Genomic DNA, 72,089 nt, shown 5'->3' with positions numbered 1-72,089 from the left:
CCTCTTCCCAGGAATCCAAGGCAAGTGGGGGTCAGGCTCACTTCCTCCTGGCGCTGGTGCCAACTCGCAGTGGTAGGTACTGAACAGGTGGGTATCGCAGGTAAGTAAATGAGTCAGGCTTACTTCCTTCTGGCGCTGGTGCCAACTCACAGTGGTAGGTACTGAACAGGTGGGTATCACAGGTGAGTGGGGGGTCAGGCTTACTTCCTTCTGGCGCTGGTGCCAACTCACTGAACAGGTGAGTATCACAGGTGAGTATCACAGGCGAGTAGGTGGATCAGGGCTCACAGGAGTTGTAAGGGCGGGCACTTCGCACCATACAGGTGGGTTTCAGGGCTACAGCAGACTCAAGTCGCAAGCGGAGCGGGGCTTTGGCTGGCCCAGACAGAATCAACACTTCAAATAGAGGTGAATAGCTCTCACATAGGTGGCAGGAGACAGAGTCAATAGCTGAACAGGGCTTTCACTGGAGCAGACAGCACACAAACTTCAAGCAGAGGTAAACAGTTCTCACGTGTGTTACAGGGGACAAAGTCACAAGCTGAGTGACGTTCGCTGGAACAGACGGAATCAACACTTCAAATAGAGGTGAACAGCTCTCACATTGGTGGTAGGAGACAGAGTCATAAGCTGAGCAGGGCTTTCACTGGGGCAGACAGCACACAAACTTCAAGCAGAGGTAAACAGTTCTCACGTGTGTTGTAGGGGACAAAGTCACAAGCTGAGCGACGTTCGCTGGAACAGACGGAATCAACACTTCAAATAGAGGTGAACAGCTCTCACATTGGTGGTAGGAGACAGAGTCATAAGCTGAGCAGGGCTTTCACTGGAACACACAGCACACAAACTTCAAGCAGAGGTAAACAGTTCTCACGTGGGTTGCAGGGGACAAAGTCACAAGCTGAGCGACGTTCACTGGAACAGACGGAATCAACACTTCAAATAGAGGTGAACAGCTCTCACATGGGTGGCAGGAGACAAAGTCATAAGCTGAGCAGGGCTCTCACTGGGACAGACAGCATAAACTTCAAGCAGAGGTAAACAGTTCTCACGTGTGTTGCAGGGGACAGAGTCACAAGCTGAGCCGGGCTTTCACTGGGACAGACAGCATACAAACTTCAAGCAGAGGTAACCAGTTCTCACGTGTAGTGTGCACACGGGGGCTTTTCCTTCTGACATCCAACAGGTGACTGCAATCGATCTTGCTAGACTCTTATGATGGACGGTAGACCAGCATAACACATGGGGAGTGCCGGCGATAAAAGGTAAATCTTCCACACACACACGACAGTCCAATTCCAAACATGCAACGTGATGGGAAACGTCAATTTCAGCACTACAAATCCACTCTTCAAGTGTAAAGTAAGGCCAACACTCACCCAGAGGTCTCGATCTGAAGAGCCGATGATAGTCAGAGTTGGGACAGATGCGGTAAATAATTTCCTCACCACTACAAGCGGCTTCACTTCGCTGGTTTCAATGGCCGAGGGGGAGGCTAGAGATCGACAAGGAATCAGTCTATTTCACTCAGTGCGATGTATACCACGTGATCCAAGCACTTCAAACCAGTATCCAATTTAGTGTAGAAAACATGCGTTTATGAGATTCAATTTGTCAATCACTCATCTCACTCTTTCCCAGTCCAGACGACGAATTCCACTCTTCAAAACTGCCCTCGGATCCCACAAGCAACACTCCGCTTCTTTCACGATGGTCCTTCAGCTGCAACACTCCACAAACATTTCCCAACAGGAGAGAACCACACCAGATCGCCGGGGGAAGACAAAGAAACAACCACACAACGCGGAGGGAGAACACACAGGAAGAATCGACAACCTTGCTATGGCCTCTGTACTTCCTTTTTATAGGGTTGCCCCGCCTCCATAATCCTCTCACAGATCGCCACATCAGACCCTCCGCACCAGATGTCAATCGGCCAATCAGTGCCGTTATGGAAACATACCGCGCAACCCGGAAGTGGGCCGGTGTTACCGTAACACCGTTCCGGGCGGAAACACAATTCCAGCGGGAACTCAGTTCCGCTTTGCTTTCGTCACCTCGTGACACTTACATTTAAATTTACACAACACATTGACTGATAGGCTAGAGACAGAGTACATATAGTGACACATTAATAGATAGATATAAATATAGACAGCTATATTAATAGATAGATACATATATAGATAGATTATAGATAGCCTACATATATAAATACATAGATAGATTATAGATGCACATCTAGGTACATTGATAGATTATAGAGACATATCTAGATATATAGATTTGGATAGATAGATGCCCAGAACTCATGATCCACTAACTTACTGGAAAGACAGAGCAGTAATCTTTCCTCTTTTGTATGTCCTAGCTAAAAAATTTCTATGCGTGCCAGCAACAAGTGTCCCTTGTGAGAGGATTTTTTCAAAGGCTGGAGAAATTAATATTTTTGAATAAAAATCTCTAAAAAAGTGAGACATTGTGGCTTGATTTCTTTTATTAATATTCATTTTGCAGGACCAAAATAACATTATGCACAGTGAGGAGCCTATAGGTTACAAGCTTCACATATTAGAAAAATACAAAAATTAAAAAAACATATTTTTTGAATGGCTCGTCAAGGTTGTTTCAGATCAACACCTGCAAGTGACCACTAGGTGTCACCGTTGAGACGGGTGTCGGATTGATTCGAAGCCTCGAAACAATATGGCCCATTTGGTTCAACTGTTTCATTGCTTCACGAAGCCTCGATCTGCCTACCTGGGAGTAAGCAGCAACCAACGCGCAAACCCTCAGCAACCCAGCGGCACACAATCTGTAGTTACGACGGAAGGGGCGGGCTTTCAACCATGACGCACCCCAGGAGGCATGAATGAACTGTTTATATCCCCCAATGGACGATCGCTCATTGGCCACGTAGCAAATAGTACTGACGTCACACGACTTCACTACACATAGCAACGCGTTATAGCAACGACACCTCAGACTGACAAGAAACGTAAAAATAAACGTGAATTTAGGCTACTTTAGTCTTGTACACATTGTCATGTAAATTATAAGCAAATGCATTTTGTTTTATTGACCACAATATTATCAATGATATTTGTTTGAGAAGGGCACTTTTGATTAATTTTGAAAAAGGGCAGGGGCTCGAGCACCCAAAAATAAAATCTCCGATTGTGTTTTTTAATTTATTCGATTTACGATTCTGAGTAAAACTAGACAGTGACATTTTTCATTTTATCTAGCCCAAACAATGCAACAAGATACAGGGACACATGGCATGAACAAGCACTGCATCTTACTCTTAGCAGAATAAACATTTTCAAACCAAAAACAGAAAAAATACTCTGTCTTTAATTGCACTTTGCATAGAATTTTAAATAACAACATAAAGATGCAACACCTCTGTCTTGGGTAAAATACTAATGTAAACAAAAATTTTGCAGAGTACAAAATGTGCAAAATAAATAATACATCACCTCCAACTGAAATTGATAAAGTGCAAACTTTGCTTTAAAAAAAAATAAACCGTGCCATTTGTGTCCCTGAATGTATGAACAGGAAAGAAAAATCACATTTTGGTTGAGGTGCAGAACATGAGATATGTGCTTAAGTTGCTGTCAATAACATTTCAACATTTTTGGCAAGGAAAATCAGCCTGTCCACTGCCTCTGGCTTGAGGCAAGCTCTGCTGCATGTGACAACTCCTCCCCCCACACCGAAAAGCCTCTCAGATGGGGCACTTGTTGCAGGGATACTGAGGTATTCCTTGGCCAGGTGACTGAGCCTTGAGAAGTTGGATTTGTTGCTCTTCCACCACTGCAGTGGATCAGTGTCAGGGTCTGCCTCTGGCAAGAGCAGATAGGTTGCCAGTTCAGTCTCTATTTTAGCTTCTTCCGACTGGTCAGAGGTTGGAACAACACTCTTCTTGCAGAAGGTTGCTAAGGTCTTTTTCCTCTTGGGGTCTGGCTGAGGCCTTGCCTCTTCCTGGTCCACCTGCACAACTGGACCAGGCTGTGGTGTGCTTTTGTCAGCGGGGAAAAACAGAAGTTCACTGACAGCTCTTCTTTTGACTTGCTTCACCTTGTCTGTGTCGATGTAGGATGTCCGGAACCTTGGATCCATCAGAGAGGCCATGTCCAAGAGCTCATCCTTGACAGGATCACTGTATTTGTCAACAAGGTATCCCAGTATGTTCCTTTATATTGTTTTGGTAAGCTCTGTGTCGTTGTCCTCAGGCTGCAAAAGACAGATGGATAACAGGCTTGATGTATGAGACACTGACATACATTTCCCCTGATAGCGCATCCGTAAAGTCTTGGAGTGCTTTAACCGCCTTGTTTACGGACTCCAAAACCTCGATGTCTTGCCAAGAGGGCACAAGATGGCGGCTTTTAACATCAGACCCCAGGACACGGGCTATAGCCTTCTCCTTTTCCAGGAATCGCTCGATCATCTTTTGGCGGGAGCCCCATCTGGTTGGGGATTCTGTTGTTAGCTGATGAGGGAGAAGGCCAAGCTCTGACTGAGCTACACCCAGCTCTCTTCTTTTCTTCCAGCTGTAGGAAAAAGCAGCAACTATATTTTTGCTAACTCCAATTGCACGATCTATGCGGGGATCCTTAACACCATTCTCTCTATGATAAAGAATAAAACACAAAGACATGCATCACTATTGGGGACTTTAATAAATATCAGTCTACATCCATCTAAAAATGATTTATTTTCTTCTGTATTTCAAAACTTTGTCATTCCAAAACTCAGACACTGCAGATACAAAATATAATTTTTGTTTCATCATCAATCGGCTGCGAACAAAACGGGTTTGCAGTCGGTCACAAGTTTTCTCCATTCTGTTCGATTACTGGCAGCTCTTTGCGTCTCGTCAGCAGTATGTCATTGTTAATTAGTTTGCCTATGTATGATATAATGTACGTGGCTTTTCTCTGCTTCGTTTGCCATGCGGTTCTTGGGGCGCATATAACACATATTTGTTAATTTGGTCATTTGGGTCTCTTCTAAGTGAGTGGCCGACGAAGTGTAGCTGTCTTTGTTGGATTTGAAGGATAAGCTGGTTCTTTTCGACTGCTTCGTATACAGCTTGATTACTTATTCGATCCATTTTCTTAATGCCGAGCATGATTCTGTAACAACTGGTGGCTAAGCTATTGAGTGAGTTTTGCATTTTCTGGTTGATGATCCGGTTGATGATCCAACTTTCGCAGCCGTACAGGAGGATGGAAATGCACGCTGCTTCAAAGATGTTTATTTTGAGTTTGATTGGAAGAGTTTTTGATAGAAATACATCCTTCATTTTCCAGAATGCTCCCCACGCTTGTCCTTTCCGTGCTCTGATATCTGCTTTGCTCGACGCGATGTAAGAGCCAAGATACTTCAAGTCTTTTGTCCACTTGATTTTTTTTGTCCATCGAGTTCGATGAATTGATGTAAGTTGATCGGCATCTCTGGCCCGGCAAGGTCTTGGTTGCTAAATGCTTCCGTCTTTTTAATGTTGACCTCAAGTCCTACTCGTTTTGCCCACTTTGCTGTTGTTTGAAGTTGAGCCTGCGATTTTTCTAGATTTTGCTGCTTGTTGTTGTCGCCTCGAGCAGCGCAATGTCGTCAGCAAAATCGAGGTCGAACAGTGAAGTGGCAGGGTACCTCGATGATCTAGATAGATTCGTTGTGAAGCCATGTGAGCCCGTTGATGTTGCATACTCTTGTTCTGCTTTCTTTAGGATGAAGTCTATGACGATGATGAATAGAAAGGGAGCTAGTGTGTCTCCTGGAAGAACGCCAGTTGAGATGTTGAACTATTCTGATAGCTTGCCCTCGACCATTACTTGACTTTTTGAGTTGTTGTTCTAGATAGTGCGAATCACTCTCACGGTTTTATCAGGAATTCCGTAGTGTCGCAAGATGTCAAACATGACGTTTCGTATGAGCGAATCGAACGCTTTCTTAAAGTCGACAAATATGATGTAGAGGTCTAAGTTCTTGTCGATGGCGCCCTTGATTATTCGTCTAAGTATGTGAACTTGTTCGGTACATCCTCTTCCTCTTCGAAATCCTGCTTGATTCTTTCTCATAATGTCATCGACTGGTTTTCTTATTCGATTAAGAAGAACTTTATTGTAGACTTTCGCCGCGATCGACATCAAGCTGATCCAGGGTTCCTACAGGTTTCTTCAAGTTAAATTTAAGTCTTTTTAAGACCTTTTTAAGACCATTTATGTAAAAAATGTATACCTATTTCACGTCCCTACCAGCAAAGAAAAACAAAATCCTTGAACTTGTGTTCATTAATTTTTCAAATGTGGAATGGGTAAAAGATGATAAGCCAAGCAGGTGTGAAAATAAAAACATTTCTGTAGGCCACAAGAAAGTTTGCCGAACAATGTTCAGTTGTTTTTAACATTAGCTAGCTACTTATTCCATGCTGGGATTGTTGTCACGGTACCTAAATTTCAGTATTCGGTACCAATACCTGTGAAAATACACGGTTCTCGGTACCAATTTCGGTACCAAAGCTTAATTTAGATTAAATTTGCATTTATTAAAGTGTATATCCATTTTATAGATAACATTAGATAAAATGACCTAACAATAAACAATAGTTATATACGGAAGCAATTATTCTCCTTGGGGTCATTTTTAAAAATAGCCTACTAATACATTTTTTAAATCAAAAGTTTTATCTGTTCATGAACAATCAAGTGTTTGTATTAAATAACATTCACAAACATACATTAATGTTGTAAAATTATATTTTTCACTCAATGTGTTGATGTTAGATATGGCATTAAGTAATGTTAATGAATGGTATTGTAGTGTTACCAACTAAACCGGAGATAAAACGTGTTTTATTTGACTTGACTGTCCTTTTATTTAATCTAAAACTGCGTTCATATTTAATTTTAAAAGGCCTTTTTAACTAGATACAACCGCACACGATACCACTTTAGGGGCCGTTCACATATCGCGTTTTAAGCGCGTGCAAATTCGTTATTTTAAATGTAGGCGCGCGGCTTATAATAGAAGCATCTCAAAAGGTCATGTGACAAAAACCAGCGGCCTTTCCGTAACAACATGGAAAGCTCGGCCGAACAGCTGATCATAGCTGTACTGGGCGGCTTTTTATTTCTCATCTCAATGAATATATCTAGTAGTAAAGCTAATGCAAGGGCTAGAAATCAATTAATAATTTGATGATACTTCCTTCCTCGTCATCATGGAGAGCGCAGTTTGCACTATGTTCTCCTTTCCACAAGCGCGTGCTTTCCCCTTTCCACAAGCGCGTGCTTTCCCATTGCGTCTGTCGTTGCTATGCAACCATGAACAGAGGCGCGCCTGAAAAACGAATTTGCATGCGCAAAAAATGCGCTATGTGAATGGCTTTTTCCTCTTTTCTTGTCAACAAGTGGATTCAGAGCCACCACATTAGGAGCGCCGCTGGTCGCCGTGTGTTTATGAAGAGGACGCAACTGTGCACCTTTCATACAGTGCATCAAGAACCGGATTAACCCAATACTTCGGTACCACCGAAAAAAAACAAAAAGCTGGTACCGTAACCATTTAATTTTTTTTGTACCGAAATGGAACCGAAGTACCGGGTTTTTTGACAACACGAGGGGAACTGAGAGCCCCCTGAACATCAAAAATCAGAACTCAACAATAAATTAAATTGTCTGTGAAAAATACAATACGGAGAAGTTACATACAGCACAATTTTAAAGACCCAGACATCAAAATTCAAGACTTTTAAAAGTCTTTTTAAGGTATTATTTCCAAATGAATAAATTCAATGCTTTTAAGGCTTTTTAAGACCCCCGCGGGAACCCTGTGATCCCTCTGTAGTTATTCATCAGTGTAAGATCACCTTTCTTGGGCAATGGGACGATTAGACTGGTGGTGAATTGCTCTGGTGCTTTTTCTTGCTTGTAGACATCATTGCATATGTTACACAGCTGTCTGACTGCGTGATTTTTTTTTTGTTTTACTATAGGCATATGTGCAGTTTGTGGAGAAATTTGAATTCATTTTATAAAATAATCCATTCTACTGTCTTTATGAATCAAATACAGATCAAATGGACATGCGTGATGCATATTGAGGGTTGACCCGAGAAATATGATTCCATATAGAAAAATATAGCTCATCTGAATCGTTATGAAAAATCATACGCTAATCTGCATAAATCAACTTCGGGTGTAATTCCCGAGTAACCCTGTTGAGTTTAAAGAGCATGATGGACTGTAAGGTGATAGAAGATTAGTTAAAGGTCCCATGACATGGGGTTATTATATTATTTTATAATGTTTCCTGGGTTGCCCTTATAATGTTAGTATGTTTTTTAGATAAAAAATAGTCATAATTTAGAAACAAAAGGCATTTTTCCTAGCCCAGTTTTAGCCTCTGATTTGAACGCTCTGTTTGAAGGGGCGTGTCTGTGTGAGACTTCGGTGTAACCGGCCACTGCTGTGATTGGCTGACATGCTTGCATATGAAATAGCTACTTATTACATGTGAAACTCTCTCGAATACTTTTACTACAGTTATTATACGTTTTTACTATTACAGCTATCGAGATGAACAAATCGTCAGAAGTTTTTAAAGTATTTAGATCTATTCCCATCACATAAAATGTTGCCGTGATGAGCATTGCGCAAGCAGATGACAGTCTGTGATCGCGAGAATGAAGATCTTATCATTGCAACGCAGTTTCTGCACTCTCTCTAATGCTTTCACCAATGCAAACACGATGATGTAAATACAGTAAGAGCGATCATGTGCAGTGTAACGTGCGTCATTGATTTCATAACGAGTTTGGCTAGTGTCCAGATAAACTCGATCGCGCTGTGTCCATGAGAAAATGAGCTAGGAAGTATAGGAACGCGTGCGCGCGATTCCTACAAAGATTGTTCTTTGATCGCTTTCTGTATATAATTTATTCACAATTTAAATACGATTATTTTCATCCTACTAAAAGAAACGATGTGAAGTTTATATTTTAGTCACTGGCTTCACTTACTGGGGCATAAACAGCAGTATTGAACGATTTGAGAGAAAGATTATCTGTCTGAACTTGAACAATTACACATCAGAAAGTGTTGCTTGGCTCGATCGATTTATTTTCAGACGTTCGTCGAAGCCACCTCTATGACCCAAGTTGAGGAAACAGTCGTCGGTGAAATGTTTGCCGTAGACATGCAAAACTTTGGGGAGTTGTGTCGGCGCATTTCCAGAAAAAATTAAATTAATCCACTGGTTCTTGGTTGGATGAAGGAACTAAAAAAGGCTTCGGTGTTCATTTGTACATCCAATTATTGAGCAATTATTATGCTTCACTCGCTCAAAAGCCATGATATCTCCCGTGGACAAACTAAAATCGCGCGCACGCATTCCTACTTCCTAGCTCATTTTCTCATGGACTGGAAATATTCTCTGGGCGGGCAAAGCAGAGTAAGGGGAGGTAACATTTCCTCCGTATGACGTCATACGGAGGAGATTCAAGATCAGCCCGATTGAGCTTCCACTTTCTCAAAGGCAGAGAAAGATAGCAAAAGCTCGATTTACTCCGATTGAAATTTCTAGAAATTTGGGGACCATATAAAGGCTAGGGGAACTCATATTAATGTTAAAAAACCTCAAAAAGTGAAAATTTATGTCATGGGACCTTTAAATACACAGGAGCTAAACCATTTAGGGCTTTATATGTCAGTAGCAATACTTTATAATTGACAGAACTTAATAGGTAACCAGTGTAGAGATAATAAAAGTGGTGTTATATGATCATATTTTCTTGACCTAGTGCTAGTAATGCATTGCAGTAATCTAGTCTATTTTTATTTTTTTATTTTTTTCACCTTTATTTAACCAGGTTAATCGGTTGAGAACAAGTTCTCATTTGCAACCGCGACCTGGCCAAGATAAGGCAGAAGGTGCAAGGCAACAAAGTTACACACAGCATACAAACATTCAAATACACAATCATACATATAGAAGACATTTAAAATTAATAAGAAGTTAAAAGTAGATTGTTTTAAAATGTAAAGTGGCAGTGCAAGAGGAATATCAGTAGCATAATAGTATAATCCAGACTAAATAATGTGCAAATAGTTTTAGTTGAATTCAATTGAATATGTGCAAAATACGTTGAGGCTTTGTTGACTGTGCTAAAACATTAACAAGCAAAGAGCGTCAACATGTACAATGATCTGTCAGTAAGTTGGAGAGTAGTGTTTTAAAAGTAGTGACAGGAACAAGGGATTCGATTTTGAGAGACTTTTGTAAAGTGTTCCAATCATTTGCAGCTGAAAATTTGAAAGAAAAACGGCCAAATGAGGTGCGAGTTTTTGTAGCAACTAAAGAGATATATCTACTCGAACGCAAGTTAAGTGTAGGTGCAGATATGGTTATTAAAGTGCTTAGATAAGATGGTGTTTTACCTAGTAAGGACTTGTAGATTAACTGGAGCCAATGATTTAGGCGTCTGGTGTGTAACGAAGGCCATCCAACTATTGAGTAAAGAGTGCAGTGGTGGGTGTTGTATGGGGCTTTAGTAACAAAACGAATGGCACTGTGATAAACAACATCCAATTTCTTGAGTAGAGAATTGGATGCAATTCTATATAGACAACATAACTGAAGTCAAGTATTGGGATGACGGTCATTTTCACAAGGGCCTGTTTTGCAGAGAGAGTAAATGAGGCTCTATTTTGAAATAAAAAGCCGATCCTGGACTTGATCTTAGACTGTAGATGGTTTATGTGGATCTGAAAAGAGAGCGAGGGGTCTAGCCAGACCCCTAAATATTTGTATTTCTCCACATTTTCCAGCTTAGACCCATCCAGGGTGGTGATGTTTATTGGGCAAGAAGGTGCAGAACCAGAATTTAAAGACAATTGGAGGCCTCGAAAGGAAAGTTGAAGGTCATCAAAACTCTTTTGGAGTTTTTCTAAAACGTTTTCCAATGTAGGGCCTGATGTGTACAAAATGGTGTCGTCTGCGTAGAGATGGATAAGAGAGTTGCCTACAGCACGAGCGACATCATTAATGTAAACAGAAAATAATATTGGTCCAAGAATCGAGCCCTGGGGTACCCCGATAGAGACAGCCAGGGGCTCTGACAGCAGGCCCTCGGACTTAACACACTGAAATCTGTCAGAGAAATAATTTGAAAACCAGGAAAGGCATTCGTTTGAAAGACCCAGGCCCTTGAGTCTGCCAATAAGAATACTGTGATTGACAGAATCGAAAGCTTTGGCCAAGTCAATAAAGACAGCAGCACAATATTGTTTTTGGTCAATAGCTGTTATAACATCATTTAGGACCTTAAGTGTTGCTGAGGAGCACCCATGACCAGCTCTGAAGCCAGATTGCATATCAGAGAGGCAATGGTAGAACTCAAGATGACCTATTATCTGTTTATTGACTTGGCTTTCAAAGACTTTTGAGAGGCAGGGCAAGACGGAGATGGGTCTATAACAGTTTGGGTCTATAGTATCCCCCCCTTTGAATAGGGGGATAACTGCAGCAGCTTTCCAGTCTTTAGGTATCTCTGATGAAACAAATGAGAGATTGAAAAGGCTGGTAATGGGAGAGGCAATAATTGCAGCTGACATTTTCAGAAAGAAAGGGGTCCAGATTGTCAAGTCCAGCTGATTTATATGGGTCTAGATTTTGTAGTTCTCTCAAGACATCTTCAGATTGAATTTCTGCAAATGAGAGAGGGCTAGAGCCAGATGCTAAGGTAGATACGGTGTTGTTGTCCTGGGAGCAAGTAGCTGGATGGAAAACATGGCCTGCCGTAGCAAAGTGCTTGTTGAATCCCTCTATTATAGTGGACTTATTGGTAGTGACAATATCTCCTAACTTTAAAGCCGTGGGCAGTTGGGCGGAGATGTTCTTGTTCTCCATTGATTTGACTGTGTCCCAGAACTTTTTAGAATTGGTACTGCAAGAAGCAAATTTATGTTTATAAAAACTAGCCTTAGCTTCCCTTACTGCCTGTGTATAACGGTTTCTGGTTTTCTTAAAAATCTGCAAATCATGAGGGTTATTTGAGGTTAATGCAGTTCGCCACAGAATGTTTTTGTACTTGCTGAGGGCGGTCAATTCCGGAGTGAACCAAGGACTATACCTATTTTTTGTTCTGAACTTTTTAAAGGGAGCATGCTTGTTCAGGATAGAAATGAAAGCATCCTTAAAGAAGAACCAGGCTTCCTCCACATATGGTATCAGGTTAATGTCCTTCCAGGATACCTGGGCAAGATCTAATAGAAAGGCCTGTTCACTGAAGTGCTTTAGAGAGCGTTTAGTGATGATGAGGGGAGGCCTTTTAACTGCAGACCCATTACGAACATATGCAATGAGGCAGTGATCACTGAGATCCTGACTAAAGACCGCTGGTGTATATTTTGAAGGCATATTAGTGAGCGCTATATCGATCAAAGTGCCTTTGTTTGCAGATTTTAAATTGTATCTAGTAGGTTCGTTGATTATTTGTATAAGGTTTAGTGCATCCAGCTTAGACTGTATATTTGTTGAGACATTTAACATGTCCAAATTTAAATCTCCTAACAGTAAAAACTCGGAGGATAAGTGTGGGTCAATCAATTCACATAGCATGTCTATAGCACAACTGGGGGCTGAAGGAGGTCTATAACAAGCAGCTACTGTTAGTGATTTGTCTTTGGAAAAATGGATTTTTAAAATTAAAATCTCAAACATTTTGGGGGCAGACCTACATAGAACAATGGAGCATTGTAGATTATCTCTGCAATAGATTCCAACTCCGCCCCCTTTTGTAGATCTGTCTTGACGGAAGATATTATAGTTTGGAATAGATATTTCTGAATTTTTTATTGATTTCTTAAGCCAAGATTCAGACACAGCTAGGATGTCAGGGTTAGCCGAGTGTGTCAGAGCAGTGACTAAGTCAATTTTAGGGAGGAGACTTCTAATATTAATATGCATGAAACCAAGACTTTTACGATTACAAAAGTCATCAAATGAAAATATATGAGGTGTTAAGTTTCCAAAAGAGGTTACAGGGCCAGGATTTAGCTGAACGTCTCCGGAGGAAAATAGAAGAAGAAGGATAAGAGCCCGGCTGATGGCTGTGAAAACTGGCCGTTTAGTGCACTTGGAAAAGTAAAATAAAGGGATGGGATTATGAGCATAGTAGAATGTATACAGAGCTTTATGAACACACAATGATATCACAGCCTGGATATGAAATGGAGGTGAACCTAAACATTGTGTAACAATAAAGACAATTATATCTCTAGAGGAACCAGGTAAATCAGATGAGGTTATAGAGAAGAGGGGAATTGAAAGAACAGAGGATCCTGATACATGATGAATGGGTGATTTACAATGGAATGATGCAACAATAAATAACAAAAGCAACAATAAACGAGACATACTGATAGTCGAAAAGACAACCGAACCAGCGCGATCACCGACCAAGCGTCGCGCATGCGCACAGGGTCCCGCGTCAACAAGCTACAATCGTGTTTCTCCCGACACAGCACTGTTCTAGTGAAGCGATTGCACTGTAATGTGTAATCCAGTGAGTCACAAGAGTCCCGCAGAGTATATATGATCCGAGTCACAGAGATGCAGAGAAACAGCGAGGACCCGAGAGCCGGGTAAGGGGGCAGGGTTAGCCACCAAAGCTAGCCTGCCGATGTAACTGTTAGTACTTCTGTACAGCCACAAATCCGCTAACCAGCTGCCTATGATAGGAGCGATGTCCAGGGCTGAAGCAAGCAGGTCACGAAAGTATGAACTAACTTTTCTGTTTTTAGAAACAGATATTCCAGAGCTTAGCGAGGTTTCTGAGGTGGAAAAGGCTGTTTTTGTAACATAAAATTATTTTTGAAAGACAAGTTGTTGTCTAATATAACTCACAGGTCTTTAACTGAAGAGGGTGAAGTTACAGTACATCCTTCTAGATGCAAATTATATTCTAAGAGATTCTGAGTACAGGTTTTTGCTCCAATAAGTAATACCTCAGTCTTACATCAGTCTGAATTTAATAAAAGAAAATTACAAGTCATCCAATATTTTATATCTTTAACACACTGTCAACTAAGATAATTTAGAGAATTCATCTGCCCGTGATGAAATATATAACTGAGTATAATTGGTATAAGTGGAAATTAATTCCATGTTTCCTTATGTTACCAAATGGCAGCATATATATATTGAAAATAGCAGAGGGCCTAACACAGATCCTTGTGGCACTCCATCATTTACTGACATTATATTTTTTCCCCCGTTTAAATAGACAAATTGGTAACGGTCGAGAAATGGTGCCCGTCTCTGAATACCAGTGTAATTTTGTAATTGATCTAATTGTATTTTGTGATCTATAGTGTCGAACACAGCACTAAGATCAAGTAAAACTAGTATTGAGATACAGCCTTGGTCAGAAACTAGAAGCCCTTTGTAATTTTAACGAGTGCAGTGTCGGTTTCATTTATTTTTTCACATTCGCCATTATAACGGTTAACAGTAATTTCTTGAGTGAAAAGAGAGTAAACACAATGGGCCTCATTCATGAAACATTCGTAAATATACGAGTAAATATGTGAGTGATCTGCGCGTAAAGAGACCTTCCCGAAAATTCTTCTCCTGATTCACAAATACTTCGTAAACGTCAGATGTGATAGTGAAACGTGTGTGTGTGTGTTATGAATTCCAATCTGTCGTAAATGGAACGCGCGTTCACGCTCATTCTCAATTACCATAAATCCCGCCCATTAAATCCGACTGACAACTATATATGGGCATCATATTATGACACCAAACGAAGGATTTCAACATGTCTTCTTAAAAGCGAATGAAAAATAAAAATTTCTCATTATCAGATAATATTTTATTATCAGAAGTTCATTCAAAACGCCACATAACAGGGCCGGATTAACCATTGGGCAATTGCCCAGGGGCCCAGGACATCTAAGGGGCCCTGGGCACCGTCAAATATTATGTCAAATATTATGATTAAAATGTCTCCTTGATCTGCTTTTGAATAAATATCGTAGGATCGTGCATTCTATCAGTTTGCAGTTCTGGCGCCTCCGTCTCAACATACTGTACAGCGCGACGTATATTCACATGAAATGCAGAGGAACGGGACACTGTAGTTTATAAAAATTAATTATTTGCATGTGCTTTAAAGCCTTGCCGGTTAAACATGTCATTCGCTGCTGATGTGCTGTTCTAACGGGCGCTTTTCTGAGCGCAATAACGTTACACCCGCCGACGCGCACATGCACTAAAAGCCTACAGCGCCTGTTATTTCAAGCGTACATAGTGGCGTATCAGGTCCTAAAAAAAGCAAGCTTGGCAGATATTACAGATGCAGTTACTGGAGTTTCATCTGTTAATCGAACAGTCCCAGAAGTGAAGAGAAAATGGTTCGACATGAAGCTCGACTGCAAAAAAACTAATTAGTTCACTTCGAAAAAATATAGCCCAGCCCTATTGAGCAATTAATTATGTGATTAAAGTGTTCCGTTTGCAGATGCTATTACTGGCTCTTATAATAAAAGTAAAAAGAAAAAACATATGTAATTAATATAATAGCTATTTTTTCAAAATGCTGTGTAAATATGTACCCGATTAAGGTGAATTAAAATGCAGCCTTATTAATGAGCAAAACGTTCGGAAGTTAAACGCACTATTTACACGTGGTTGGGAGCAGGTGTAGATTTCTTTCGTACCAACTAACATTTGGAAAATACGAACATTTTAATGAATCCGAAAATTTACGCCAGAACCACTTTACACACGATTTACACAAGAATTCGTTCTGCTCGTGTTTCATGAATGAGGCCCAATGCGCGAGACTACGCTAGTGATTGGCAACATTTGCCATGAGAAAAACAAACAAAAAAACATTTCAATGGCATTACAGACATGAAATTTAACTAATCTTTGCCATTCATTTTATTTATTTATTACAATCTATTAATTTTACTGCACTCTTAGTTGAAGATTTCTTGGGTGGTGGAACAGTAGAGTCTTTTAACTGGAGACTGAGAGGACAGGGTCTATTTCATCTAAACTAATTTCAAATAAATCCTCATCACTGGGATGAGCTGAAGACGTTCTCTTATCATTTGTGATTTCCAAGCAGTTATTGTATGTGAAAGTGAGGTAATCCGAGCTTAGAAATAGTTCTTCAATGTCTTGTGCATCACAAGTAGACGGCAAGTTTCTCGTCTTGTGACTTTTGACAGAATCGAGTTTGAGACAGTAAGAGAAGTCATGAGACCGCCTTGGTGTATTTCAATGATTCCGTTGCATTTTGTTATATAACTTGTAGTGTTGAGTAGAATCTTACAAGGTGTGCAACGGTGAAAATGTTTCACGTTAAATAGTTATTGGGCTGTATGGCATTTTGGACTTTTTCTGTGTTTATTTGGGCAGCTATTGGTTTCTGTCTCACCACTGTAGTGGGAATAAAGGGTTCCTTGCTAAATTGAGGGCCTTGAACATTTGGAAACACTCGGTCCTGTGGAATAGGTTCTATGGTTGTTCTGTGGCTCTTAAGGCTATTGTACTGTCTAGTTTTAAGATTTGTGAATGAGTACGAGGTACCTAGTTGGAAGACTTGGTTTTCCCACAGAGTAATTGTGACTTGTCAAGATGGATCCTGAACAGAACATTCACAGTCTCCACCCCAGGCCTTTACAGTGGTTGCACTGTTTAACTTGCATCCTTTCTTTTTTTTTTTTTTTTTTTTTTTTTTTTTTTTTAAATAAGCAAGCCTTTCACACCACATTCACCAATTTTTTTTATTCATGTTTGTATAGCATCTAGCAGAGATAACTGAAGAGCAAAGTAATCTTTGGCTGTGCAGAAACAAGAAAACAATTAGCATTTTATATTTTTTTGCATTTTTTGGTGGTTTGTGGGGAAATGTAGGTTTTTGACTTCCATAACACTACTACGATCGCACTAAACGAAAATTGTGTAATCGTCGAGACCTAAAGGATAATAAAAGAAAGAATTGATACGCGCTTGGATGTTCAACAAATTTAAAAGGAATAAGATTACCGAAAGTGGAGCTAATTGAAAAACTTGAATGGCTAGCTTAACACTTGGTTTATGTTATGTTTGACAGTTTAACTGCTGTCCAATATATTGCCAAAGTTGTCCAAGTTTGATGTTTTTCAGGTTAAAAAATTACAGCTTTATTATATTCACTGCGATCAGATTGTAAAATTGCATTAAAAAACATTGAGTTTGTTTTGAAATCCTTTTTCAAATCCGTTCAGTCATTTCTGTTCTGTTCTGTAGGTATTATGCATGTCTGTGGGAGTTTGTATTGATGTATGTAGTTGTATGTATGCATGTTGTCCATGTGTACATGGATAGATACATACATACACACATATGCATACATGAACATGTGCACATTATGTAGATCTGAAGGTGTCTGTATTAATGTGGATGTGTGGATATAGCACGTACGTGTATGTGATTTATATAAATGTGCACATGTTCATGCGTGTTTGCATGTATTTACGTGTCAGTAGAAGTGTATGATTGCATGTATACATTTATTTTTTTGGGATGGGAAGTTATTTTTGTAGACTGATGGTCTTCTGTGGGTTGTATGACTGAAGGTGCTATAGTGGATGTTGGAGTTGTTGCAGAGGTGGATGTTGAAGGAGAGGGTGTGCTTTCTGGAAAGTCTACCATAAATTGTTCTAAATCTTCGTGGGATGGAAAGAGTGTGGTGGAGGAGTCTGTAGGTGATGGTGTGATTATGATGTTAGGCAAATTGCTTGGTGTGAAGTTTGATTGTTTCGATGTGTGTATTAAACAAACTTGTATGTATTGTTCTGATGGAGTGTCATGCTTGCAGGTGGTAACTCAAGCAGTGTATGTACCATTCTGGAAGAAGAAGAACAATAAATTTGTACATAAAAGCACTGCATGTAGTATGTGACAGCTTTGGATGAGATCATTCTTGGGCACAATGATAAGGTAACTTCCGCATCTTTTCCTGCCACAGTACCTCATGCGGTCTGGGCACGTGTCACACTGAGTTGCAAACCCACGACGCGAAGCATTCGGGATCCGTGGCGTAACACGTTGAGCTAATCACTCATGCATGTTCACCAGCCTGCTGAGAAGTTTCAGTGTGAGAATGAGTTCACAGAAAAGTTCTATATCATGTTAACCAGATTAGCATGCTATGCTAATGTAGCTTATGGTTAACCTAATAATGCTGACAACATTAATTGTAAAACATTTTCATCTTTTTAAATGTTTGTAGGTAGTCGTACTCATGGAGAGCAGGTACACTGATGTTTGGAGCAGAGACGGTGGCAGCCAGATTGTTCTCCCACTCTTGCTTCAGGGTTGTGGGGTTCAGGGGTCCTGTCATCATGGTCTTCCTCTGGATCAATGATGCCTCCATTGACTAGAGTGAGATTGGAAAGCGCAGCCTCAGGCACAAAGGCAGGGCTCTCAGCACCTCTGAGGCCTTGAAGAAAATACAGCGCCAGCGTGTCGTCAGCATGCCACAAGCTCTCTCCACAATGTTGGATAGCCACAATCCCAGAGGATGCACTTTCCTGGTGGTGGATACAGGCTGCCAGTATAGACAGGGCTGTTCCTCAGCACCCTGGCATCGTGCACAGACCCAGGATATCCCACAAAGACATCAAGAAACTTCCCCCGGTGATCAGTGATGGCCAGGAGTTGGATGGAGTGAAACAGTTTCCTGTTGTAGTAACATTGGTAGTTATTTTATGGAGGTTTGATACGGATATGACAGCCATCTATTACACCAACTGCTCTGCTGAGAGCCGGAGACCCAGCCAGCTGCGCAAATCCTGCTCCCACTGCCTCCAGGTCATCTACGGTCGGAAAGGAAATCACCCTCCTCAAGATTCCCATGATGGCCTTACTCACTCTGTGCACAATGTCAAGACAGAGGTCTTGGGGATATCGAAGGTCTGTGACACCACCCTGTATGATGCTGCATTGGCCAGCCATTAGAGAAACACAAGCACCTCGATGTCCCTTTCCCATCCGTGATCAGGTCCCAGTCTGACTGCAGCAATGAGGGACATGGACGGCAAATTCATGAATACATGTCATATGACAATACAATTTAATTAGTTTACTTGTTTTACAACATTACATAATTTTAATTTAAAAAATATGTAATATAATAAAGTATTGGTCAGCATTATTATTGTGGGCTAGCAATTCAATTCATTCTGGGGTAATCTTCATTTTTTATGTAGGAATACTTGCATTGTTTGAGCGTAAAACCAACAGTCTTCTCCAAAGGCGAGATCTTCGAACAGCTGCCTGATATCTCCTACGTGTAGACATTCGTCTAACTAGTGCAGACATTCCAACCATTGCAAACGCTGGGGAAAACCGTTCTAGTTAGCGATCTGCTGCTGGACGGCTGAAGCGACGGCCTTCTCTCTTCCCTCTCAGATTCGCCAACCAGGACAGCTTTTGCTGCCTCTTCCTTGGCCTGCTGAACGCCTATCCACATTTGGTTATCAGCAGGGAGATTTTGTACAATGCTATTAGCCCACTATCATTTTGGCAGGTATTCCTAGCGAAGAGACTGCTAATGGTTCTCCTACCATGTTCCTCTTTTAAGGCCTGGAAGAACGGATGCGCCTTGTCTGGGTGGATCTTTATAAGATGCTCTCTCAGGGGTGAAATTGAATAAACAGTCTCATTTGTCGTGAGGGGATGGTGCTGGTTCTATTCTAATAATATATTACTTAATAAAGGTAAATCTCATACCATGGTCTTTGGTACAAAGCGTGTGTGTGAATCATTACACATTATTATTAATTATTATATTTTAATTTTATACCCAAACCAGCACCATCCCCTTATAGCCTGACTTCGTCATACTCATATTCTAGGCAGAATGTGAGTGATACTGCTCCATAGGGCTTTGATTATGAGGCGTGTCTTAAAGGTCCCATGACATGGGGTTTATTATATTATTTTATAATGTTTCCTGGGTTGCCCTTATAATGTTAGTATGTTTTTTAGATAAAAAATAGTCATAATATAGAAACAAAATGCATTTTTCCTAGCCCAGTTTTAGCCTCTGATTTGAACGCTCTGTTTGAAGGGGCGTGTCTGTGTGAGACTTCAGTGTAACCGGCCACTGCTGTGATTGGCTGACATGCTTGCATATGAAATAGCTACTTATTACATGTGAAACTCTCTCGAATACTTTTACTACAGTTATTATACGTTTTTACTATTACAGCTATCGAGATTAACAAATCGTCAGAAGTTTTTAAAGTATTTTGATCTATTCCCATCACATAAAATGTTGCCGTGATGAGCATTGCGCAAGCAGATGAGTCTGTTGTTGATCACGAGAATGAAGATCTTATCATTGCAACGCAGTTTCTGCACTCGCTCTGCTTTCCCCAATGCAAACACGATGATGTAAATACAGTAAGAGCTTCATGTGCAGTGTAACGTGCGTCATTGATTTCATAACGAGTTTGGCAAGTTTCTAGATAAACTCGATCGCGCTGTGTCCATGAGAAAATGAGCTAGGAAGTAGGAACGCGTGCGCACGATTCCTACAAATATTGTTCTTTGATCGCTTTCTGTATATAATTTATTCAAAATTTAACCCTTAATCACTGTTAAAAAAGGATAACAGTTTAGATGTTTGGGGTCAGACTGACCCCAAGCTTTTAAAGAGCGATTGCATGAAGGAAATATACATTTTTTATATGGAAAACTATATATCATTTTTTTTATTTACTTGTCAACTATACATTTTTGCTGTGTTTTTGTGGAAATTTTTACGTTTTTTACCTATTTGCGGAATGAAAGTGCAATGACCACATTTATCCAGAGAGGGCCATAGAGACTCATTCATTTTCACTTTATTTTTCTTGATGCTTCAACTTCTCCTCACAAATTTATGATATATATGTTGTGAATATTTATTTAAACATTTTGAAACACATAAAAATCTGTAGTTTTGTCAGAGTTAGAATTTTTTTGTTGTTTTCTGATATATATTTTGAATTATCTGCTTTTGCAGGATTATCAGTGTGTGTAATTATTATTATGCAGTGTGTGTGTATGAGATAGAAAGTTCGTTCCACTTTGGGTTTATGCTCTAGGACCAGACCTTGAGTTAAATGTAAAAAAAAATTTGATTTATGCCAGGTTTGTTTATTTTATTGGCCAATTTCTGTAAAAATGCTCTCTGTTGTAGTCACATACATTTGTGTGTTTGTGTGTCTCTGTGTGTGTATAAGATAGAAAGTTCATTCTACTTTTTATTTATGCTGTAGGACCAGACCTTGGTTTATTTGTAGAAATTTTCAGATTTATAATGGATTTACTTTTATTTTTTTGACAAACAAAATAAAAAAAAGTCATTTTTTTTCATTTTCCCATTCATTTTCAATGCGGGGTCATTTTGACCCCAAACACCTTAAAGGCCATGTTGCAGGTTAACCACCACTGTCGATTAATGGGTACTTAAATCACTCAAGATATGTATATAATTTTTAAAATGTCTCAAAAATGGTCTTAAATACCAGTTTTTTTAACGTTTTTGGTATTAACGGTTTTTTTCACGCAATTCGGTGATGACGTCACGTTGGGGAGAAGTGGAGGAAAGCTAGCCTGATGGCCGTCAAAGCCGATGAAATGCATGGTCCGAGGAGAATGAGTGGAGAGTTGGTGAAGTGTCCTGGTGAGTTGCTATCATTTAGCAACGCAGCAATGAGATAACGACACTTTTTTTTTTTTTACTGTCATTGAATAGCACCGAGTGAAAAATCAACGCGTTTTCTTTATGGCGGTGATGATCATGACGTTAGTTCAGATAAGTAACGGTAGCCTTTGTCATAGTACTGGTAAAGTTTGTCTTTGTCATCTATAAATAGAAGGCATCGTGCTAGCTTTATGGGCGTTTCTAAGCGTTTCTCTTCCTCCGGTGAAAATGTTGTTGTAAACGTAGCCGCCACGCGTCTGTCGCGGTGTTTGGCAGGTGCTCGCGCGGGCGGTGCCGTCCCGTGGAAACTGCGCTGGAAAGCTTGTGCTGTAGGGCAGTGAGTGCGTTCTGGTCGCTGGTCGAGGAGCTCATCCCGCGACCAGATGTGACTGAATGCTGAATGCTGAATGCATGCTGCCTGAACCCGTTTGTGCTGAAGATAGCATGTACATCTCAGGCAGGATCATGGTCCCCTTCAAGCCAGCACGCACGAGTAGCCTATGTTAATTGTTTGTTTACTTTTTTCACGAAGTCTTATGAACCAACTTAAACAGTTATAGGTGACTATAGATGTGTTGTATAGACAATGATCATGTTCTATAATCTGCGCTATCTGAATACTCTCGTCTACTACTCGTCTCTCTAGTCACTCTCAACGCTCTCACGGCGGGCTTTGGTAAACTCTCTCTCCCCAAGGTGACGTCATGGAATGCATTGTGGCGGAAAGGAGAATCGTTGGCGCTGTAAGATAGTACCTACTTTTTCGTATTATATTCCGTTTTGTGATACCCAACAATATAAAATACAATGGATAACAGTTTAAATCTTCATTACCAACAAGCAAATTGCACAAATTCGTTGAAAAATTTAACCTGCAACACGGCCTTTAAACGGTAAAATTTTTTTTACACATCTTTAGAACAACCAATCAAGCCCAGTTTTTTTTGTGCATGTTTAGATAGATTATTTAGGAAAAGTCACAGAGTTTCATGCCCCTGAGATGAAGGTAACATTTTTAAAAAATGAAGGAAAAGTCCAATGGGGTCAGCCTGACCCCAAACAGTGATTAAGGGTTAAATACGATTATTTTCATCCTACTAAAAGAAACAATGTGAAGTTGATATTTTAGTCACTGGCTTGACTTACTGAGGCATAAACAGCAGGATTGAACGATTTGAGAGAAAGATTACCTGTCTGAACTTGAACAATTACACATCAGAAAGTGTTGCTTGGTAGCTCGATTGATTTATTTTCGGACGTTCATCGAGGCCAGCTCTTTATTGACCCAAGTTGAGGAAACAGTCGTCGGTGAAATGTTTGCCGCAGACATGCAAAACTTTAGGGAGTTGTGTCGGCGCATTTCCAGAGAAAATGAAATGAATCCACTGGTTCTTCTGGGGCTTGGATGAAGGAACTAAAAAAAAGGCTTCGGTGTTCATTTGTACATCCAATTATTCAGCAATTATTATGGTTCGCTCGCTCAAAAGCCATGATATCTCTCGTGGACAAACTAAAATCGCGCGCACGCATTCCTACTTCCTAGCTCATTTTCTCATGGATGGGAAATATTCTCTGGGCGGGCAAAGCAGAGAAAGGGGAGGTAACATTTCCTCCTTATGACGTCATAAGGAGGAGATTCAAGATCAGCCCGATTGAGCTTCCACTTTCTCAAAGGCAGAGAAAGATAGCAAAAGCTTGATTTACACTGATTTAAATTTCTAGAAACTTGGGGACCATATACAGGCTAGGGGAACTCATATTAATGTTAAAAAACCTCAGAAAGTGAAAATTTCATGTCATGGGACCTTTAACCGAACCAGGAAAAAAAACCCTCTGCACTCAATTGGATAGACCAATCCAATCAGAGCAATGCATGTTGAGTGACGCATAATTGTCAACAGAGCTCAACTGCACGCACGCTGGAAGTAGTAGTAAATTAATGAGTGTAAACGATCTTGTTGTTGTAAAAATTATTTAAGAATTCGCGGAGTACTTACAAGCACGAATAGCATTTTTGAGAGAAATACAAAAGGTGTATGTATATACGAACAAGTTCTCCGTTTAGGATTAGATCTCTACAATAAAGCAAATAAATCTTCTCGCATTTGTCGGCCCTGTCTCAACTTTACAACAGGGTTGCAACGCGACTTGACTGATTTTAAAAAATGGAAAGACGCTGAAAGAGACCAAGCTGAAGAAGCGTGTTCATCTGAGGCTTCAGAGGAAAGAGATCGTGAGCGCATCCCTTCCACTGGTTTTCATTGCATCCCTTCTTCTTAGCGACCATCGGAGCCAGCTGATAAATTAAACTTTTGCCGAATCCCGTAGGAAGGACGGCAAACGCATATTTCCGATCGACAAATGCCTTGATTGCGGTTCTCTGTTCGTCTTTTAAAATGAATGCGCTGACGTTTTCTTTTATAACAGACGTGATTGCAGCTGGAGAATTGAGATGTTTAGATTCTGCTGTCATCTTTGTTGAAAACCAATTCAACCCAACCGCTCTTTGATGACGTGGTGATTATGTAACCGCACATCATCTGTCCATCATCGATTAAACCCCGCCCTGGCAATTTAATTGGCTCGGCCTTCTGGGAGCCGAGCATAATTACTCCTCAACGGATCGAGTCCAAACCGAACTTCCCGACCAAAAAATGTTGTGGGCGGGCACCCAGGCTAATAATCCCCTTACTGTCCCAGCAAGCATCCACATTTTTGCCTCATCCAGATGACAATGGGTGAGTTGTTCTTCGGTTGGAGGCTGTTCATAAATATTTTTGGAAAGAGACATTTTTTTATGTTTTTATTTGAATGATGTCTGATTTTTTTTGTACAGATGTGTATTGGTTTTGGTTCTTGAAAGTGTTTTAACATGAATCTGTTATATAGAACGCAGTGTTATTAACAAAAGTAAACATGTTCACAGTGATCGTGTTTTACTTGATCATCAGTTTCGCTATTACACATACTGATCTTGCCTTGATACACTGCCAGCTGGGGAGACGAGGTAATCTTTTTGCTGTTTGTAGATGTTTTGCAGATGTTTCTATCTCCTCCCGGGTTCTCTGTGCTCTCCATGCCCCATCGTGGAGCTTCATCCTCCCAGTCAGGGAAGCCAGGTGGAAGATGGCTATCCGATTGCTTTTGAGGCAAGAAATTGTGGGGACACAGTGTTGCCAATGTGACTGTCACTTACGGTTGCCAACTTCTGGAAAAGAGAATAAGGGACACTGAAAATATTGGTAGTGTACCACACAGTGCATGTCATGTCAGTATCTTTTATACACTAAACTTTCTTTCATTCTAACGCCAAACTAAATTAAAATTTTGACAGTTGGAAAGACCCATTAGCTGTTAGTTCCCAGCATGCTTTATATGGTTGAATTAAGAGAGAATAAATGTTTCTTATGTGTTTTTGAGAAAATGAGAAAAGGGAAGGACTTGATATTGTGCAATTGTGTTTAATTTTCAATTACATTGGAATTATTAAAACCATTTAAAGAAGGGTGTTATCATTGTGGAGAAGAGTTGAGCATTTTTAAAAATATAAAATAAATAAAATATCAAAATTCTGGCACTGACTGGTATCATGTATAAACTGCTGGTGGGGAAAGTGTTAATAATTTGACTTTATTTATACTGAATAGTTGCAATGGTAGGCTACTAATGAAAGAAAAAATGAAATTAAACAATAGTTTAAGTGAAATTTTATTTTATTAACAAGATAAGAGAACGTTGTTGTTGTTGTTGAATTTTGTGGTGAGGATGTTGATGTCCACTTGAACGCTCCCGTAAGGCTCCCACTGCCCCAGTATTAGGGAAGCCTGTGGAGCATTACGAAACAGTGGTATGGATCCCGTGCCCTTTTTGGAGGAGGCCCGTCAGACGCTTCCACCCTCTGGTCTCGGCTCGTGGACGCAGCAGACTCAGGTCTACAAGATCAATGAATAAGCAATAAAGAAAGTGCCAATGAATGACTGCTTTGAGTAGCAACATTACAAATAATAATCATCTCGTTCATTAGATTTCATATTGCTTACCGTGTTTTTCCAGCAATCTGCTTAACCAGAAGCTGCTCCAGGAATGCGTCTGGTAAATGGAAATGGTAAATGGACTGCATTTATATAGCGCTTTCATAGACCCATGGCCACCAAAGCGCTTTACAATTTGCCTCTCATTCACCCATTCACTCATACATTCATAAACCGACGGCGGTCGGTAGGCGTTCGCATGCGTTACTGCTTCTCGGCTGTCTCGGGAGTGTGTCCCAGCAGCTGAGCCACCGCATTACGCTCCACCTCCGGCAGGTTCTCTGCAGCCGTCTCGAACGCCATCCGGGCGTCACCGCTGGTCACTGGTGGAAGACTGTCTCTAGAACACAGGCCAACATTAGAATGCAAAATAACAAGCGGACCACGGGCACATTTGTGTACTTTAGAAATAAAAATACAGATATGCATAATGGCACGTACTTTGCATGGAGTCCATACAGGTCATTGCAGGGGTTGTGGATCGGCCTTCCGGTGCTTGAAATAAAAAAAATGTCCCTCTGCCGTTGTGTCGTCCCCTGACCTGTGACCCTGGAGCATCACCGGCCAAATAGGTTGAAAGTAGAGGCCAAATATTTTAAAACACACACGCGCACACACACACACACACACACGCACATGGTTATAATGTAATTTTGAATACAAACGTACAAGTTCCTGGTCAGCGGTCAGAGAAACTTCGGCGGCTTGTGATGCGGCCGTTTTGTGCTCTTCACCGCCACAGAACAGCCGTTCTGAATACGGGTTCTCCCCTGCATTCCTCAACCTGCAAACACACAGTTGTGCACATTCGATGACAAGTCTTACTAATAATCAAAAGGTACACACACATCTGTGAACCACAAGAGATCATGAGGCATTGATAAAATAAATAAAATAAAAACGGTTACTAAAATACACTTACGGTCATGTTGGTAACGACACCGGGCCGCTGGAGGAGCTTGGGAGAGAAGAGATAATTTCATTTTCATTTTGCACCAAACGTTGCACAAATGTATGGGAAAATTCTAACTTAAATACAGAAATGCATTGTCATTTTGCATATTACATGGTCATTTTGCATATTACATTTCAAATTGAGTATTGCTACCTATAAGCTTCCATAGCTGAGGAGGAAGAATAGGAAAAAGGGGAGGTGGACGTCGCGGAGGAGCCGCTGATGAGTGCGGTGGATGCCTGGGGAAGAAAAAAACATTGAAAAACAAAATGATGAAATGAGAAATATTACCATTTTGTTTTATGAAGTGTTATATTTCTACACAACTGCTCCAAACTGATGTCTCCACTCCGCTGTCACTCATTTGTGTCAATGAGATGATGATCTTGCGATTTATTTATGGCAGGCAATGGGAGTTGCTTGTGATCTTAGAGAATAATAGACAATCACAATTAATGCTGCACATTATTTTAATAACACATAACAAAATGTTAATATTGAATGTTGTGTATTTGCGTTTTTATTTTATTTTATAAGTATGGCCCTAATTAAGAATTAATTTTAATAACAAATCTTGCTTATTGTATACTACTTCGTATACTTATTGTTATTCTACAGTTCTTTCATGAAAAACTTAAAGCATAAATGAACTGTTAGTAAAAAAAGAACAAGTTTCCCAAAACCTATTAAAGATAGTGTTTGCATTCAAACAGACTGTTTTTCTCCTACATAGATATTAGATACATACTCTTTCATTGGCAGTTGTTTTCAGCACATAATTTGACAACGTATTTAAGCATTTCACTAGGATTTCAACTCTGAATACCCCATATATTTTTTTTTTATTATAGTATCGTTTTTTTTCTTTGCACTTTTATGATTTTAGACAGCAGCCCGAGCGGGACTTTTATTTTGGTGTGGCGATGTGACGTCATAAGGCGGCGCCGCGCTCCTGAATCTCTTGTGATTCGGCTGAAGAAAGGTTTGTGTTTATATATGCCTTTTAAGTATTTAAATCGATCCAAACTGTTCTATCTATTTGATAGTATTTACAAGTGTTGTACATTAATTTATTATTTTTGAATGTAACACTGTAATGCTTATCTAACATTAATAAACGTTGTTATGGAGGAAAGCGGTTCCACAAATGAATGATAGCAAAGGTGCGTCTCATTGCTCGCCCTGTATATCGTGAATCAGGTGTGTAAAGCAATTTTCATTTCAATTAAAGTCTTATCTGACACCATTTTATTGTGACCTAAAATTTATGTTGAAATGCAAAAGATTGTTGGTCGATTTCTAAAAATGTATATGAACCCTGAATGTAATAAAAGTGTAATCTGTTAAATTAAGTTGTTGGGGTTGCACGATTGAGAGGAAAAATCGAATTGCGATATTATATTTTTTTTCTGATCCAAATCGCGATTTACTAGTAGGCTATATAAAAAAGAGCTGCAGGTTTGTTATGGTTTTTTAACAGCACCAAATAAAGACTAAGCGCAATCACAAACTGTGCTAATATTTATTTAAACAACTAACTTGTGGCTTTTTTATTTTTATAAAGTTGTCATAAAACCAACATCTGTCATGTTAGTCTAAATTAACAAATCTTAAGAATACAAACACTCTGTAAATAATTCTACATAAGTAAAACACTGACCAAAACCCACATTAAGGTAGCAACAATAGCCCTATTCGGATGTTAATTGTTTCTCATCTGGACAAAGTATTTTCAGCTGGGGTTAGTTTGTATTTTATTCCTATCCAAAATCCATATCCATAATGTCAGTGTTTTTCCTCCTACCACCCAAGTAGAAATCGATCCCCAGGCAAATTACCAACCTTTTATTTTTTTTAACACTAATGTTGTGTGGTAATATAATTGCCGTCTGAATCCACATCCCTGAGTTTACTAGAAGAGATCACTTCAAAATTCACTGCTTAAATCCTTTGACTGAGCACCGTATGAAAACAGTTGCGCTTCACTGTAATTTGCAGTATGGATACACACTTCTGTGTTCTCAGCACAGCTCTGATGATTTTATCAGTAAAATAGTTTAACAACTTAAGTTGTTCATTTCTCTCTGGCGACGGAAAAACAGCGCTGTGCCTAATTTGTGCAGATCAAAATATAGTCTGAGGTAATTCTTCACATAGGCTACGCTTAGGCTAATCTCTTTCTCTCCCTCATATCTGCGTTAGTTTGCTATCAGTGGCTCAGTACCCGTTACTAGCTCTAAAATGACATTTTGGAATTAGCAATGGTGGTGTGGGATGAGATCCATAAGAAATTAGTCCCACACACGAGTGTTTTAAGGACAACAACCTGACTAATATCTTGAAATGCATCATCTGAAGGATGTTTTATGGTGTGGTTACCGTAGTATTAGTGGAATAATTGACTCTGGGACGTTGAATTATTAGAAAAATAACATGCTTTTTAGGGCTGCACGATATTGGAAAAAAATTACATTGCGCTATTCCCCCCCCCCCCCCCCCCCCCAACAATATATATTGCGATATTGAGAGCCATAACTCCAGGCTATAGTCAATAATTACCATTCCATGATATTAATAATTTCACTAATAAGCAAGCTTCATTACAAGTGACAAAAAGGTCACTTAATATTTTATTCCAAAATTAGAACATTTCTGTAAATACAAAAGCAGAACACATTTTTAAATAATGCAGCAGCTTTATGTCAACCCCCCTGATTGGTTTACAACAATATAACTTAAAATAAATATATTTTTTATAAAACGACTTATAAGCATTTTGGTTCACAATCTTTTTGGTTCACAATCTTTTAAGTCAACTTTTCTTAGCCAAAGTGCCAAAGTAAAACCGTGTTGGTGTTGGTCATCATAATCATATGAAATAAACAAATGAAATAAAACTTTAATATATTTTGTATTGTATTAAATCTTCTAAACAGATTAGAGAACATGCTTCTGTAAACAGAAAAGCCGAACACATTTAAACAGCAACTTTACACCATAGCGCCGCATCACGCGCTGTGCGTAGGGCACCAAGAGCTGAAGGGGGCACCAACAAAATAGCCTAATGAAAAATCAATAATTATAATGCCGATATTATTTCAGTAGCCTATATTATTATTATTATTATGTCTTTATTTCAGACCCATGGGTCCATATAAACATACATCATAAATTAACAAACAAACACCAAATACAATTTAAAAGACATACAAGCTTTCTTTCCAATGCTTCCAAAAACAAGAAAAATACCTTGTATCACTCAATGCAATGTCATTTAAGACCCTAATAATACTATTTTTTGAAACCCTCAATCTACATATAAAATTATACATACATTTCCTTAAAACAGCATTCAACGTAGGCACATTATTACCCACAAACATTTGGCTTGCACTTGACCACCTTGGAAGCTTAAGCAAAAATCTAAGTGCATCATTAAATGCCACCTGAAGCTTTCTCATCTTTGCTTTAGAGTATTTACACCAAAGGTGGGCTGTATATAAAGAAGTACAGTATGCCCTAAATAGAGTTATTTTAACCTCATCTGTACACATACAAAATTTACGAGCAAGCATATTAGCCTGCCCATAAAGTTTACAGCACTGACGCTGCACATCATCATCATCGTTTAAATAATTTTAATGATGTGACCTAGGTATTTTACTTTATTCACTACATTTAAAACTTGGTCATCTAAATAAAAAGAAGGAAAATTTAGTTTAAGGTCTTCTTTGGCTTTAACAATCATGATAACACTGTTTTTAACATTAAATTTTATGTCATGCTTCATACCATAGCTTGAACAAATTCGAAGCAACTGTTGTAAGCCGTAATAGAAATACAGACATCCCAAAGGAAGTTCCGGGAGTCTCCCGCATAGTGATAGCGGCCGCTCACTGTTGCCGGCGAAATAGTTAAAATCTCCGGAATCTAGAGCGAGCGCGCCCGCAAGACAGAGATGTGCTCCAAAACGCGCAGCGCGTGCACGGCAGAGAGAGCAAGAGACCGCGCGCATGTGCCTCATGAAGCACATGTAATATCGCCCCCTGCTGCTACCGTGCTACTACCCTTCACATCCCGATATGAGACTTTGATATGATTCAGTCGTCTGCTTGGGCCACATGTCATGTGTTTGTGTAATAGTCCACTTCTTTCAGCTCCGCATCAAACCTGATAGCATCTCAGAGATGTCTCTTTGATGTCTGCATTTACATCTGCAGATTCTACATCTGAGACGTCTCCTGTCAGAGGTTTATGGTTTAGAATATATGTAAAACTGCCCTTTCTAAGATGTTTATCAGATGTATTTAACCAGCAGATGTTTTCCAGATCTTTAGCAGATCTCTCCTACATGTATCAGTTTTTGGATAGCTTGAGTAAAGAACATACGAGAGGGAATGCGATATCTTTTATCGAGCGTTAGGATAAATGTGGCAGCATTATTCGGCACCATATGTTTAGCCAGGTAACTCATGGCGTGTTATTTTGCAGTAGTTTCATGAAGACTTGTCATAGGCTCTGCCACTTTCTAACGCTTGATTTGCTTAGATGTCAGTCGCGGTGGTTGCGACAGTGCGTTCATCGGTGGACCTTGTGGCCATGCACTCATCATAGATTTGTCAGTGATACTTCTACAGGTGTTGATACAGGTTGGTAGACGTTTGGCAGATTTTTCACAGTACTTGCCTGTGAAGTACATCATAAATTCAAAATCCAAAAGGCTTCACTTTAAAAGTCTGTAAAAGCACAGACACACTTTGTTGCGGAATTGAACTGCTCCCGCTCATCTTTTTTAAAATGCTATTCTTGGCACTTTCAATCAGCATGTGTAGTGTTAAAGGGGTCATGAATTGAGAAATCAACTTTTCCTTGAACTTTTGATATATAATAATATAATAGGTCATCGTAAAATAAGAATATCCTGTAAATTTCAGAGCTGAAAATGTCCTTAGTTAAATAAAAGCTTTTGTTAACAGCTGGATCATCAAACGCGGGATCTGCGATATGGCAAATCAGTGACGTCAGAGAGCAGCGAAATGCCGCCTCAACAGAAGAACAACGCCTAATTCTGTAGCCCCGCCTACTGATTCGCCCATGACATGTAATAGGTAAATAACATAGGCCTACCTTGCAATAAAAATGCAGCTGAAAATTACAAAATATTGTGCAGTGCCTGGTCGTGGAAGAACATTTGCTGCATATAAGCTTCCTTCGGATTTCAATTTTAGGAATGCGTGGTTGAACTTTTTTAATGATGATATGGTATGATAATGGTAAGACATTGTGCGTTTGTTCGATTCATTTCACCGCGGATTCTTTTCAGGGTTTCTGCAGGGTTTAGTCAGTCAAATTTAAGACTTTTTCATGACAAACACTTGCCAAACAGGTGAACATTCACAAATCTGAGGTAGAACATTCAAACATTTGACATTTTTCCTTAACAAAATAAATATCTTTATTGTAAAAATAATTTCTTAGTTTCTGCATGTGCTAATGGGGGATATTGTTTCAAGTCTTGAAACAGGTTCGTGATGCCTGACTTTGATGGGACGTATCTTCATGAAATGTATGAAAAACAGTAGCATTATTACTAAATACATTATTAAATACTGTAATTATATTCCATTAGTCCTTTAATACATTGTCTACATTAATAATATAATACAATTCAATATATATATCCCACATTTCATGGTGCAGTTAATATTACTAGGCTAACGTTACAGTAAATCCGTGGTAAATGATGGGAATGTGTCGACGGAAAAGCTTCTGACTGTATCGTTGCTCACAGTGCTTCTCCTGTTCGTCAGCGCCATTTCATCTGCCTTTACACTGGTTTAAATCACGGAGACATTTGTGTTCTTCACTGAATTCAAGCGCTTCTCACTGGATCTCGAGACCGATCAGAGTAAACGCGTCTGCTATAGTGAGCTCGCGCTGCGCTGCCGTTTGGACTTTGAGCCGAGCGGATAAACAGTCCGTGTGGCGCGCGGTTTAAATGAGTTTCGTTCCGCTATTGGCGCATAAACTTCATCGAACATTTATCAAACTCTTGATATCATTTTGCGCCAGCACATTTTCGGGGGAAAAGGCGATGGCAGAACCAATGAATGAACGAGCATATAAATTTAAGACGTGGCTAAATGTAATTTATGACCTTGTATGGAAAATCCAGATGTTTTTATGACTTTTTATGGCCTAAAATTCTTATTATTAAATTTAAGACGTTTTATGACTTTTTATGACTCCGCGGACACCCTGTCTTTTGTAAACAAGACAGGTCGAGGCTGGATTTCCAGACAGAATGAGATTAAAAAACAATGCTGTGCTTTCTATATTGGATCCGACAGGAAGGGTAACACACTTATGTGAGTAAAATATGTTTTTTATATGTGCAAGTATTGCATTGTTACAGATCGTGATATCTATTGATTATCGTGTCTAAACAGTCACAAAAGGGTCCAACTATGAAGGACGTATTGTCCTGCGATTCGTGATCAGACTCTGGGGTCGAACATGTATGGGCAATCATTCTGGCTGCCATTTTTCCACATTGGAAGTTTTCAAAACAATTCCCCATGTGAACCGTCGGGAGTCGAAACTCATTATAATATGCAAAACTGTTATCCAATCATATCAGTGGGTGTTGACTTCCAAGTCTAAAATGCTGATGCACGCCCATAAAAACCAGGGTAGAATATAGCCTATTACTTATTCATCATGATGTTTTTGAATGTAAAAACCACGTGAACGTAGTAATAAGTTGACCTCAAACAACAGTATCAAAATGTTTAAAAAGCCAGTTCATGACCCCTTTAAAATGGTTAAACTCTGCGTCGAACATTAAATGCACAGGATGCAAACCGTCAACGACAATCCAAAGTGGATTGTTACCTTAATTGAAAAAAATCGCACCCTTTTAAATCACAGTTTTGGTTTAAAAACAAATAATCGTGCAGCCCTATTAAGTAATCTACAAATCATAAAATAGAGATTGAGACGCACACAGAGATGTAGTTTTGATTTATTTTTCTTTCTGTTAATTATTCTTATCTTCAATATGACAGGAAAACTCAGGTTGGGGCAACTGAGATCCAGATGACATAAAGATGGGGTTTATCAAAGAGGAGAGTGAAAACATGAAGATTGAAGAAGTGGAACATGAAGATACTGAGACGCAAACAGGTTGGTTTCATTCTCAAACCTGAACTCAGTCATTTGATCCTTATTAAAATGTCCAGCTCTACAGAAATGTGACTTTTTTTTTTTTAAGTTAATATTGCATCAAATACATTCATTAAATGATGCTATTTCCACTTCACCAGTGAGACTGGGCTAAACAGAACACAATGATGTGACTTCACATGACTAAATAAAGCCCGATTTAAAGTCCATTAGGTTTTATATAAGGGTGGCCACAACTGGGTTCCTTGCTGGCCTTTGTTCCTCTCTCAGAGTTCACACCAATGAAGTGCCTAAATGTAATAACAGAGAAATGTAAGATATTAGTTGAGGTAGGTAAAGATTAATTGCACTTAAGACAGACAAACCACACTGCATTCACCTCATACATCTTCTAAGCTGTTGCTATTATGCCAGTATCCTGAACAGAACTGGAAAGATGGGAAAATGTCCAAACAATATTTAGTAAAAGCAGAGGATTTACCTTTGAACAAACTCCAATGTCCTTTCAGCTTCCTCTTGGTATTGCAAGTTGAAGACACGGTAGGTGGTGAGAATTGCAGCAAGTCCTATGATGAAGTTTGGTGGAACAGTTTTCAATGCTGATCATCCAAAGTGTGACTTCATCACCAGCAACCGTATCAAATAACAATTATAGTTAGTGTTACGAAGTTATAACCGTATCAAATAACAATTATAGTTAGTGTCCCCAGTAATAACCGTATCAAATATGGGTTTCAGCACCCTATCCATGCATTCTCCAGATATTGGCTAAACAGTGTAAAATATACGGCTCTATTTAACTGGATGAGTATCATAAGTTATACTTTCAGATCAATACTCCTCATGACTTGGGACGGCTAAAACAGGGTTGGACAGTAATGACCAAACCCACTTGAAGAAGGTCTCTTCAGGACTTGACGGCGTCAATTGGAATATGCCTCCAAGATGTCTGAATACTTAGACTGGCATGACTCCCAGTCCACATTTTCCTGACATTTTCACACTTTTTAGTCCAGAATCACTTGTAGCAATAAAGAAACCTCATTGTCCATCCAGATAAAATTGTTTGATGCTTTTGCCATCTTGATTGTTTGTATTCCCCGCTCTGTAATAATGCGCATGCGCGTAGTGTTCCTTACAAAGTGACATCGCCAACTACTGGCCTGGCATGCATAATACAGTGTTTTTAGTCATTAGGATCTGTCTGAATGGGGATCTTTTTGACAACGTTGTTGTTGTTGTTTTTTCAGTAATTTGACTTGACCTGTAGCAGCCTATATTCTGGAAGGTTATTTCGAAACAATGCTATTGCTGCATTGGGGCAAGATCATGTGCAAGTTAGAGGATGCAGCCTGAAAGTGTGTGTAGAAAATTTAAATTAGGGGAATAAAATATATGTATTTTTAAAATAACATTTTTGTCGGGCTGCAACAAATCAATTATTAAAAGAGTTGGCAACAAATTTCGTTATCGATTCGTTGTCGCGCGACTATTACGCCACTCAATAAGTCGCGGAGATGTTTGAATAAAAAAAAAAAAAGAGTTGTTGAGCGCGGATCGGAGCAGTGCTTTATGAGGCGCCGGACTGGACAAAAGCGAACTCCGCGCATTAGTAAACTGGTACATAGTTATATAGAATTACTATAAGAGGCATGGAAGTTCGATAAATGGGCAACAATATAAATAAAAACAATTAAATTCTTACCACTGAATTAGCAGACTGTGATTTGAATCGGGACAGACAAGAAAGTGTTTTCATCTTCTGTCTATCTAAGTACCACTACAAGGGGAATATTTTTTTCCAGCACTGAATTTTTCTTTCTTTACTCTAAATGACTCCGAGAAACTTCACTATATGCTCTGAAAGGATGAGCTGCAAAATACCTTACACACCATACGAGGTGGTCAATCCATTGTATTTGTTTTTTATATTATATATCCCTTGTGTTATCCCTTGTGTTAACGTTATGACCCGTTTCGATTTTCTAGTTGTTGGAAATACTGGTTAACCTATGTTTTTTTTCTTGATATTTTGTGACTTTTTCTCATTTATCATCATGAACATGCATGCAAAGTTTCAACATGCTGATGTGTTTTGACATATACAAACACAATTACTATTACGTTCGTGATGTTCGCTGGTCAATTTGACCCGCATATTTTAACGCTCTAAGACAACTGTACCGACCCAAAATAATAACATTTATTGGTTATATTTTGTTATTGTGGCTTTTTAATACCTTATGAAGCTAAAAAATTAGCTTGTCCATATTTATTTCAATACAGAAAAATATTTTGTCAGCCAGATTGTAAAAATTAGCTATCATTTATTTTTTCTAGCTACCTGAAATCAAATTAAACAATTAAAAATTGTTTTTTTTTCTTGATATTTTGTGACTTTTTCTAATTTCTCATCATGAACATGCATGCAAAGTTTCAACATGCTGATGTGATTTGACATATACAAACATAATTACTATACATTCATATTATTACTAATAGTGTCAATTTGACCCTCATAGACATCTATTCAAAAGAAACTGTACAGACAAAATAAAAACATTTATTTTATGTATGGCAGGGCACTTGTGATGTGAGGTGTGCCCATCCAAGTGTGAGAGCAAAACCAGCACTGTGTGTGAAGTGCAAGAAATTCATTTGCAGAAAACACACACGTGCTGTGTGCTCATCATGTCAGAAGTAACTTCTTGACTTTATGAAATGAGTCTACAAAACAAAAGTTGAGCCAACTTAGGAAAAGTAAACATTATTTTCATTATACAGCTAAATTTAATTGATCAGTTATGATGTTCTAACCATAAAATGTACAACAACAAAAAAAAAAAACGTAAAAAAAAAACAGTATAGGCCTACTGTTAATCAATAATAATAAAATTTTGTCAAAACAGTTTTAAAAAATGGTTAAAAAACATTTTCATAAATCATATGTTCATATATTTTTTGTTGTTGTAAGGTTTGACAAATGTTTATATTAAAAGTTTACAATTTTGTACCTGAATCTTTGTTGTTTTTTATAGTGTCATTTTTGAGGAATTGTATTGAATCCAATTAGGGTCAATTTGACCCGAACCATAAGGGGTGTACACAGAAATCCAACACAACACAAGGGATATACATTGTATTTATAGTTAATATTAGGATAGACCAGATATATTATCTTCTGTTATATGGAAATGAATGCTTTTATTTATTTATCCGATTCATCGATTAATTGGAAAAATAATCGTTAGTTGCAGCCATACTTTTTTGTAATGTCTATTCAATTATTTTCTCATCTTGCACAATAATGACTTTCGATGATTGTTTGGGGTGTTATTCCTCTGCCAAAGGTGTGATTAGTTTACAATTTATTTAATCTGCAATGTAATTATTACATTAATTATTTGGAATAAAACTTTTAACACCTCTTTCAGTAGCTTAGTGTGTATAGGATCTAGTATACTTATTGCTGGTTTTGATGCTTTTTATTTTGGATATCTTTATTTCTTTTGATGTCTGTTGCTTTGTCATTAAAAAGGGTTAACTTGTATTTGTTTTGTTTTAGACCTGATGAAAGAAGAGAGTCAAAAACCAGAGGAAATTGAAGTGAAAATTCAGAATGAGAAAGATCAGGATTTTATAAATGGAAAAAAATATTTTGGTTGCTCAAAGACAAAAAAGACTTCCTCACGAAAAAGAGGTCAAAAGGCCAAAACCAGGTATCATTTTAACTGCCAGCAGTGTGAGAAAAGTTTCACTCATAGAGGAAACCTTAACGTCCACATGAGACTTCACAAAGGAGAGAAGCCTTTCTGCTGCCAACAGTGTGGGATAAGTTTCACTCAAAGAGGAAACTTTAACGTCCACATGAAAATTCACACTGGAGGAGACGCTTTCATCTGCAATCATTGTGGGAAGAGCTTCTCACGAAAAGGAGGTCTCAAGACTCACATGAGAGTTCACACCGGAGAGAACCCGTTCACATGTGACCAGTGTGGAAAGAGGATGAGATTTAAAGCCACTTATAATAAACACATGAGGATTCACTCAAGAGGAAACAGTTTTGCATGCCATCAGTGTGAAAGGAGTTTCATAGACAGTGATCACCTTAAGAATCATGTAATAACTCACATTGGAGAGAAGCCTTTCATGTGTCATCACTGTGGAAAGACTTGTAAAAACAAAGCAAACCTTGACGTTCACATACGAATTCACACAGGAGAGAAGCTTTACATCTGCCCTCAGTGTGACAAGAGTTTCACATTTAAAGGAAACCTAAAGATTCACATAAGAGTTCACACAGGAGAGAGGCCTTTCACGTGCCCTCAGTGTGGAAACAGTTTTATGTATAAAAGAGATCTGAAACGTCATATGCTCACTCATTCTGACAAGAAACTGGAGTGATGGTGCATGAGGCTTAGTAAAAGGAGCAATTTCAAAAATCACTTGTGCATTCACAATATTAAATAAAATATTCTGTCTTGCTGTAAAATACCGTGTGTGTGTGTGTGTGTGTGTGTGTGTGTGTGTGTGTGTGTGTGTGTGTGTGTGTGTGTGTGTGTGTGGAAAAGGAACTGAATAAATAGTGAATATTGAACATTGCACTTAATTATTTGGTTATATATAAAATATTTGTGTGTGTGTGTTTATATATCTATGTTAGATACAATTATGCAACAGCACTTATAATAACACATTGTATTAAACTTTCACTAATAATAACGCTTTGTGTATTTTAGGGACCATTTATATAGGTGGGATTGGATTATTTAGTTAGTTTCTATTAAAATCTTTGGCTTCTGATTCATACATTCAACTCTAATTTTACATGAGATGATTCAGTTTTAATTTATTTACCTTAATACTAGTTAAAAATAACAATGTTCTGTATTAAAGACCTCCTGTGCTTTAAAGATACACTGTCGTCTTTTTTCGCTGCTAGGGGTCGCTAACCTCTTACAATAACTAGACATAGGTTGATGACGCAAAATTTCCTGAGGAATTATGGAACTTGTTGTCAAGCCGATGGATCTAATAATGTTTATGGATGCGTGAATACATTGATGTTTTTATCATGACTGTGGTATGAGAGACATCAGCACCACACGCGAATCCCGCGGATATAAAGGAATAAGGACATTTGAATTCTACCGAACTACCCGCAAGTGCTGAATTAATACTCTCACAGGTCAGTTTATTAGACGAATTAAACTTGTGAGGTAACGCGGCGCTGTTTCACTCGCTCTACACTATCACACTAAACTGCATTTGAGTGTGGTGAAAGTTATGTTATGCTATGTGTTAGTTTGTTTGCTATATGGGACTAGCAGTAAGCTAGATAAACATTAGAATGACATACAGATCATATTCTAACATTTCATCATGTTGAACTATATAACATTGATTAGTCTTATGTACATTTGCTCACCTGTCTAATAATGTACATGCAAGAGCGGCTAAACTAAATCATGAACACAACTAATCTAAACAAAAATACACACAATGAGTAAAATGGAAAGTGAATGAAACCGGAAACAGAACAGGGGAATGATGCCATCATATGATTCATGATCATTTAATCATTTGAAAGCATCAGTTTCTTACTTCAAACACCTTGTTAAGAGGGGTATACCGCTTATGATAAACCTCTGTTGACAGTCTTTCAGCTGATTGCAATGGACAAATCAAACTAATGTTTAAAATGGTTTCCCCAAATTCAACTGTAAATGCAACTTTTAATGACTATTGCAGTCAAAAAAGGATTCAACGCCCTGAATAGAATCCCTCACAACTGCAAAAAGCAAGCATAATTTTTACACTGCAGAAGTCATTACAATTTCACAACAGCAGCCATACTGTCATCACACAAGAAACATAATTCTCAGCAAATTAACTGCACTATAAAAATAAATATCACTGCACAGACATGATTTAAAAAAAATTCCTGCTATCACTTTATCCTGAAGCAGAAGTGAGTGGAAACTCAAAATAAGAGTCAGAATCACAAGTAACTGTGTCAATAAATAACACATTGCAACGTTTTCTGTTGATAGTTTTTGTTTTGTGTTTTTAAAGTAGTCTGTGGCGAATACAGATTTCGTTTTTATTGGCAAACATTATTTATTGTAAAATATTAGTTTTTGATTTGGCCCTTTTGGGAAATATGCCTTGTTTGTATAAAATATTGCAAGAATGATTTCTGCACTCATGGGGACATTTAATATTCAACAATATTATTGATCTGCCTTGCTTAAGGTGGAATTTTCTTCTAGAAACAAACTTTGGTGTATTATTTTCATGTTATCACTGTGAAGCTGATTTGATACAATCTGTATTGTAAAAAACGCTATATAAATAGATGACTTGACTAAAAACATTACTGCTGTGCTTTTGTAAAAAGAATACACATATTTGATGCAGGTTATTTTCAGAACATGATTAGACACATTTAAATATGCATTTGCATTATTTAAATATAAATACCTGTGACAAATGTTTTATTATTTCTATGTGTTTTTGTCTACATTTTAATGCACTTTTGTGATTTTTAAACAGCAACGTGTAAATGGGACTTTTATTTTGGCATGGTGGTGTGACGTCATAGAGCTGCGCTGCGCTCCCACATGTTGTGTTTCGGCTGAAGAAAGGTTTGTGTTTTTGAGCATTTAAATCGTTGCAAACTCTTCAGTTTATTTTTTTAATTGTTTTTTACAAGCGATGGTAAATTAATTGTTATTATTGATATACCTTTGTAATGATTTATCTAATATTAATACATGTTATTTTTACTTTTAAAAAACCTCATCCACACATTAGTAACAGAGAAGTGCGTATATGTGATCAGCAAATATAAATAAATTTTACCTAAATGTGAATGTTCAATATTTTTGTAATAATTTGTAGTGCTAGTTTTAGTGTGTTTAGTCTAATCTCACTCTGACTGACTCTCTTACCAGTGCACTGAACTACTGAACTAGAGCTGATTGAGACACACACAGAGATTTATTGTGGATTTATTTTTCTTTCTGTTAATTATTCTCATCTTACACAGGACAAACACACAGAAAAACTCCTGGTGAAGCGACTGAGATCCACGAGACACTATTATAAACACTGCAAAAAATACTTTCTTAATTAGTATTTTTGTTTTGTTTCCAGTCCAAATATCTAAAAATTCTGAAACCAAGAAGCGTTTACTAGAGAAGTAAAATGACATAAGAAATTCTATTTTGTTTTAAGATAAAAAGAAAGTAATTTAAGTAATTTTTGCTTAAAACGAGCAAAATTATCTGCCAATGGGGTAAGCAAAAAATTCTTGGTTTCCATTTGAATGAAGATTTTTTTTCTTGTTTTCCATTTGAATTCAGATTTTTTTGCTTACCCCATTGGCAGATAATTTTGCTTGTTTTAAGCAAAAATTACTTAAATTACTTTCTTTTTATCTTAAAACAAAATAGAATTTCGTATGTCATTTTACTTCTATAGTAAAATGCTTCTTGATTTAATAATTTTTAGATATTTGGACTGGAAACAAAACAAAAATACTAAGTAAGAAAAGCATTTTTTGCAGTGAAGATGGCGTTTATTAAAGAGGAGAGTGAAGAAATTAGGATTGAAGAAGTATTCAGTTTGAAACAAGAAGATACTGAAGAACAAAAAGGTTGGTTTCATTCTCAAATCTGAACATCATTTGATCCTGAGACTAGTTCATATACAATGCTGTGAGTGCTGTGTGTTACAGCCAAATAATAGTATTCTCATGATGAAAAATGGGTAACACACAAGGTTCATTAGTTAGCATGGACTAATAATGAACTGCATTTATACAGCATTTATTAATCTTTGTTAATTTCAACATTTACTACAAACTTTAGCATCCGGCCGATATATTAATTATTAATTACTACATTATGAGATGCTGCAACTGTAATTCCTCACCATCAGCATTAACAAGTGCATGTCCATCAACAAACCGATTATTTTACTTGTACTCATTTATTTACGAGTGTTTTTCTAATATATTGCGGTGAACACGTGGAAACTGTATCAATAACAGTGCATGTAAGTTATGCAATGTTAGCTGATATCTAGCGTGAATGACTGATGTAACAAACGTTGGTAAAACAAATCTTGCTCCATGCTTAATCTTTCCTCAAAGTAGTGAGAACTACAGACAATCTGCATCAATAGACACAGTTATAAGTAATAGTGGCCCACAACTGATCAGCAGAAGTATTTCAGTAAGACAGTGAGTTAGACAGTTATCATTTCTCAGTTTTCATGAGCGAGCGGTTTGTGAATCCTGCAGTGAACAGAGATTTGAGAAGCAGTCGTCAATAAAATAAAGGGAACACCGCAAAAGTTTAGGATTATACTGCTGTAATATCGTGGTAAAGAGGAATATTAACCACTGATTCTTCACATGCTCATCATAAAGCAGTGAAAAAAACACTGGCTTTACCTTCACATTGTAGAGCACAGCGTCTTCTGGACATAATGCTGTTAGGGGCTAACAGTTTAGGACCCAAGTATCAGATGTTTGAAAGAAGACCCGGAGTCAGAATTATAATAAATTGAAGAAAAGTTTTACTGAAGATAGTTTTCAGTTTCAATACTCACAAAGAGTTCGTAGGCTGCCCCGTTTACAGTTACAAAGATCACAGCAGTTAGACCCTTCACCAAGGTCTAAGCTACGTCATCGCTTACAGGTTGAATGATTGTCATTGGCTAAGAACACATAGTCTAAGCAAATTTCCACACATATACAGATAGACGGAAGCATATCTCCATTGATTAGGCAGCCAACAACCATGTCTGTATGATATTGTGGGGCTGAAATATGGCTTCTATATGTTGAAATATGGTTTCTAGGAGGCTCTAAAACGGTTGCTAGGGTGTTCAGAGTGAACACTATATATACTGATATATTTAAACTAAGTTCCATTTTTAATTATTATAAAGTCATAACAAGATTTCTTATCATTGTTTTAATAAAATGTACTAGTTTAGGCCTATATTATTAGTGCCAAGAATTTTCACGTGAATAATGCACAGATCCGCGATCATTACGTGCGATCATTAATGGTCCAGTGGTTGAATTTTTGCCAAGCGTGTTCTAATCCGAAGTTTTATGTTTTGTTTTTTACATCAAAACCGAATATGTTTATCAGTGGTTGTATATCAGGAATAACATTTCCTATCATTGTTTGTGATATTATTTGTAAGAAACAACGTGTCTGTCACTTTAAGAGTTGCACAGATCCAAAAATTCTGCAGCACTGAAACCAGCGCAAGTCCTCTCGCGTTTGAATGGTTTAAAATCACATTAAGAGCACTTTTTCTGTTCGCACGTTTTGGGTGTGTGCAGGACATAAAACAGTGCGCGAGTCGTTTCCATGCTTGAAATGGTTTAAAATCACATTTTCTGTGACCACGCTTTTAGATGTGTGTGCATCTGATCTATTTTATAACAAGTATCCGGAACTTGACGAAGTAATGTGAAGAAATAAGAATTTCAAACGCTTGTAAAAATGCTCTTTATTTGAATGAGTGGGTGGCTCTTAAAAGAGCCGTTGTTGCCTTTAAAAGGACAGTTGGTGGCTTTAACTTTGGAGTTCCTCCTGCAGACCTTCTCTGTGGTTGCTCAGCAGAAGCTGGTTTCTCTCTGGGCTCAGGTGGACTCCATCGCTAGACAGATGGGAGAGGTTGATGTTTCTGTGGCGAATACAGCGCATCTGTCTCCCTGATAAGAAGCCAGACACCGCCCCGTTGATCCACCTTCGGCTCCGTTCCACGCCGTAGCCAGACCTGCTAGTCTGACCTCTCCAACTCAGACGGGGCAGAATGTGAGGAAACACCAGCCTGGTACTGGGAAAGTGGAAGCATTTGGCCAGGTCGCGCTTTATTTCCCAAAGGAGATCCAGGCAGTCGCGGCCCTCCCGACACAAACTGTTTCCACCCACGTGGATGATCAGGATGTCTGGTGCTGGAGCTCTGGCCCGGAGAGAACGCAGAGCTGGAAGCAGTTACTCCCAGAGTCTGACTCCTCTGCCGACCCAGGTGATCTCACAGCGTAGACCAATGTTTTCATCCAGGCGCTGCTCACAGATGTAAGTATGCAGCCTGCGGACGATAGAACTACCGACGATCCAAACGCGTGGTGTCATCTCAAAGAAAAGTGAGGGAACTTCAATTTACCGCCAGTATTTATGATGAGTGCTGCACATTTGATTGGCTGTTGCACATTCTACAGGCCCCACCCAACAGCCCCTAAGAGCAATCAAATAATTATATAGCATATATAAATACATAGATCCGCATCCTTTGCTCGTGTACATTTATGGGCCAGTGGTTTAATTTTTGCCAAGCGTGTCAGGTTCTGGGTTCTAATCGGCACTTTTTGTTTTTGTTTTTTACTAATCCAAACCGAATATGCTCATCAATATCAAGCAGAGACACTTTAGTGTGCATTTTATTTCGTGATCTTCCTTTAGACTGAAATAATTCCAGAACAGTTTTATTCCCTGCGCAGAGGAGATCCTCATTAAAATCTCCACAGATTAGTACGGGATGTTCGTCCACTATGTCCAAATAATCCAACAGACTCTTCAAGTTTTCCAAGAACTCTTCAAAACCGTAGTGTGGCGGCCTGTACACAGCAGTGATTGTTGCTTTGATCGGACTATCTACTTTGATGACAACATACTCCAGATCGGTCACATTTTGTACGAACTGCCTAGGCTCAGCTGAAATGTGCTCTTTGCGATATATTGCATCTCCACTGCCATCTTTCTTCACAATTTTTTGATGTGTCGAGGAGACATGTCTGTTGCGCATAAATGCGTTGTATCCATTGGACGTGGGGTGTAATGAGTGATCCGGTCAGGTGAGTTTCCATCATGCAAAGAATATCCGATAGAAGCAGTTCATGATGGCTTCTGATATCTTCAGTGTGGGATGACAGTCCTTCTGTGTTGTGATGAATGATTTTAAGCATTTGATCCTTGTTGGTTTCCCTCACCTGCTGCAAAAGTGGCATGATTCCTTTGAATGTTGCTCTTGTCATATTTCCCAATGAGGCTGTGACTGTATCAGCATATATCTTCTTTTCACTGAAGTCCGTAATGTGTAATCCATGAAGCGAGGTCGTTCTGCTGAGGGCAACGTAGGCCATTCCCGGCTCGAAAATCTTCTTCAGTGACACCACAGCATTCCTTGGACTTTTTGAGCTGTGCAGGCATAGGCTAACTTAAAGGATAATTCCGGTATTTAACACCTTGAGTCTATATTGTAGTTTGTTTTGGATGAACAAGAGTGGTGGACAACATTTTTTTGACAATGGTTCCTCTCTCGAGTTTTTGACTATAAAAGAATTGGCCATGGACCCATTTAACATGGGAGTCAATGTGCATGTCCGAAAATGTCATTAAAACAGCCAATAATGTTCGTTTACAAAACTGTTAAACTCACCGAGTGATTAGTGATGTTAGATGATGTTCCAGAAACAAAAAGTGTTGCGAAATACAGTTTCTGTCGTGTTTTATTCGTCATTTTGTAAAATCCCATTGTTGAAAAAATAGTTCCACTATAGCAAAATAAACGGATTGGAATCATATATTGCGACGATATATTGTTTATAATCATCAACGAACACCACTAACCACTCGGTGAGTTTAACAGATTTGTAAACGAACATCATTGGCTGTTTTAATGACATTTTCGGACATGCACATTGACTCCAATGTTAAATGGGTCCATGGCCAATTCTTTTATAGTCAAAAACTCGAGAGAGGAACCATTGTCAAAAAAAATGTGTCCACCACTCTTGTTCATCCAAAACAAACTACAATATAGACTCAAGGTGTTAAATACCGGAATTATCCTTTAATGGGAAATTGTCGACGAACTGCTCTTTTCCTTAGATTTTCTTCAGATCTCTCGATGTAAACCAAGTACCTGCGTTTGGATTGTTGAGCTAACTAGCATTTGATTCTATTTTTCGTCATATTGACAATATATGCAATCTTTCCAAAACAGCCATTCCATCTTCAGCATCAATATTCCTAGTCACCATTATGCGTACTCCCAATGCAATTTGTTTGGTGTCAGGCAAGTCGTCCTTTTTTCCGGTGATGGACTTCTTTTGTCTCTTCAAACCTCCTGTTCTTGGGTCTTTCCTGTAGTCTTCGGCATAGATAGTAATGATGTCAATGTAAAGAGGATGGATTGTTTCAGAATTGTGTCTGTGAACTTCCTTGTTGGTGTCTTTGGCGTTCTTCACAGCCTGGAGTAACAAACAATCTTCTTTGGCAAGATCAACGGTCTTCTGCTTCACCCGTAGGTGGTTTAAAAATTGGGCAAAAGCCAGGTCTTCTTTCTGATGCATGATCCCGGAGAGGGTAATTATTTGGAAATGGTCTTCCAGAAGTACAAAACATCCTCTTCCCACACACAGAGTGGTTTGGCTTTACCCAGAGGTGGCAGTTGATAAAAGTCTTCCACGGCGATGACAGAGATTCCACCGAAAGGTTTTTTTGCTGCCTTTGATTTGCTGACATCTCCAGTTTATGTAGGCAAAAAGATTCTTTGAAATCATGGATTATGCAAGAACTACTTGCTCGTAGTTCATCTAGGGCAGGGGTGCCCAATCCTGCTCCTGGCGATCGACTGTCCTGCACAGTTCATCTCCAACCCTAATCAAACAAACCTGCTTTTAATTTTCAAGTGATCCTGACGTGCTCTGAAGACCTTAATTGGTTGCTTCAGGTGTGTTTGATTAGGGTTGGAGATGAACTGTGCAGGACAGTCGATCGCCAGGAGCAGGATTGGGCACCCCTGATCTAGGGCATTTCCAAGTCCTCGATACGGTGGATTCAGGTTCCTTGGAAGTTTTAAAATGGAATGCAGTGTTTTACCGGAAATATTGAACACTGCCGTTCCAGTGAACGCACTCAAGAGCACCGTAGGCATGGACAGTTCCCCTTCCTCCCGCAGTCGAGGCAGTTGTTGCAGAATCTTTGTCGCTTCCGTGTATATGCACTTGATGACGTGTGATTTGCCACAACCAGCACCACCTGACACAAAGTAGAAAAACTGTTCTGGATTATGACCCCACACACACTTCTGACACCACTGACAGATCGTGTAGAATATGGCTGCCTGCGTCTCATTTAGACTTCTAAACAACTTCCTAACAAATTCAATGCTCCTCTGTGATGCCTCTATTTGTGGCACGACTCCATCTCCATGTTCAAGAATCTGAAATTATGGGACATCATCTTGTACATTCTCATCATCTGGATTGATGACTTGTCGTTACATTTACATTACATTTAGTCATTTAGCAGACGCTTTTATCCAAAGCGACTTACAACTGAGGACTACAGCAAGCGAGTCATCGTGAAGAGGCAAAAATAACGCAAGAAGTGCTCAAAATACAAAGTTCTGGCATTGCTCAGAGTAGCATAAGCCAAAACAAGGGAGGATTAAAGAGAAGTTGTTTTATTTTTTTATTATTATGTCAAGTGCTCACGGAAGAGATGAGTTTTCAGTTTTCTTTTGAATGTGGTCAGGGATTCTGCATTCCGGACGGGGGTAGGGAGATCATTCCATCGTTCTGTAAAGCACTCCAAACGATCCACTTCAATTTCGGGTGCAAAAGCGGTCCATGGATTCTCAGATGGCCCTTGCTGTTGCAGCTGATCGAATGCCTCATCGCTGTGTTTTTCAAACTTTTCCTTGTGTGCTTGCACCATGGCACGGACAGGCATCATCATACCAGGGTGAGTAGGTAGTTCCACAGATGAATTTTTTGTAAAACGTCTCATATGTTGGAAATCTAGGAGGTTTAGCTTTTCGTTGGTCTGATGTGGCATATAAAGCTCAAGTAATCTACTATAAAACTTTTCGGGTTGTTTTTCCTACAGCCTTCAGCCTACAACTACAGCCTTCCCAGACGTTCTTTTCAGAAAAGTTGATGTACACCTTGCTGGTCCTTGATTGCTGTAATTACTTCAATAATTGGTTATAAATCCAATAAAGAATGAATATCTTTCTGTATTAAAGGTTCTATATAATGCTGGGTACAAAGTTTTTTTCCCTGTAAATTTTCTGTTAAAATCATTCCAAACACTATCATCGCAATTTCTTCCTGCCATGCTTATTCTGAAGTCTCGCGAGATCTCCTGTGTTCACAGTCGAGACTCTGGTTGAAAATAGGCCTGTTTGAGATGATCAAAATCTGCGCAGAACCGATCACCGGTGATCACCGCGAGATGCATGCCGGTTAGAAATGTGTCCGAGTGCGGCCTGCCTTGCTCTGATGTCATGCTGACGTATGTAAAAACACTGTCGTGAGCGCAAGCCGCACGTGTCGGATTCTGCAGTTGAACGCAGTTGCTCTCCACCAACTGCGCTGATCAAAAGCACGATGGGAAACGACTCACTGACGACAAAGCTTAAAGGAACACTTCACCTCTGGAAAGATGAATGTGTATTTAAAATGGGTCATTTATGTAGAAGAAATGTAAAATTATTTTTGAATTTGGAGCCTTCTAGACTGAGAAAAGAAAGAAAATGTATTTTTGGCTTATGGGGATGAAAGACAACAACTCCCAGAATTCACTTGCTTCGCTGCCCTAGGAGGAGGCCACGCCTACCGGTAAGAGATCGCAGTAAACAACAAGGCTATGCTACTAGTGAGCCTCCGTGAGTCTGCCCAGTATTTTGATGTCGCCCAAAATGTCCAGGATTCGGCTTTTGCGTTCTTCAGTCGCCATTCCTCATGTTTACTGTGACGAGCAGGAACGAGACTGAAGGCCGCGGAGAACGATGCGAGCCCGGTGGCGTGATTACTGATGAGTGGCGCCGGCGCCTGTGAGACGCACCGGTCTCGTATCTCTCACGGAGGAGCGGGAATTTTCCTAGCAATATTAAAACGCACATCAAACGATCACTTGTTTAGCGTTCATGTAAACACTACATTCAGATTCACCAATCGGAATGAATTCAGTTAGATTGAAACAAAAGGTGTGCATGTAAACTATGAATGCGACTGCAGAAAGCAAAGGCCGAATCCTGGACATTTTGGACGATCTCGACGGACGGACATGTCCGGGAAAAAGAGGATGGTCACCGCTACTACTCAGCTTTCTCCACAGAATAAGAAACTGTTAGCTTAGCTTCTAAATAAAGAATGGCTGACATTATATGTACATTCTGTGAGTGAGATCCCTCTATGGGCGGGTTGAAAACATGCGGAACAGCGCCTTCTACTGGATAAATGATGAGCTAGTGTTTGTAGTCTTACCCTTATTCAAAGAAATTTGACTTCCTGCTTTTTATGACGCAAATTGACGATTTTTGCGTCATAAAAAGCAGGAAGTGGAACACTTAAATCCTTATTTCTCCCATCTCAGGGGAAAATAAGGGAATAAACCATGACCATTCGAAAATGTGACTGGGTTTCTAAAGATACAAAGTCTAATGCAAATGGGTGAAGTGTTCCTTTAATGCTCATTGGTGTAAACAACCGTGATGTATTGTTCTCTTTTAAAATGTTTGATTTTAAAACTCTGATATCATGTTTTATGTGTATAAATTATGTGCGAGTATTCCCGAACTCTCTGACAGTGTGATCTCTATATGGGTTATTTGATTGTTGTCATATTTATAAAAAAATGTTTATAAAACATGTAATTAAAGTAAACATAATTGATAAACACATCTTTGGTATGTAATTAAATAACAAGAACTTTGAGTGTCTTGTTCATTATATTTTCTTATAAAAGCAACTGAACTTAAATTACATCCAGTTTATTAGCAACACCGTTCACGAGCGTGAATCCTGCGATATCCGCCTTTGATCTCGTTGGTGTCTGATCCACTACGAGAAGAGAGAACTGTCCGGCTTGCCTGCACTTTTTTCACTCCTCCCATCACTGCAGCCTGCCTACTCTCGCATACATTTCAGGCGAGGCAAGGCGCATCTCAAACAAGCCTAATCTGTTAGTGTGTGGTGTGCTGTCTTCTTCACATCATGGCACACCACACACTATAGGAGCAAAACGGTTAAATCTAGGATTTTTTGTCCTCATGTTTGTAGTCTATCATATTTTGACAATCTTATAATCTTTTGGTGTGTACCCAGCATCACGCACCCAGCTGCTCTCGGACTGGATGCGATGGTTCAGGTGTGGCCGAGGCTTGGAGATTTGCAAGCCTTGTCGGTCAGTGTTGGGAATGTTCACTTTCTACATGAACTAGTTCAAAGTTCAGTTCACAAATTTTAAAATGAACTAGTTCAGTTCAGAGTTTCAAAAATCAACTAGTTCATAGTTTTTTTTTTTTCATGTTGCTGCGAGCTATTATTTTTCAAAATGATTGCCACAGCCCATATAGAACCACAGCAATTATTTGATCAGTTTTAACACTGAAGCTATGCGTCAGATGTTTCCCATCCTCACCGACCTTGTCATAAAACTCGTTTAAATGATCATGCGACGCCTACATGCTGCTTTTTGTTTTGATTTTAGTGATGAGTCGTTCATGAATCCATTCATTGTGTCTTTTACGTGACAAATGAACGAAAGACTCGGAAGGTAAAGTAATTAATTATGTTCCCTGTAAACGATTTTTGACTGCATTATAATGATTTAAAAATTCAGAATATGATCAAGATTGCGTAAGTGGATGTTTTCGGGGAATTTGCCAGTTAATAGTATAACATTTAAAGCCCCTTAAATGAACGAAATGACTCGGAAAAAAGATTTGTTAATTTTGATGAACGAGATCGAACAAGAGAGTCAGTAGACACTGGTGGTTGGTGTTGCCAGATTGGGTGTTTTTTCCGCTACATATTAAGGCCTGTTTACGGGGTGTTTTAGCCGGTTTTTGCCTGGAAGGCTCTATAGAAATCTGGCACCCTATTGAACGAAGTTAAACTGAGAGAGCGTGCCGTTCACTGACACCAGAATGAACAAGTTCACAGTAACGTTCATCAGGCAGTAATACAGTACGTTCAGTTCACGTTCGCCCAAAATATGAACGAGTTCAAGGAACGCGTTCAGGCACAACACTGTTGTCGGTTGATCCTTCGTTCCTGGAATTTGCACCGGGTATGGTGAAAGCCTTTCTTCACCCTAGACCGGGTTATATTCCTAAGGTCCCTATTAATGTTTCGGGCCCAATCGTGCTGCAGGCCTTCTGTCCTCCACCTTTACTACACCAGATCAGGAAAAACTTAATCTGCTGTCCCCTGTTTGTGCTTTGGATGCTTATGTTCACAGAGCTGCTCTGTGGCGTAATTCGGACCAACTATTTGTCTGTTTCGGGTCACCTAGAAAAGGTTACCCTGCTTCCAAGTAGATAATGAGCAAGTGGGTAGTCGAGGCTATCTCACTTGCTTATAAAGCGGCCGGTCAGCCTTCACCTTTGGCTGTTCAGGCCCATTCTACCAGGAGTATGGCTGCCTCTAAGGCTTTATTATCGGGGGTTTCCCTCTATGACATTGTGATGCGGCAGGCTGGTCCTCACTGCATACATTTGTTAGATTTTATGACTTGGATCTTGGCTCCACTCCAGGGTCTAGGGTGCTTGCTTCTTAGTGTGCGCAGTGACTTCACACAGAACAGGCCTTTGTTATAATGGCGTCGTGGGTATGGTGTTCCCACCGCATCTCGAGTTCCCTTGAAAGGGAACATCTCAGGTTACGTATGTAACCCTGGTTCCCTGAGAGGGAACGAGACGCTGCGTTGCACTGCATGCCTGTGCTCGACTTGCTTCGGCCTATCAGAAGCTGGTGCGGTCTGTTTTCAGGTGTGCTTTATAGTTTCCTGGTCGGTGACGTCATCCTTGACGTCTCGTCTTTCCATTGGACTGATTATACATGTGCTTCACGACGCAATCACGCATGGGCATTCCCACCGTCTCAACGCAGCTCGCGTTCCCTCTCAGGGAACAAGAGTTACATGCGTAACCTGAGACGTTTTTATTATGTCTACACAAATATAAGTCATTTAACAGTTTTAAATTATGTATAACACTTGCGAGTTATTTGAGTCTTTCGCACTGATAAGAACAAAATTTAGGTAATCGCGTCCGGCACAACCGCCGACCCCAGGGGGTTAATGTAAAAAAAAACGAGGCTTCAAAATAGTTATATCAATTTGGATTTAGATTTATTGGCTATCGGCTTTTAAATATAAAGAATAATCGATTATTTTATCGGCCAAAATATTGTGCATCCCTAAATTAGGAGTAATATCTATGTCCAAATATGTTAAGCTATTGATTGCATTTATAAAGGGATGTCCAAATTGTGCGATTTTTTTTGAGTGTTTAAAAAGAGTATTTAAAAATGATTTGGCATTATTCATTTTATTGCCAGAGAACTTTCCAAATCTGTCAGTCAATTTTAGAAAGACTGGAACATATCTCTCAAGCCTTGTTAGAAGGCAGAACATTTTTATTGATGGAAATAATTTAGGGTTCCAAAGTTATAATAAAAAACGCACAGATGTGTTTCTATGCCTCTTTTAATGAGCAAGTCATTGAAATTTTCATTCAACCAATTCGTTCAAAAAGGCTGATTTGTTCAACGATGCAAATAACTGTCTTCATAAATGGATCATTGAATAATTGACTCACCTGATTAATTCTTAAATGACACAAATGGAGGCTTCATTTATTCAAAACAGTAATATGCTATACTAAACCTAAACTAATTTTGACTAACTATATATCATTTGAAAGCTTACAATCTCTAGTTTCCATATTTCAATTTATTCAAAATAAATTACAGAGGAGCCGAAAAATCATGAAAGAATGGTAGAAACCTCAGTTTGTTTTCATGCCAAGAGTTCAAAAGATAGCATCCGTTCAATTATTTTAGAAAAAAAGGTCTGGGATTTTTTTAAATATAAAGAAAAAATGAATGATTCACCATTTGTGATTTGGCAGCGAGCTATAACGCACATGTTCTTTGTATGTGTTTCTTAGAGGTTGAATTCATTTAAAAATCTGCCAAACTTCCAATACTACTGAATAGGATGACTACTTCATAAATTGTATGAAAATTGTGGAAATAATTATTTAGATCACTCAAACCACATATGGAAATGAAGGAAATGAATTGCAGTTATAGAGTCACCAAGGTTTTGAAAATATATATTTTATATAAAATATGAATGACATTTTTTACATTGTACATTTTCATGAACTTGGCTGCGCCTGTGACTTATAGTCAGGTGCGACTTCTATATCAAAATGAATCCATACCGACTGATGAACCAAGATAAAACATTACTGTCTACAGCCGCGAGAGGGCGCTCTAGTTAGTGGAGTTGTTCAGAAGCGACACAGAGGATCAAGAAATTTAGTGATGTGGAATGAGATCACGGGAGCTTGGTGAACTTGCTTACTGGTAACTTGTTGGACTCGCCGGCTTATGTTAATTTAGCCTATTCAGCCTCCCAGAGTCCCAGGTATATGTTCTTTATGCTATTGTGTAGCTGAATAACTGTTAATGTGTTACATTAACATACCAGACACCTATTCGGCCTGTTTTTCTGTGTGCTATTGTGTAGTTGAATATCTTTCCTTTTGCGATGGATTTTCACAATTAATACCGTTTCCAATTATCCTACATCCTATCCAGGATATATAGATAATCTCGCGGTAACTAAAGAGCCTATCCTTTAGTTGTGTCCTCAAGAGTTATGCGATCAGTCTATACAAATTCTTATTCTATTATAAAGATAATAGATTTCCCCTTTGTATAATAAGTCTACCTTGAGTGGTACTCTTCAACCGTGTTCGCACTACAACAATCATATACCCTTACATATACATGTCGTATGCTGCCTCTTTGGCTATACTTTTATTGATCAATCAAATCTCATAGTGATTATTCTTATATCAAAAGAATGCTCACCCTCTGGTGTCGTTTCCTTCAGGGAAGATCTTCCTGATCCAGGCAGAAGAATGTGACTCGTACTCAAAAGAATCCAAGGTCCAGTCAGATGATTATAATAAATGTTTAACAATATTTATTAAAATAATCAAATGAAAAGAATACTTGTTACAGATTATAAGTGAGTACTAACTAACAGATAGATACTAGCTAGGCTGAAAGCTTCTTGCATCTGGTATGCTGGCGAACCAAACTTCTTGCAAGGTAGAGCAAAGTGTTCTCCCAGTTCTTCTTCTTATATAGTCTTGAATTTAGCATACATGCATGGGTATAATTGGCGACAGCAGGAAAGTCCCGTGTGGCTTCCCTTTAGTAAGCGTGGCTGTCTTTTAACAGACGTAAGCATCTTTAAGCAAGCGTGCCTGTTTTTTTTTCAGAGGACTGATGACTTTCATGGCTGAGAGTTTAAAGGCCTGAGGGAAGCAGAGCTGAACAATGACCTCTTTATTCAGCAGTACATTTCAAATGGTTATATTTTTTATTAGCCCAGCAAGTTCCCCTACATTGACTGTGACACACTGAGCTGTGAATTTCTTATTACGACCTTTCCTGTTTTTACGTCGTAATGAGGGGTCAAGTTAAGCGAAGGAAGTGCCATTCTCATATGGCCATTAAATGTCTGTACTTGGTCTTGAATTTTGTGAAATAAATGTATAAATAAATGCGACTTATAGTCCAGTGCGAATACGGTATATAACTTTTTTTTCTGTTTCACTTTATTAATTTATTTAACTTCTACAAAAATCTGCCAAATGTCTTCTTTAAAACAGGACCAATCTTACGTCTATATTCCAAAGCAAATTTCAATTCAAATTCTTGAATTACAACCATTTAAGTTCGGAATGTGCATTTTCATGTCAAGTCATGTGGCACCCTATACTTTGTGTAAATATTGATGTTTCTTCATATACAAGTGTTAATAGTCAGATAAATAGGACTTGAAAGTTATCCAAGAGAATGTTGTCACCTATATTGCTACAAGATTTAATGAGAATAGAAACTGAAAACAAAACGTTTACTCTACAAAACTGAACATGGATGAAAGGACACTATTTTGTCAATTTTAAATCTGTCTACAATTGACCAGTTCTTAGGTCAGCTGGTCGTTGTTGGTTTTGATGCCTGAAATGTCCTTTTTTTTCATGTTTGTTGCTTTGTGTTATTAAACTGGGTTTAACTTGTATTTGTCACTGTTCACCATAGACCTGATGGCGCTGAAAGAAGAGACTCAAGAACTGAATGAAATGAAAGGGAAATATCAGTATGACAATCATTTCGCAACTGGAGAAAAATCTTTAAATTCCTCAAAGACTGAAACAACAACAACTAGAAGTTGTTGCACCTGCTCTCAGTGTGGAAAGAGTTTTGATCAACAAGGAAATCTTGCAGTCCACATGAGAACTCACACTGGAAAAAAGCCTTACACCTGCCAACAGTGTGGAAAAAATTTCATTCAAAAATCAAGCCTTAATAACCACATGAGAATTCACACTGGAGAGAAGCCTTACACCTGCAAACTGTGTGGAATACATTTCAGCCGAAAAGGAAACCTCACAGTCCACATGAGAATTCACACTGGAGAGAGTCTCTACACCTGTCAAGAGTGTGGAAAAAGTTTCATTCATAAAACAAGCCTTAATAACCACATGCGAATTCACACTGGAGAGAAGCCTTACACCTGCAAACTGTGTGGAATATGTTTCAACCGAAAAGGAAACCTTAAAGTTCACGAGAGAATTCACACTGGAGAGAGTCTCTACACCTGTCAAGAGTGTGGAAAAAGTTTCATTCAAAAAGGAAGCCTTAAAAGCCACATGAGAAGTCACACTGGAGAGAAGCCTTACATCTGCCCTCAATGTGGAAATAGTTTTACACATAAGACAACCCTTAATGCCCACATGAAAACTCACACCAGAGAAAAGCTGTTCACATGTGATCAGTGTGGAAATAGTTACAGATGGAAAATATCCCTTAATAACCACATGAGGATTCATGCAAAAGGAAACAGTTTTATATGTCATCAGTGTGGAACGAGTTTCACAGACAGGAAAGACCTTAAGAATCATGTAAAAATTCACATCAGTGAGAAGCCTTTCATGTGCCATCACTGTGGAAGGACTTGCACAAAAAAAGGATTCCTTGAGGTTCACATGAGAACTCACACAGGAGAGAAGCCTTACACCTGCCCTCAGTGTGGAAAGAGTTTCACCCTTAAAGGAAACCTTGATGTTCATATGAGGTTTCACACTGGAAAGAAGCCTTACACATGCCCTCAGTGTGAAAAGAGTTTCACACTTAAAGGAAACCTCAAGGTTCACATGAGGCTTCACAGTGGAAAAAAGCTTTTCACCTGTTCTCAGTGTGGAAAGAGTTTCACAGTTAAAGGAAACCTTGAGGTTCACATGAGAGTTCATACTGGAGAGAAGCCTTTCACCTGTCCTCAGTGTGGAAAGAGTTTCACCGTTAAAGGAAACCTTGAGGTTCACATGAGGCTTCACACTGGAAAGAAGTCTTTCACGTGTCTTCAATGTGATAAGATTTTCAAAAATCAAAGAGACCTAAAACGTCATTTGCAAACTCATTCTGGAAAGTAATTGTAGTGTTCTTCAGTGTGGTAAGTTTACAAAATAGAGCAGTTTCACACTACATATTCACTCCTTTCATTTGATTAGTGTAATAAAAATCTTTTTACATTACACTTACATAGGGTCTCACATATGCATGCCTTGCTTTGTGTGGAATGCATTTTAATTGGCTCTACAATTTAAAATGGCACAAGAAAATATGCATCTTTGTAAAAATGTATTTTGATTGTATAGTCGTAACTCTTATTTGATTCAGTTTAATATTTTAATAAACATAAAGTAACTTCCATCTTGCTATAAAATCACACAACAAATTAAAAAACATCAACGGTGTAAACAATGCATTTTATGTGGCAGCCTTAAAGGGATAGTTCACCCAAAAATGAAAATGTATATGACATTCTTCTTTCAGTTGAATACAATCACAGCATAAATGTATAGTTGAGAAGTAAGTAAATAAAAAAAAATTATATATATTTTTCCATATAAAAAAATGTATATTTCCTTATGCAATCGCTCTTTAAAAGTTTGGGGTCAGTCTGACCCCAAACATCTTAAGTGTTATCCTTTTTTAACAGTGATTAAGGGTTAAGAGAGAAGAGTTTGTTTGTTTCTTGTGAACTGCCATATTTGTGATAATGATTACCGCCTGTTTAACAACCTAGATTCCAGATTACCCCTGCACTGATTTATCTGCTCTTATACCTGTATATACTTTGTTTTGGATTTGGGAGGTAGGGAGACTGATGCCACTTTTTAAAAAATCTTTATTGCCTGTTTTGGATTAGGGAGATGGGGGAAGTTATTTTATTTTATTTTGTGTATTGGGTTATTATTTTTTTTATTGTTATTTTGGGCTCTGTCTGCTCCTGAGGTAAAATTTAATAAATATTGTTTCATTCACTTTTTCATAAAAAGAAACCGTATTGTTTCCTTTTTTTAATTTGACTTCCTTTGACTTAGACGTGGCATAACAACGTGTCCAGCACTAGAGTGTTAAAATAATGAGATATTTGATTAATCGAGTCATGATTAAGCATTAGTGATGAACACCTGCTGTTAACAAGCAGAATAACTAAAGGAAAGAGGAACAACAAGAACAGAAAAGAGACAAGCGGAAACAACTACTACAACTGATTTATAGCTACATTGCCTTATGCCTGTGTAACAAATTATCTAAAAATGCATTTTTATTCATGGCCACAGAATTTTTTTTATTTCTTAGTGCGTGTAACAAGACCAGAAATAGTTAAGTTGACTTTGCTGCAAGCAGAGAATCAGAACCAAATATGTATTGAGCACAATTTTTATTAACTAAATCACGAACACAACTAATCTAAACAAACACATTCTCACAATCACACATACATGGGTAAAATGGTAAGTGACACAATGAAGCTATGGAAAAGATTCATTTAACCACGAAAAGAACCATCAGCTTACTATTTTTAAAGCATTGTAGGTTTCACACATTGTACAATACTGGCATTTGGTTCAATGAGTCGATGGCGTTGAAGTTGTAATCTATTTCTTCTGCTTTGAATGAAGAAGATATTATAAACTTGCACAGATAGTTCGAAGAGAGAGAGGAGGAACTGGTGTGGATGCTCTATAAAGCCTGGGAAAAGTCACACCTCTCAGGGGAAGTGGGGAAATTCCTCTGTTGGGAGGTTTTAGGACCCTTATGGAGCATCGTTAGAACGGGGCTGGCAGTTTGTCAATTTATACTCCAATTAATATAACAAACACTCACTGCATTCTATTAGGAGGTGATGTGCCCTAAAGTGTGAGTCATTAAATCAGCATTAATTTGATAGCAGACAGGATATGGGTGGGGTTACATTAACTACTGTTGGTTATATCATAAACATACATAAAACATAATACCATATAGTGGAGCGGCTAAGTGCTTATGTTTGGCAGAATCGTTCAGTTTATGATACAAGCGTGACAATTGGCATGAGCAGTCTCTATGGGTCACTTGACAAGAAAATTGTCCGAGACACTTGAAATTTCAAGATGTTGAGCAGTTAAGTGATGATGTGGGTTATTTGGTGATACAAGCATGAAAATTGGCATGACCAGTCTCTGATGGTCACTAGACAATAAGCCACCCACAGTTACTTGAAATTTCAAGATGGCGGACATTTTTCAAGATGGCCACCACCTTAGTGGAGCAATTAGGCTTAATAAATCATTTAGTTGGTGATACAAGCATGAAAATTGCCATGAGCTGTCTCAAATGGTCATTTGACAAGAAACCGCCCACAGCCACTTGAAATTTCAAGATGGCGGCCTTTTTTTTCAAGATTACCACCACTTAAATGGAGCAGTTAAGCGATATAATTGTTTGAGCAGTCTCTAAGGGTTGCTTGACAAGAAAACACTCTCAAGCTGTGTCCAAATGTGAAGGCTACAGCCTCCGAAGTCCGTATTTGAAGGCCGATTGGCCGTATTTGAAGGCTGATTGCGTCACAGCGGCGCGACGAAACGTCACAGCGGCGCGACGAAGGATGTCCCAATTCAAAGGCTGCACACTTCTGAGGTCGCATTTGAAGGCCGATTGCGTCACCGCGGCGCGATGAAGGCTGTCCCAATTCAATTCCGCCGTGTTTGAAGGCCGGTTGCGTCATCGCGGCGCGACGAAGGCTACCCTGATTCAAAAGCGATGCCAAATGCACCCTTCGTTTCCCCCTGAAAAGGATGCATAAACGGATCCTTGAGGCCTGATTCTACCCCATAAGTCATCGCGCACCGGTGACGCTAGCATTTTCCTTTCAAAAAATGGCAGCCGCGAGTTCTTTGGTGGGTGGAAAATTCACATTTAAATGTAAGTGTTATGTTTTCATTTACTCAAATAGCTAGCGAAACCTGACTTAAAAGCCACACGTTTTTCTTTCTTATTAACTTCATCTTAACCCTCAGGGGACTAAGCCCTTTTTGGTCCGTTTTCTCTATTTTTACATTTGGGCTTATAAACCATATGTAATGGAGATGGAACACCATGTGTTTGGTATCTATGGATTCAGAAGACCCTAAGCTAACATAAGCATGCATGTAATGTGTTTATAAAGGAAGTATGAGTGAAAAATGTACAATAATCGAGAGAATTTCACAAATGAAAATTAGATTTTTGTCATTTATTACTGAAAATCACACCTCACACAACAATAGTGAACAGTTTTTGAACCAAAAAAATATTTGTCAAACCCTTTGCTTGACAGACATTTGTAATTGTTCAATCAAATGTGTTAAGAACAATGAAATAAGGAACTTTTTTTACAAACAGTCCCAGGCGTGAAAAAGCGGTCTGCTTCGAACTAAATGAGACCTGCTTGCTCTGAAGAACAGACACACTCACAACCTGGCAGATTTACTTTCCACTAACTGTTCCAGAGCTTGTTCTGCCGTAAATCTTACTGCTTGCCATCATAAAAGTGCTAAAACAATACAATAATAATGCTATTTAAGTTATTCTGTCTCTCTCTTATATAGATCTCTGTGCGTTCTGTAATACTCCGCTCCGTTCGCTATCCGTCTCATTCTCCGTCCACATGACGCTGTTTGTTTGTACATGTTGAAGGCTACAGAGTCCTCTGATTGGCTAGAATACGTCTTGGTAACCTTCCTCTGATTGGGTAAAAAAAAAATCCTCCCAGTGGCAATTTTTCCATTGGTGGAATTTGCCTAACAACATCGATTTCATTGGCCTTTTTATGCAGTGGTATTGCGCAACAGCGAAGCATGTGAATAATACAAACGTGATATCACTGTTTTCAGCGGAATCTGAGGAAGACGGCAAAAAAGACCGCGCCTCTCTATCATTAATAGTTTTGAAGATAATTGCACATTTGTAAAAGTATGCCATTTTGGGCGGTACCGCCCAATTCGTCCTCAGAGGGTTAACTCCTTCGTCGCCATTGCGTGGATTAATTTGTCAGGTGTTTTGACGCAAAACTTGTGCTAATATAGTTTAATAATTGTTTCAGGGAGCAAGGAGCAGACAGCTCAGTTCATACAACTACGGTCGGAAAATGACCATTTATTTACAGGGGCGAAAAACTCCGCCAGCGTGGCTTGGAGGTAAGACAACAACCTATTTGTAATATTTACACTAGTCTGTCTCACTTGTGTATTATAAGAAATATCACTCACCATATAAAGCCCACAACAATAAGAAAAGCAGTAGATAAGGCAATGGTGTTTAACTTTTATGTGTTTTGTAGGGCTGTCATGCAAGCTGCCTACAAAGGTTTTAACCAAATTTGAGTATCCAGAAATATGATTGTTGAAATATTTTGTATGCATGTCCTGATGTCACATTTTGCAGTGTTAACAATGCACTAATGTTAAGATTGCACCCCTGTGTTAATATTTTTCATAAGCACCCTTTTCTGCTTTTTAGAGCAATTTTGGACAAAATGGGTTTGCTGGGTATGGCAACTCCCATGCAGGCAAAAAATGTATTGTGCTGTTGTTGTTAACAAGCCATGGTTAATTTGCTCTGCCTTAGGACTGCAAGTGTCCTGGGACAGGTGAGGGTGTGAGTGGGAAACCCACTGCTGAAACTTGGCCCTGGTTTGTCCTCATGGATGAGGTGTTGGGACAGAGGCATTGCACCAACCCCCTGTCCTCATTGCCTCAATCCCTGAGGGCAGACCAGGGTCGAGTTCAGCAGTGGGTGCCCACGGTGAGGAGGAGCCAGGGGCAGCACCACCACCAGCAGGACCACCACCACCACCAGCAGGACCACCAGCAGCAGCACCCGCACCAGCACCAGCACGGAGAAAGCGGGATTATGACGAGGAGATGCTACATTTGATCCGAGAGGACATGACACTGCAGAGGGAGGCTGAGGAGAGCTCAAGAGAGCAGGGAGAGGATGGACAGGCTGTTTGCTCTTCTTGAGCGAATGGTGGAGAAGTAGTGTTTTTTTTGTTTGTTCGTTCTTTTATAAGAGGAAATTTAAGTTCTATACAGTTTATTTTTGTAATCTAAGTTAAATTAAATTAGGTATTTTATTTATTACATGAGAAAAATAATGTTTATTTGTACAGTTTATTTATTTATGAGATAATAAAGATTATTTTTGCTCCATTTCTGTGCATTGTTTATTGTTTAACAACTTCATGTGTTGGGATATGAAATAAAAAGGAATAGTTCTGGACATAGTTTTTTTTTTAATGACAGGTGCAATTTGAAACAAAAACTTAAATACAATTTTTTGTAATAACATTTGAAAATTAAAAAAAATGATATAGATAAATAAGTTTTAAAACTATTGACAACATAATTTACATCAACAAATCATAAAACAACAATTCAGCTGAGCAGGGAGACCCTGATGTGCTGCTGGAGCGGGATGGGCTCCACAATAGAGACCCTGGTAAGGCCTCTCTGCCGGTGGGACATCATCTGGGATGGTCTCCAGAGTGTTTGACTGCATATTTCCACTGTCCACTGCATTGTCTAACATCAGGTTTGCAGGGCTGACTCAGTCGACGGCTGCCATCTCACTGAGATCATTTCAAAAAGGGAAGAATAAAATAAATTAACTCGCATCCTCAAATCAGTATAAAATATTTCAACATGTAAACCCATTCATTTTTGGGCTTTACAGTTCTCTGACTTACCTGTTATAAATAGTCATGGTCAATGGGAACCTCCTCCAGGGCAGACACCTCTGCAGTCAGCTGGTCTCGCCAGGGTGCACCACTGACTGTCTCCAAAACATGCTCCCCCTCATCCTCTGCATCATCCTCCTCGTGCTCATCCTCCGGGGCCATGATGTCACCAACCCCAAGGCAGATGTTGTGGGGGATGGCACAGGCTGTGATGACCTGAAATGAAAAAACAAAACAAAAAATTATATGGTCTGGAAAAAAGTAGGTAATTGATTTTATGTTTTTTGCAAATGTATTTTCAATTCACTTACATGAGGTACAAAGGTGTGGTGCACCTCCAGCGCTTTCAGGAAGATGGCCCTTAACCTGGTCTTCATCATCCCAAAAGCTCGCTCTATAATGGAGCGTGCCCTGGAATGATGGAGATTAAAGCGCTGGGCTCCCACACCTCGTACTGGCCTCTTGTAGGGAGTGGGTGTCTGAGACATGGGTACCCTCCGTCTGCGAGGATGAAGTGCCCTGGAGGAGGGTACATTGACCTCCTGTACAGTGGGCTGTAGCGGAGCACTCGTGCGTCATGCACTGACCCGGGCCAGCCCACGTAGGTGTCAATGAAGCAAACAGACAGCCTGCAGGATGATGGACGGGGACAGTGTCCTGATCCTGTAACACTGACCATCAGGGCCACTTGGAGGCTTGATGCGGACATGGCAGCCGTCGATTGCTCCTGCAGCTTTCAAGAAAGCTCTGTGTCTGGCCAGCCCTGCAAACCCACGGCAAACTGCCTCCAGGTCTTCTGGGGTGTTCGGGAAATGAATGACTTGAAGGCGAATGGCCACCACCCTACTCAGCGACCCGGTGGACAATGCGGTGGACAGTGGAACGAGGCATGTCAAACACTTAGGAGACGACCCTGTATGATGTACCACACGCCAGCCAGAAAAGAAATACCAGGGTCTCTATTGTGGAACCCCATCAGTGTTGCAGTTCACTTCTCAACAGGTCCAGCAGCACTTTAGGGAAACAAACAAAAGAGAAATGGTTTAGAGTTATGCCAAAGTAAATGTTGGAAGATATATCGTGACACTTTAGTAAACTACTTTTAGTAAGTATTAATGGCACATTGGAGAAATATTACTAGTTATATTTAAAACCTTACTTATGTACAAGTGTTATAGGCCTATTGCATACTTGTACTGAATGTACTTAAAATATAAAGAGGAAAACTAAAGTTATCTGCATTAGCTCCTTGTCATTTTTAGATATGATGTTGTTGGATTAATACTACGATTAATATTGCGCTATGTGTATGTTGCATTTTTATTCGGAATATGTTGAAGGTTGTTATATTTAAAGTGCTTTTCTGTTGAGTACTCTACTATACAACAATGCATCATATTGTAAAATACCATGTTTATGTAGTGTTGCTGTCCTATGTGAGAGAAAAACCCCTCATGACTTCACATTTGTACTTGAATACTTAATGAATGTACTTGCTTAGTCAACCACAGGTTATTTTGAAAATGAAACGAGCTCAATTTATTGTCACAATATTAAGGAATTGTTGCTAACTATATGCATCCGAAGGCGAGCGGGAGTAGCTCCGTTGCAGGATTGTTACAAAAAAGAGGTATATTTCAGTTTATTTATTTATTGTTTTGGGTTTTATGCTTCAACTGCGTTAAAACAAAACACGCTGGAAACATGCCTAAATAAGATCACCATGATCAAGAGAATAAACTCCATAAAAATCACATCTTCGTAAGGTAGCCTATAATTGAACATTTAAACAGCTTTATGTGTATTTTGTATTTTCATAAGTATCATTACATTACTCAAGTACACCCAGTACCTATGTACATTTTAAAGTGTAGCTACTCCAGCAATTTAGGACGCAACTTCTGAATTGGGATGCAGCAAACCAGTTTACCTTACCTGGCCACGGTCTTGACCAAGCCGGAGATACATCACCCGGCGGCGGCGGGGATGAAACATCCCCACCATCTCCTCCAGTAAAACATAAAAGATAAAAATAAAAATGATTAATTCTTGCTCCATTTTAACAAAAAATGCAGTGTAGGATGGCAGCTCTCCGGTTGCAGCGTTGCTAGGCGACAGCATAATGGAGAACACCTGTTGGCGCAATTACAAATCATACGAAGGCTAGACTCGGAGTGTCTTTCGCGGCTGGGTAGGCTGCATAATTTGAAGTCCGCGTCTTTCGAACGACGCAGCCTTCACATTGGGACACAGCTGATGCCACTTGAAATTTCCATTTTTCAAGATGGCCGACCCCTGGATCCTCAAAAGATAAATTTTTCGATAGAAATGTATTGGTTTTTTTTCATTAAGGACGATTTGGTGTCATTTTATTTTATATATATATATATATATATATATATATAAGTTTATTGAATAGGATAAACCCCTTGAGATGAACCATCTCGTTTTCGAGGGGGTCCTAATTTACAATACAATACAAAACAATAAAACAAACAATACCACAATCAACACAGTACAACAACAACAACAAAAAACGTAGTTAAGTAAATACAAGCCCTTAATAGCCACACATAGGCTAAGAACAAATACTTGTCTACAAAAGCATATATATATATATATATATATATATATATATATATATATATATACACAAACATATATTTAAATCTATGCATTACAACCCCCCCAATATTTATACCATGATCACATGAAAACCCCCCCAATGTTCAAACCAAATCTACACCCTTGATACATACACATACATAGTAACCTGTAAATTATATGCAGGTATATCAACATCTGAAACAAGAACAATTTAGATCAAAATAAGAAGACTAACAGTTTTTTAAATATGTATCGTGATGTTAAAGATCTGATGTTTGAAGGTAAGTTATTCCAATCTGAAGGAGCCTTAAATATAAATGCTCTCTTTCCTATTGCTTTTTTAACTATAGGAATGGAAAAAAAAATATTGTGTAGAATGCCTAAGGTTATGAATTGAAGAATACGGCACCAGAAGCTGTTGAAGATATTGAGGATAGCTAAAATGTATACATTTAAATATGAGCTGCAACCTATGTATGTGTCTTCTAATATTGAGTGAAGGCCATTTTAGTAATTTATACATTACACAGTGATGAGTATTATAGGAACAACCAAGAGAAAATCTACAGAGATTATTGTATGCTGTCTTTAAGGGTAGAAGGTTAGTTTTAGATGCATTTTGATACACAACATCGGCATAATCAAAAAGTGGCAATATCAGTTGTGTGGCAAGTTTTTTTCGGACAATAAGTGTAAAAAAGTTTCTGGATCTAAATAAAACACGGGTTGCGAAATTAGTTTTGTGAAGAAGGTGGTCAATGTGAGGTTTGAATGTAATTTCAGAATCAAGCCATAAACCCAAATATTTAAATGTATCATCCTCTTGCAAAAAAAGTACCGTCATTGCACGTTATATTTAGATTATTAGATTTTGTTTTAAGAGTTTGTCTTGTACCAAAGACCAGTGTAAGATTTAGTTTTATTGAGCAATAGTTTATTAAATAGCAGCCATTTCTGCAAGGTATTAAAATCCAATTGAAGAGCAGTTTGAATTTGCAATAGATGTGGTTTAGACGTATAAATGACAGTATAATCTGCATATAGTTGAACAGAGGAATTGGAACAAATTAAAGGCAGATCATTAATAAAAATAGAGAAAAGAAGTGGACCCAGCGTCGAACCTTGGGGTAGACCTCTTTGCTGAACAAATAAATCAGATCTACTCCCTTTAAGAGCAACATATTGTTTCCTATTATGTAAATACGAACTGAACCATAATAATGCATTTTGAGATTGCATACAGCTTATCTAAAAGTAAATAGTGATCCACCAAATCAAAAGCTTTTCTGAGATCAATGAAAATAGCCCCTGTAAGATTACCAGTGTCAGCTGCTGAAAACACATCATTAGTAAGTTTTAAAAGAGCAGTAGTTGTCGAATGATTAGTTCTAAAACCGGATTGAAATGGTGAAAGGATCTTATTGGTCTCAAGATACTGTGATAACTGATTAAATATTATTTTCTCAAATACTTTCGCTATAGAGCAGATAATTGAAATAGGTCTGTAATTATTAGGATCAAGACTGTCACCACCTTTGTAGAGTGGAGTAATGCGTGAGTATTTCCAGATAGCTGGTAACTCCGAAGTAAACAAAGACATATTAAACAGATCAGATAGAGGAAACATAAGAATATGAGAAGCTAATTTGATAAATCTGGATTCAATCCCATCAAGTCCTGTCCCGCTGCTAGAGCTGAGTTGTTTGATAGCATTTAAGACATTAGTAGGTGTTATTTTCGTAAAGGAAAAAGAGCTGTGACAAGACGAAATGTTCTTAACTTTCAGTATAAGTAGGGTTGCCACCTTTAGTGTGGCAAAATAAGGGACACCCATTAACCACCCAATTTTGTCAATCTTCTAAACAGGGTCCTACCTTGATGTAATTTGATTCTAATAATAATGTAACATTATTGAAAAACAGATTTTTGTCAGTACAAATGACCGAAAGGACAAGATCCCGGATACAGGCGGCCGAAATGAGCTTTCTCCGCAGGGTGGCTGGGCGATCCCTTAGAGATAGGGTGAGGAGCTCGGTCACTCGGGAGGAGCTCAGAGTAGAGCCGCTGCTCCTCCACATCGAGAGGGGTCAGCTGAGGTGGCTTGGGCATCTGTTCCGGATGCCTCCTGGACGCCTTCCCGGGAAGGTGTTCCGGGCACGTCCCACCGGGAGGAGACCCCGGGGAAGACCTAGGACACGCTGGAGAGACTATGTCTCTCGGCTGGCCTGGGAACGCCTCGGTGTCCCCCCGGAAGAGCTAGAGGAAGTGGCTAGGGAAAGGGAAGTCTGGGCATCTCTGCTTAGACTGCTGCCCCCGCGACCCGGCCCCGGATAAGCGGAAGAAGATGGATGGATGGATGGATGGAAATGGTGTAGCTCTGCAGCCATCTACTAAAGTGATAATTTCTTTACTTTTGAAACGGCATTTTCCTAAAAATGGGCAAAAATCTTACACTAAACCATGTCAAATTATTTATATCCATGAACGTTAGAAATGTGGGTCTTTTATCAAGTGAATTTTACTTTTTTTTTTTTTTACTGTTTTTGTATAAAAAAATATTTATTTATTTATATAGCCTAAATTAAAAAAATATAATAAATCCTCCTAAAACTATAAATCCTAAAAAAAAAACTATTATGTTGTTTCAAAATTACATTTTGTTGAAACAACACAAGTGTGACTTTTTTCCCCCCACACTAACATAAAAAACAGATATTCAAATTGATTTACATTTTTTTGTAGATAAAGTGTTGTCAACCGTGCAAAGTCTCACGCCATTTGGACAAAGATCATTTTTTAGGGTCGAAAAGACCCGAACAGCGCACAAGGGGTTAAAAAACGCCTTCAAAAGGTCAAAATCCTTATGTTTTTATTCAACTATATGTGGGCCTAATGTAAAATACGGGACAAATCGCGTCCCTTATTGATTTGATACGGGACGCATCATCTTACTTGTAAATACGGGATGATTCCGTATTTTAAGGGACGGGTGGCAACCCTAAGTATAAGAAACATTCAATATTGGATCAGAGCATACAGAAGAAAAATGCTGACAGAACACTTGAGCCATAGATAAAGAGTCAGAGATGATTATATTGCCATCTCTTAATTGATTAATGGGACTTTTGTCTGAATTATTTATTATGGCTTTTAAACTGTTCCAGAATTGTTTAGAATTTTTAAAATTATTAGAGAGACATTCTTTATAATAATTAGATTTTGCATTGCGAGTCATTGTCTTAGAAATATTCCTTAATTGCCTGTATGATTCCCAATCATCATTTTTCCTTGACTGACGATATAAAGCCCAAGCCTTGTCCCTCTGCTTAAAGAGACTTATAAGTTCGGTACTTATCCAAGGCAGGTGTCTTCCCTTCACCTTTGATACTTTCCAGGGAGCGTGTCTGTCAATTACCTGAGTGAACTCGGAGTATAAAAAATCCCAGGCATCATGAACATTGGGTATTAATTGGTACCTATCCCAATTAATAGAAATAACATCATTAATGAATAGATCTATGTTCATTTTCTTAATTTGTCTAATATTTATACATTTTGGTGGAGATTTCGGGATCTTAATCTTCCATATACAAAAAATAGCTGAGTGATCACTGAGGCAATCAGACAAAACGCCCGCTTTAATAAATCTGTCAGGGTGAGAGACAAGTATCCAATCGAGTAAAGACTGACATGTTGGGGTAATTCGATTAGGTTAAATTATAAGTTGTGTTAAATTTAGATTTCCAAAATTATTTTTATCCTTAGTAGAAGATTTGTCTAACCAATTTTTGTTGAAATCACCTAAAATAATAATTTCATTTTTACAAGAAATCGAGTCAATAGTGGAGGTTAAACAGTCAGAAGACTCTACAGGGACAGAGGGAGGTCTATACACGTTACCAATAGTTATATATTTATTCTGATGAAAAGTTATTTTAACAAACAGGCATTCAAAATGTTTCGGTTTAACTAAGGGTGAAATTAGCTCAGAAACTAAGTTAGAGGAAATGTATGTAGCCACACCGCCACCCTTTGAGCCTCTATCAGCTCTATAAAGTATAGAATTTTCTATTTTAATTTCATTGTCAGAAATGTTACTGTTAAGCCAAGTTTCAGAAAGTGTAATAATATTAGGATTATGCTGAACCTCCCATGCACGAAATAAATACATCTTTGGCAACAGACTTCTGATATTCAGATGAATATTTTTTAACCCTTTATTATTATTCAGTTAGAAGAAGAAAAAAAGAGTTCATGGGGAGTACCAAAATAATTGAAATAATAAGTTGAAGTATGATCTAATAGGGTTGTAAAAGAATGATAGTAATATAACAACAAAAACACATAAAAATACACAAACACAAACAAACATTATCACAAAACACACAGATTCAGGCCCAGCAGGCCCAGCAGCCCCAGCCTTCTTATGCCAAGGCATCTCCGTAAGAAGGCCAAATAAAGAAACTAAGCAGAGACCATTAATAGCGCACACATGGGTCTGAAGTAGAGATAAAGTATATATAGCTCCAATAAACCATTAGACAATACAGTATACCAACATTCGTTTTCAAATCAATAAGCCTATGGCAAACATATGAAAGATTAGACAAGAGTGAATATCTGCACTACCAGGGCACACTGGTGATATATCACTGCTGTTAAACTCAGACTGGGGTTCAATGTCAGCTAATTGTAAAGTTAGTATCCCAAATGCTGTCTAATCTACCCCAAAACAGTTAGATAGCCGCACCTGAATTGACAGGTTGTGCCAGCGCGGGAGAGCCGAGCCAAGGTTAATGGGGTTTTAGTTAACCAGATGGTAGGGCTGGGCGATATGGCTTAAAAAAAATCTCAGATTTTTTCACACCAAACCCGATTTTCGATTTTAATCGATTTTTTTTTTTTTTTAATTTAAAAACAAACGTACTCTTTATTTTGTTCTGATTTTCCCTTATGCAGTTTAATCTCAGTTTCCCAGCTCAGCCTGTACTTCACCCATCTCTCGTCTTTTCTTCCAACTATAGGAAAATGTAGCAACCGCCTTTTTACAAACCCCAATAGCACGATCGATTCGTGGGTCCTTCACAGCATTCTCTGTACAAAAAATAAAGAAAACACAAAGAAAACAATTTTTAGTGTCACTATTGGTCAGTGTCAAAACAAGTCTTTTTCACATTTCCATGTTATTAATGCACACTAAGGGTGTACACAGTACACACACACACAATTATGATTAATCATGCATGTACATTTTGTGGAAATATGTATTGATTTCATTAAATTGCATTAATTACAACATGCATTAATTGGGCTGTTGAATGCATAGGATGAACGATCGGACTAAATGTAGAGTTAAGGCATGAACTTAGTTGTATCCCATACATCAAAGTGCTTGGTAATAGGTGGTAAAAGGATAAACCCTCGGCCTCTGCCTATACACTGTTCGTTCAGCACCACAACTGTGCTAATTTATTAGGGGTTCAAGCACGTAGTGCTGAAACCCTATTGTTATTGTTAATTTTCCCATGATGTGCTACAGTGCTCAAAAGTACAAAACGGCTCATAACTCCTAAACCATTAGGCTCAGGCTCAAGTGTCTTACATCGTTGGAATCCTTGGCTCAAGGCAGACAAGCAGACGGATTGGCTCGTCCTACTTTTTTGCAAAGTAGTCCTAGGTTTTTTGCCTGATCGGAACCAAACCAATGCAGAAATATTCTCTGGAGTCTGACTGTCATTCTAAATTCTAAAACCAAAATGTTTGATGGCACCAGAGCCACTTTTACTAAAACGGTTATAACTTGTGAACAGAAAGAGATATTTTCGCTAAACTTGGGACACATATTCATGACCTCAATCTGAGGTCACATGAAAAAAAACACGACGATTGGCCCATCTTTCTGTTTGTGAGCTCTCTTACACCATGTGTTTATAATCCCTACTATTACTAACATGCGTAAATCCAATGTCACACGTCAGAGGCGGTACAATCCTAACAACCTGCGTATCCTTCCAATGTCTTCTAGTACTATTTTTTCTTTTCCTATTGGTCTCTGGAATTGCCAGTCGGCGGTAAACAAAGCTGATTTCATTACATCTATTTCTAGTCATTCGGGTCTCTGCCTTTTGGCCCTGACTGAGACCTGGATCAGACCTGAGGACACTGCCACACTGGCGGCGCTCTCCTCTAACTTCACTTTCTCACACACCCCTCGTCTGACCGGAAGGGGTGGTGGAGGTACTGGTCTGCTCATCTCAAATGATTGGAAATTGAATCATTTACCACCTCTGTGTAACAACAACTCATTTGAATCGCATTCTATTACCATCACCAGTCCTATTAAAATACATTGTGTAGTTATATATCGTCCCCCAGGTCAGCTTGGCTGTTTCTTAGAGGAGCTAGATGTGCTACTCTCTTCCTTCCCCAAGGATGGCACTCCTCTCATAGTTCTTGGAGACTTCAACATCCACCTTGAAAAACCTCAAGCTGATGATTTCCACACTCTGCTTGCCTCATTCGACCTCAAACGAGTATCGACTGCGGCTACTCGCAAATCGGGTAACAAATTGGACCTTATTTACACACGCTACTGCTCCACTGACCATACTCTTGTCACTCCACTCCACACCTCAGATCACTTCCTCCTCACTCTTAACCTCAATCTGCCTCAAAACACAACACGCACTCCGCCACAGGTCACCTTTCGGCGGAACCTACGCTCACTCTCACCCTCTCGCCTATCCTCTTTGGTCTAGTCCACACTTCCTCCACAAGACCAGCTCTCAGCACTAGATACTAACAATGCCACTGATACTCTTTTTTCCACTTTAACATCCTGCTTGGCCAACTTCTGCCCCCTTTCCTCCAGGCCAGCCCGCGACACTCCTTCTGCCCCCTGGTTATCTGATGTTCTCCGTGAACATTGTGCTAAACTCAGGAGTGCAGAGAGGAAGTGGCGCAAATCCAAAGATCATACTGACCTTGGTCTTTATCAATCCCTCCTCTTTTCTTTCTCTGCTAACATATCTTCTGCTAAAATGACTTACTATCACAACAAAATTAACAATTCTTCTGACTCTCGCATCCTTTTCAAAACCTTCTCTCTTCTTAACCCTCCTCCTCCTCCTCCTTCATCAACCCAAACAGCTGATGATTTTGCCACATTCTTCATAAACAAAACTACCACCATCAGCGGCCAATTTACCAATCCACAAATTAACCCTCTAAGCGCCAAAGTCTCAAAATTGCGACAAGACGTCATACTTAATAAAACAGGCTGTAGATCCTAATATGGTGTAATATCTCATTTGTATTCCCTACCACTAGATGGCAGACATGTAATACTTTGATTCAAGACCAAA

The 72,089-nt window shown here is 38.9% G+C and overlaps 3 protein-coding genes and 1 long non-coding RNA gene across 14 annotated transcripts; 2 read left to right on the top strand and 2 right to left on the bottom strand.

Annotated features, from left to right (window-relative positions):
• Window positions 1-26,237: 26,237 nt before the first annotated feature.
• Window positions 26,238-27,283, bottom strand: LOC307003799. The gene is made up of 4 exons (XR_013798819.1): window positions 26,909-27,283; window positions 26,723-26,758; window positions 26,470-26,584; window positions 26,238-26,349 (listed from the first exon to the last, which is right to left on the bottom strand). It is a non-coding gene; the product is annotated as an uncharacterized lncRNA (long non-coding RNA).
• Window position 27,284: 1 nt separating this feature from the next.
• On the top strand, window positions 27,285-38,871 carry LOC307003783 (uncharacterized protein). 11 transcript variants are annotated; one of them, XM_079622597.1, is made up of 6 exons: window positions 27,718-27,737; window positions 27,887-27,955; window positions 31,304-31,404; window positions 31,732-31,863; window positions 33,823-33,940; window positions 37,506-38,844. In XM_079622597.1, the coding sequence occupies exons 5-6, from the start codon at window positions 33,865-33,867 to the stop codon at window positions 38,342-38,344; spliced, it is 915 nt and encodes a 304-aa protein (XP_079478723.1). In that variant the 5' UTR covers window positions 27,718-27,737; window positions 27,887-27,955; window positions 31,304-31,404; window positions 31,732-31,863; window positions 33,823-33,864; the 3' UTR covers window positions 38,345-38,844. The 11 variants fall into 11 exon arrangements, with proteins under 11 accessions (XP_079478722.1, XP_079478721.1, XP_079478720.1 ...); XM_079622598.1 differs by having other exon boundaries at window positions 27,719-27,737; window positions 27,892-27,955; XM_079622596.1 differs by lacking the exon at window positions 27,887-27,955 and having other exon boundaries at window positions 27,285-27,737.
• A 2,596-nt stretch (window positions 38,872-41,467) lies between these two features.
• On the top strand, window positions 41,468-56,783 carry LOC307003775 (uncharacterized protein). The gene is made up of 2 exons (XM_079622566.1): window positions 41,468-41,600; window positions 55,113-56,783. The coding sequence occupies exons 1-2, from the start codon at window positions 41,516-41,518 to the stop codon at window positions 56,501-56,503; spliced, it is 1,476 nt and encodes a 491-aa protein (XP_079478692.1). The 5' UTR covers window positions 41,468-41,515; the 3' UTR covers window positions 56,504-56,783.
• Window positions 56,784-56,935: 152 nt separating this feature from the next.
• Window positions 56,936-62,868, bottom strand: LOC307003789 (uncharacterized protein). The gene is made up of 3 exons (XM_079622609.1): window positions 62,430-62,868; window positions 62,128-62,334; window positions 56,936-62,010 (listed from the first exon to the last, which is right to left on the bottom strand). Exons 1-2 carry the CDS (start codon window positions 62,604-62,606, stop codon window positions 62,131-62,133), a joined length of 381 nt encoding a protein of 126 aa, XP_079478735.1. The 5' UTR covers window positions 62,607-62,868; the 3' UTR covers window positions 56,936-62,010; window positions 62,128-62,130.
• Between the last annotated feature and the right edge of the window lie 9,221 nt (window positions 62,869-72,089).

This window comes from Phoxinus phoxinus, assembly GCF_949152265.1.
Source record: "Phoxinus phoxinus genome assembly, chromosome: 9".
NCBI classification, from domain to species: Eukaryota; Metazoa; Chordata; class Actinopteri; order Cypriniformes; family Leuciscidae; genus Phoxinus; species Phoxinus phoxinus.
This window is presented reverse-complemented; position numbering and strand designations above follow the sequence as displayed.

Excerpts from the sequence above, each read along its gene's own strand:
- LOC307003783 (XM_079622590.1), top strand. The coding sequence starts at position 33,865 with ATGGGGTTTATCAAAGAGGAGAGTGAAAACATGAAGATTGAAGAAGTG. Across the intron at positions 33,941-37,505 it reads AGATACTGAGACGCAAACAG|ACCTGATGAAAGAAGAGAGT; the intron begins GTTGGTTTCATT and ends GTTTTGTTTTAG.
- LOC307003775 (XM_079622566.1), top strand. The coding sequence starts at position 41,516 with ATGGCGTTTATTAAAGAGGAGAGTGAAGAAATTAGGATTGAAGAAGTA. Across the intron at positions 41,601-55,112 it reads AGATACTGAAGAACAAAAAG|ACCTGATGGCGCTGAAAGAA; the intron begins GTTGGTTTCATT and ends TGTTCACCATAG.
- LOC307003789 (XM_079622609.1), bottom strand. The coding sequence starts at position 62,606 with ATGTCTCAGACACCCACTCCCTACAAGAGGCCAGTACGAGGTGTGGGA. Across the intron at positions 62,335-62,429 it reads ACCACACCTTTGTACCTCAT|GTCATCACAGCCTGTGCCAT; the intron begins GTAAGTGAATTG and ends TTTTCATTTCAG.